The sequence below is a fragment of the Arachis ipaensis genome, chromosome B9 (genome assembly GCF_059453495.1).
Source record: "Arachis ipaensis isolate K30076 ecotype BB chromosome B9, ASM5945349v1, whole genome shotgun sequence".
Lineage (NCBI taxonomy): Eukaryota > Viridiplantae > Streptophyta > Magnoliopsida > Fabales > Fabaceae > Arachis > Arachis ipaensis.
Window position 1 is genome coordinate 10,123,784 of NC_142444.1, and position 69,035 is coordinate 10,192,818.

Sequence of the window (69,035 nt, forward strand, 5' to 3'; positions counted from 1 at the left end):
CATTACGGCCTTGAATTTCCATAATGGAAGGATCTGCCACCTCTAAATTCTCGACCACGAGCTCGTCCTGGAAACTCCTGACCTCTTCCTTGATAGTTATGTTGTTGATTTTGTGAATATCTAGAGTAATTGTGGTGGTGTTCTTGCAGTTTTGATTCTGAACCTTGAGCCAAATTTACATGCATAGTGCCAAGTACATTATTCTTAAATCTCTCAACTAATTCTTCTTGTCTTACTAATAATGCCTCCACCTCACTCTCAGTTATTTCATCAGCCTTTGAATTTATCATAGTAATAAAAGCACTATAATCCTCATTTAAGCCTTGAGCTACTACTTCGACAAATTCCTCACTAGTAAGAGGTGCATCTAATGCAGAAAGTGAGTTTGTTACCTTTTTTATCCTGGACATATATTCAGTTACAGATCCTTGAAGTTTGATGGTCTTAATTTGGGTTTTCAGCTGCTTTACTTTTGATTTCATCCTTTTTGCAAAATAATCTTCTAGTTTGAACCAGATCTCATAAGCAAATTCACACTCAGCCAACTGATGAGTAAATTCTGGATCCATTGAGGCAAAGAACCATGAGACTAAGAATTGATCCTCTTGCTCCCAAGCTTCGAACTCCTTCATTTCAGTGTTTGTCAATCGATCTTGTTCAGATCCATATCTCCTCGGTACTTTTCTTGGATCGAGATGCTCCTTGAGTTTATTCGATTTTATGAAGGCCAGTGCTTGACGTCTCCATGGAACGAAGTTATTTTCATCGAGCTTGAACGCGATGGTGTTGATCGTTGTTCTAGGGTTCATAATTGCGGAAGCTGAAATTTCACTTGGTAGCGCCATGGATCAGAACCTAGAGCTCTGATACCATGAGAAGGTATCAGAAAACTCTGTTAGATCTGAAAAGGAGAGCTAAGAGCGAGAGAGAAAGGGAGTAGAGAGCAGAGAGAAGAGAAGAGAATGAGAAACTGAGTTCATTGATTCTAAAAACTGCTTTACATAGTAGGTTTACTCTTGTATTTGTAGTCACAGCTGAAACATATTTTTCTAACAACTAATTACCCTTCTAACAAACTTGACAACCCAACATAACCAACTCCTAATCACATGCCTCACACTTCAGCTAGTTTCATCTTTTATCTCTATTTATCCTCAACAGACTCTTTTTATAATGGGTATAAATAAAATATGGTATTTTACTTATAAAAATGCACTTCTTTTCGAGAGACTCGAGAGAAATCTAAATAATATTTGTTATCTTTATCACACTTCAAACTAATAAAGAAAAATGAAAGTTTTTTTTTAATTGAAGATAAGGAGACTCAAATTCGCAACTTTTTAAATGAGTATGAAAAGACTATGCCATTTGAGTTATAACTCATTGGCAAAAAAAAATGAAAGTTGCATTGACGGAATGAAAATAAAACATTTTGCTTGTGAATGCAAATAATATAATTGGTAATGCTACACGCGTATAAATATTTTTATAGCAGAGTTTAATTTAATTGACACAAATCTAAAAAAAGTATAAGTATGTATTATTGTTTTTACTTCGTTTCACTTTTTTAGCACATAAATTTTATTGAGAATGCAAAAATTTATTGATATAATACACAAATTTTTATATATAATATAAAAATATTTGCACATAACAAAAATTTTATTGATATAACAAAATATTCTACGTTTAGCACAAATTTTTATTTATAATATAAAATTTTTTACACATAACACATAAATTTTGATTACAGATATATTTTGTTAATTGAATAAGTCAATTGTAGTTCTTCAAATATTTTTATGCTACGTGTATTTTATTAGTTAGTTATAAATATTTTGACATGTAATTTTTCGAATATTTTTGTATTCTTTGTTGTTCACCAAAAAATTTTTATTGTGTACTAAAATTTATCTGTCATGGTATTTTGTTAGTTGATGTCTATATTTTAGATATGTGGTCTTTTAAAAATTTTGTTATATATCAAAATTTTTGCATCGAAATTTATATGTTGTGAATCAAAATTGTTGTGCTATAATTTTTTGAACATATAAAAGAAGAAGAAGATGAAAAAGACGATAATGATGATGATGATAATGAAATAGGATGAAAGAAAAAAAAAGAGAAAAAATCAAACAAAAGAAGAAGACTTTAAAAAAGAAAAAGAAAAAGAAAATGATGATGTTGTTAAAGAAGAATAAGAAGAGAAGAAAAAAACGACGATGATTATCGAAGAAACGTACAGAAAGAAAATCTCAAAGACAATGAAAAAGAAGAAGTTAAAGACAACAATGACAATGTTAAAAAAGAGGACGATGATAATCATATTTAAAAAAAAAATACGCATATCTAATCTAGTTAAGACTTAATTGATAAAATTATTTAACCGTATAACTTTATTGTAATATAATTATCCTACCATACAAAGATTTTATAAATAAAAATAATATATTTACTTGATCAAAATAAAAAAATATGTAATCGAAAAAAATTTAATTGAAACTTTTTTTTAAATTATCATGCGTATAAAATATTTGAATATAAAAATATCTGATCGAAACATAATATTGTATAACGTAATTAAAAATCTTATTGAAGTTTTTAATATAAAAATCCTTCCATTTAAATACCAAACACAATATTTTATCATAAAAGATTTTAAATAATCTCTAAAATTACTTCACCTCTTAAACTACTTCATTTAGATATTATTAAATGTGATATTTTTTTCTTTAAGGTGACAATAAATTAGATATATATATTTTTTGGAACTTTTTTAAAAATAATTTTATATAATTATAAAAGTGGCTTAATTTTGTATATATAGGAGGGTAACGTATAAAACTATATATTACATAATAATTGGTGTTTTTTTGTCTTTTAGTGTTTTACACAAATTCAGATTTGTTTTGTAAAATAGAAAGATTAGAAGGTACATTTTACTTTTTTTTCTATTTACAATTTAGAAATTAGATCATTAGATGGTTGGATTTTATTATGTTTAATTTTAAAAATGTTTGAAAATCAAACGGTACTATTTCAATTTCTATTAATTTTTTTAAAGAATGAATCCAACAGAGCAGTTTTAAATAATATTTTTAGATATCAGATGATAAAATACATCTTCTTAAAAACATATCTTTATTAAAAAAACTAATCTAAATTTATTTAATATGTATTTAAATATTTAATGTAGATATAGATAATTGATTTAGTATTTTTCTAAAAGATTCTTGAAAATTAAAATATGGAGGAAAGATAAGGGGAGAAAGTGAGAATCCTATCATCGTCTATACTCAACAAAATTAACCATTCCACGGTTTCATAAAATTATGGAGTAGCCCCTAAACTTTAACCTATTCTTCTCTTTTTCAATCACCAAACCCAGTGCCTCTTCAACCTCCGTCGTCGCTTTCTCCGACAACTTCGCCGGAAGCTTCTCCGGCGGCGGTCCATTTACCGGAGTTTTCATCTCCCTCGTTGTTCCTGAGAAACCAGAGAGCGCAAACTCTTAAACCCTTTCAAAACCCTAATCTATCTTCGAGCTCGTGGAATCGCTGCAGCCATGTATGGTGGTGGTGAGTGTGAAGTGAATTATCTTTATAAACTCTTATTTTTTTCCCTCCATCTTCTGAAATTTACTTATTTTCGGGTTGGATAAACAGATGAAGTGTCTGCAATAGTAATTGACTTGGGCTCACACACATGTAAAGCTGGTTATGCTGGTGAAGATGCTCCCAAGGCTGTGTTTCCCTCTGTAAGTGTACTAGCTACTCTTTTTTTTGTGTATTATTTTAAAAAATGTAAATTTTCAATGTTAATTTTTTAATCTCAGTGTGCTACACTATAGGAAGCTCTTAGATTGATAGTATAGTTGGGTGCATGTTCAAAAATTGTAGTTTGTTACTATAATAGCTGTGATAAATACTGTGAATAGTTTTGATAGATACTTGCTATTGTGAGCTAGTGATAAGTTTTGTTATGTGAATTTAGGTTGTGGGGGCAATTGATCAAATGGATATTGATGAAGCTGAGAATGGCGAAAAGAACTCCGAGTCTACTGCGGACGCCAAGAACAATGACAAACCCAAGGGAAAGCGAAAGTTGTATGTGGGATCTCAGTCCTTGGGGTACCGCAGAGACCATATGGAGGTGCACTTTATCTAGTGGCCTTCTAGACTAAGCTTGGATTACTAATTTACAGATTTTACTGTAATGAATGGGTTTAGGTTATTTATCTATTTCTTCCATGCTGTCAGGTCGTGTCTCCGTTAAAGGATGGGATTGTTGCAGACTGGGACATTGTTGACAACATATGGGATCATGCCTTCAGGTTGGTATTGATTATCCAATCAGTCTTTGATCTGTGTAGCATAGTTGTTAGGCTTGAATAGTAGCATGGACAAGGCTTATATGATACAGAGAACACCCCCCCCCCCCCAATTGCCTTTTTATCCCCTTCTCTAATCATACCTACCATTAATATTCATTTTGTAGTCTGCGGACATGATAATTCTTAGGTTAAGCATGCTAATATGTGTAGCCTAGTGGAAAACTTGCAGAAATAGGAGCTAGCTACTAAGAAAAAGTTGAAACAGGGGTGGGTGGGGGCTTGTATTTGGCAGACCAGCAATTGTGAACTAGCTTTTGACCTTTTGCATATGACCACAGAAGATTGAGAACTTAATTGGTAGGGACAGGGGGCTTTTAAGTTCCTCTATGTCATACCAATTACGGCTTTTAGAGTAAGAAGGATATATTTGCAATGGATATTGACAGACCAGAAATTTAGACTCTTAGATTCAATTGGTGGAAGAGGTGGTTGTGAGGATAAAACAGAGGCTTACCTAAGTGAGGCTAACATAGAGGTTCAGTGTTTTTAGGTGAGAAAATTGAAATTTTGTGAGTGATATATATAGAGGGGAGAATAATAATAAATAACAAAGAAAATTAATAAAGTAATCATGTGACTTTGATCCATAAAATAAGTGCTCTGACTTGCTTCCATTGAACTGCATTGGATTATTGTTCTCTTTTATACAGTTGTTTCATTTTATGGCATATGTTGCTGGAGTTTATAACTGTAATGATGCTTGGGCAGACATCCAAAATATCTAATATTTTTTATTCTAAAGCAATATTTCATGGAGTATGTATGTAACCTGTTATTCATAGTTAAAGCATAAAAGGATGTTAGAAATTCTGGTAGCAGTAGTCACTAAGTGAGATATGGTAGTAACGATCTTTCTTTACTCACCATTGTTGATTGAAGCCATAAAGACTCATCAAAGTTTTCCATTGTCATTGAAGTCCTAACTAAAAAGTCCTCTTTTTTAAACATCTTATTGGTTGGAATCAACTATGCAAGGATTGGCAATGAAGCATGATAGAGACACAATTAACATGATTTGAATAGCATTGTCTGGCGGGGTTCTTTCCAACCCACAAGTTGTAGAATTTAGGGAATGTGGATCTGTTTTACATTAAGGGGAAGAACGGCTATTATTAGAAGTTGAGTTCCTGAAATGGATAATACTCACGCATAATCTTTTGCTTTTAAGTAGGACCTGTTGTGCTCTTATCACTTTGCATTCTTCTTTTCTTATTAATAAAGTTCTTATTTTATCCAAAAATTCTTGAGATGGATGATTAGTGATCTTAAGTTCCCTATTGATCTCAGGAAATTCTACTGAACCATTAGAGTAGCATGTGATATGATAGTGATTATTAGACAAAAACGTGCCATCAAGAGCAAATGATATGTACAGCTGAGTTGATTTAGGTGGAGGAGTTGACATGCTAACATGTAGTGCTGAGAATATCATATAAATAATGTGACTTGGTCACATGACAAGACCGGTAGAGGCACTAGGCTGTGAGGAAACTGGATCAAATTGAAGATAATTGGATAAAGGATAGAGGAAGACCAAATAGGGCTTGTTGATTGTTATTGGATGTCATTTTTTCAGAAGTGGTTGAGTGGAAATTGCTTAACATGCCTAGGGGTTTGCTTTGTTCTTAACTGGGGTGTGCTTTCTTTTTTCTTAGGGAGTGCCTCTTGATTGATCCTAAAGAGCATCCAATGCTACTTGCAGAACCTTCTTCTAACACTCAACAGCAGAGAGAAAGGTATTGATGTATTGTGGCTGTATATAAATTTTTAATATACAATTATAGACTTCAATTTAAAACATTAGCGTGTAAAGTTTTTTGTGATTCTTCCAGGGCCGCAGAGCTTATGTTTGAGAAGTACAAAGCACCTGCATTGTTTTTGGCAAAGAATGCTGTAAGTGAATAATACGTACCGTCACTAACTAAGCAGCACAAATACAAAAATTGACATGGAAAACCAACTTTTGAAAATGTAGGACATGGACATGACACATATAATTTAAACTTTTGGGCAAAAAAATTCATTGCCCATAATATCATGTACAAGCTTCACTACAGAATATATTATTTTTTTAATTAAAAAATTGGTACACGGCCTTGCTTATATTGTGTCTGATTTGTTGGTTTCGAAAAAATAATTTAAAAAACCTCAACTATTAATGTGCGGTGTGTCATACAATTATTTGCTTTGGTGCTTGCTTGACTGACGCATGGGTGCAACACCTAAATGATTGCATATGCTTTATAGTTTACGACTTTTATGTTCTACTGAAGAGATGTATGTTCTGGAGTGATAATGAAAAAATATTGGAATGTGATTCCTTTTCATAACATACAGGTTTTGACATCTTTTGCATCAGGGCGTGCTACGTCATTGGTTGTTGATTGGTAAGAGTTTGCAAATGATCTTTTCCTCTTATTATTTTCATTTTTCTATTTCTGTATATTTGTTAAAATTTTTAGGTATTGTATATTGAAGATTTATGTTACTGTTGATTATTTGAGTTTGGTAATTGCTTTGTCATCCTTTTTCGTTGTGCTTTTTGATGTCCTGCTGGTGCTAAATACAGTTGTGGAGTGTTTTGAATTTGCTTTAGTTTCAGGATAAGTGACACTTTATGTATGTTATAAATACAATAAGAAAAAAGTCAAGAGTGAAACTGAATAAGTCTATTATCAGTTTTACTATCATAACTATGAGAAATCAAATTGCCAGAGATTTTATTCTGAAGCAAACATTATTTAATGCACTTGTAATTTCAGTTGCATAATTTTTCAACTGGTCAGGCTATCCTTTTTCTGCTTGACCACTGTAAAGTTCTCATTTTCAGTGGGTCCTGTGGAATGTGTAAATGCCAATGGTCCTCTATAAAACTTATTAATGTCTTGTGTAGTATGGTTGCATTTGGTTAGTGGGTGGAGACAGACGAGACAGAGAGACATAGACACGCACAAGACTCTGATTTTTTAGGTTTGGTACCTAAGCATGCAGCAAAGAATACAAATCTATCTGAGTGACGGCGACGGGTGGATCTGAGTGTGGAAGGAGGGAGAGAGGAAAGTGAGGTCTGTCTGAGTGATGAAGTAGGAGGGAGGGGCAGATTTGGGTGTTTTGAAAAATATTAAGGGTAAAATTGTAAACAATTTATACACAATATGTGCCCACTAAAAATCTATCTCATCATTTTGGAGACACACAAAATGTGTGTAAGCTTGTATGTAATTGTGTGTAACTGTGCTCTCCGTAAACTTGTCTCTCGCAAAACAAATGCTAGACATGTGTCATCGTGTCTCTGTCTCTGGTGGACATGAACAACAAACAAACACTGCCTATGTTCTAGGAGATGGAGGAGGCTGATCATGATGGAAGTTTAACTCACTCACGACTAATACTAAAGTCTTAGTCTAGAAAACATTAGGTGTCTAGCAGTGTGGACTGGGGAGACCAAATTGAACAACTTAAAACATGAGAGCTCAATAGAGAAAATTAAATTGGGAACTGATATGAGTCGTTTTGTGATTTACAGTATTAGTTTAACATTTATTGTATCAAATATGTCAGAATATAATGTTAGAAGCTCCGCGAATGAATTTGAGAGGTTTACGTTATTTTTTAATTGTGCTCAGTGGTGGAGGATCAACTACAGTTGCACCGGTACATGATGGCTATGTTCTTCAAAAGGTATTCACTTGTTGTCACCTAACTGAATCAATCCATGCTTTTTTTTTTCAATATATATATAGTATTTAATTTGAAGGAGAGCCTTGGGGCAATGGTTTAGTTGTCTCCATGTGACTCCAAGGTTTCAAACTATGGAATTAGCCACTGACATTTGTGTCAGGTTAGGCTACCTACATTACACTCTTTTGGTGTAGTCCTTTCCCGGACCCTGCATATCACTAGATGCTTGCCATTACTTTTAGTATTTACTTTCATGCCCAGTTTCTTATATGTAATATTTTCGTGGTTTCTTTTATCTTCAATTCTAAATACTCCATAGTTTCTGAAATTGGATTGCTTATATAGAGGTTATAAGGCTTATAGGTTGACATATCTGACATTATAAATTAATTAAATAATGGCCTAAATATACACATTAAATAGATTGAAGCAAATCATGACAATTAGTGCAATTTTAAAGTTCTCTGATCATAACTATTAATATTGCTTATAATATATAAGATATATAGATTTGAGGTTATTTAGTCCATTAAAATGTACAAATTATCTATAATTCTGTACCAATAAAGAGCTAATCTTTTTATATATGAATATGAACTGTATATGCATGTCTTATGTTCTGTTATAGGATCTTATTTCACACTTTCAATCATATTCAATAACATTGAATGTGTCATTTTGCTGATAATTTCTATAATGCTTTCTACACAAGGCTGTGGCGACCTCTCCTATTGGAGGAGAATTTCTTACAGACTGCTTGATGAAAAGCTTGGAAAGCAAGGGTATCGTGGTGGGTGACAATTATTAGTTATTGTGTTTGCCAGTGATCATCTGAAGCGAAGTTGCTGTGCATTTATCTGCCTGACATTTCCTTTTCTTTGTTGTGTTGTTGTAACAGATAAAACCACGGTATTCTTTTAGGAGAAAGGAAATACGCCCTGGAGAGTTTCAGGTATACCGTGTTCCAAGTTTTTCTGTATGTTGTAAGATAGTTTTCTCGCTAATTTTCAGGATCTATAATTTTCCTTGTTTCCTCTATCTTGATACTTGAAATTTCGCAATATGGAGTTCCTGCCCTTGGATCTTGTGATTTGTTTGTGCCTGTAAGAATCTGGATGGTTTAAGTGCTTCATTTCTCTCATCTTTTAACTGATGGTTGATCCTGGTTCTTGAGTTTTGGTTAAAAAAAAAAGACGACAGATTTCTATGAAAATCAATTGTGCTAGTAAACTGTTGCTCCATGACTTTAGCTTGTAAAAATTAAGCAAATTAATGAAGATAAAGGTGTTATAGAATAATTTATTAAGGTATACAAGGAACTGGAATTAGAAAGTGGGGTATAGTTGTGTAGAAAAAAATTATTTATTTCAATTTTCAAAGTATTTCTTGAAGTTTTGACGCTCATGATTCCAATGAAAATTGTCGCCTGTTCTCTTTATTGGTAGCATGAGGCTAATTTTATTTATTTGTTTGCTACCAACCAATATTAATTTAGTTCTTTGCTTTTATGTTCCAGTATGAGGTTGGTTATGACTACAGTTCAATAAACTGAATTATTATCATATCTCATTGTGTTTCTCTCGTTTACTTCTCTTTCCTACAGACTGTAGATATTGATTTTCCAAATACAACTGAAAGCTACAAACTCTACTCTCAGGTCCGTGAGTGATCATGGAATTTCTTGTTATATGTTATTTTCCCCTTATCTGATGTCTGCTTTCTCCTCTGACAGAGAGTGATTGCAAGTGATATCAAAGAATGTGTATGCCGTGCTCCAGATACTCCATATGATGGTTGGTCAACCTGTTTTCATCACATACAATGTTTTGAACCCCATTTATCCTGTGATTTATTCTTTTGCAGTCATATGTGCATGAAATGCCTCAATTTTGATTTATTGTTGCCCTTTGTTTTTTGTTTACGCTTTTTTCCTTCCGACCTCTCTCATAATCCATCAAAGAGCGTATTCCATAAAAAAATAAAAATAACTTGATCCGTCATGCTTATTGCAATGTTCCACTATTTGCTTTGCTTTACATTTATGCTTCCAATATAGGTGATATATTTTGATTATTTGATTTAGTAGAAAACTAAATTCAGACATGATTCATGACACAACACAATGATGTCATTTGATCTATGTAATCAATCCTACTTTGTGAGATAAGGCTTCGCTGTTGTTGTTGATTATTTAGTAGAATATACTTCTATTTTCCTGTCTCCAACAGAATTGAGTATAGGTTGTTCCCATATATGACATCGGTCATTCTTCATCTTTTACTGTAGATAGTGCATATTCAAACATTCCGATGACCCCATATGAGCTCCCTGATGGCCAGTAAGTTGAAGTCACTCTTACTTGTTAGTTTATATGGAAATGTTTTTTTAATAATGATTTTTCCTTCTTTTCTTTTTATATAATATAACACAGGACAATTGAAATTGGATCTGATAGATTCAAGATTCCAGATGTTCTTTTCAATCCATCCCTAGTTCAGGTGTGCAGTCTCTAAAGAAAATATGTTGGTTTCTGTTTTTTTGTTTTTTTTTTTGTTTACATAAAAGATTTGTAACAGATAGCCTGTTATATATGTATATACTTTTTGGCTTTTGCTTCTGGGAATTCCATATATTAGGTTTCATTAGCAGCATATTGTACGGCAGTCACATTGGGTTTATAGTTTTGTCTTTCAGTGCTTAAGTGAACTGCTTCAAAGTCAATGTTTCCAATTGTTTGTTCTTCAATGTACTAAAGTTTTGATGTTGCTTTTTCCCCCCTTTATTTTTTGTATATGTTGTGTCAATGTAAATCAAGACAATTCCTGGCATGGAGAGCTTTGCAGAAGTTGCTCCTTCCGTTCGTGGCCTACCCCAAATGGTAATCTACTTCGAAGTGATTTTTCTTTCTTTTTTTTGTTGTTCTCTTTTTTAGGTGTACAGTGTCAATGAGCCTAAGTACTTCCTTGTGCCCTAACTTGTCTTCTTCCAGTTTCTGATGATTTTGCTATCAATTTTGAATATTTACAGGTTATAGAAAGCATTAACAAATGTGATGTAGACATTCGAAGAGAGTTATTTAGTAGCATACTGGTAATTTTCTTGTGTCTATATGCTTTAGCTAGTTCCTACACTCAATTGGATACAGCATGGACTTTTTTTGGTGTTAATCTCTAATCCACCCTTGACCAAGCAATGATGAGAGCCTCACGCATATATTTGGCCATTCTTTATGATGGGAACTTGATGATTCATACTGGAGTGATCCATGGATTTTAAAAATAGATAAAATATTTTAAGTTTTAATTCATAATAAGATATTAATGAATTGCTTCAAACTAAAATATTTTAATGAAGATTTTTAATGTGTTGTAGTAAATAAAAGATTTAAATTGGATTATAATTATGTCATATGGACTTGTGAATTTTTTTGGATAAAAGAAGAATTTCATCAAGACGAGAGAAGAATAATAGAGGGTAATGGAGGATAAGAGAGCCAGGATTGGAGCTGCTACTTGGCAGAATATTAGAGTGGATTGGTCAATGATTTCTAGAATTCTGGAGGACTTGATAAAAGCATATGAGGAACAATTTTTTTTATCCAACTTTCTAGTGTTATGTTTGTAGGCTAATTGATCTGATCTAAGCATATGCATCTATTGACCTGAAACATATGATGGAAGTATCTTAGGTAGCGTTTGTTTTCGGAGACATGACACAGAGACATGGACAGTACATATTTAGAATGTGTTTGGAAGCAGAGACATGGACACGGAACACATTGTCTCCGGGACAGTTTTTTATATTTTTGTGTCCACTCTTCTACGAAGGACAATGATGGACACGGGATTTGGAAGAGTGGACACGGACTCTTTTATAAATTTTGTTTTCCTTTTTGTCCATAGATATTTTTTATTATTCCACTATTATCCCTTCTTATTTTTCCTATAATTAGTCTTGAAACTTTTGAAAGATAAATATTATTAAAGGTAAAATTGATCTTTTTAAAATGTTAAAAAATAATTTATAAATTGTAATTGATTTTATATAATTTAAAAAAAATCAGTTTTTAGATAAAAAAATTGGTTTTCTAAATAAAAATAAATTTTTATGTGCAAAAACTTTTTTTTTTCATGTAAAAATAGATTTTTTTTTAAAACTGATTTTCTGATTTTTTATTTAAAATTAATTTGGCTTATTAACCTAAACAAAATTTTTTATTAATCAAACTCAGATCTATTTTTTTATTAATCTTAACCATATGTATTCCTACATATTAATAATAAATTTAAAAATAAAATAAATATATTTATAATTTTTATTTTAATATAAATACTATTATATATTTTTTTATTAAAATTTTTTGTCTCTTCAAATATTTTTTTAAGTTTCGTCTGTACTCCTACGTACTCTCATTCTCTATTAAATTACTTTGTACTTGACCGTAGAAAATTTAGAATCATATGGTTATTTTAGTCATTTCATATAATATTTTAGTCTTGTCCATATGTATCCAAACATAATACTGGACATTACATTAGTGTCTTGTACATCGTATCCAAACACAATACACAAACAATAATTTTTAGTGTCTCCGTCCTATTGTCTCTGTCTCAGTGTCGTGTTCTGTCCTGTCTTTGAAAACAAACGCAGCCTTATAGTGCATCACCTGACAACACTGAAATTGATTTCATTCATCACATGTAGCTTGCTGGTGGCACAGCTTCAATGCAACAACTGAAGGAACGCCTTGAGAAGGATTTACTAGAGGTAAAATTCAATAAATAAGCTCTTGTCTAAAATCTATTAAATGCACTGAACGAAAGTGCGCTTTTGTGCTGAGTCTGAATACTGAGTGTGGATGTGTAAGATTGGGTTTCAGCTGCATTTAGCTTTTGCATTCTGACATTTCTAAGACAAGAAAAATAACTTGATTGACCTTGTGAAACACTCTCTCAGGAGTCAGATTTCAGTTTATATATCATGATTCATAAACTTTCTTTCTTTGTTTTAATCATGAAAAATTGATTGCGATACACGTCTGATGCAGGAATCCCCTCAAGCTGCTAGAGTAAAAGTATTAGCGAGTGGAAACGCTACTGAAAGAAGGTTTAGGTAATACCCGAGTCAAAATACTACTCAACAGTTGCGTATGATGCTTGATTAACTACTGTACATATTTCCATGCTCCTTGATCATTGGTTTGATATCTGTAAATACACTTCTAAAGATTGAGAAAATGGTTCACACGATGTCTAGTATAACTATAATAGGAAAATTGGTGGTATGATTTGATCTTGAGGTTACTACTATAGTTATTTTGAATTATATATTAATTATTGGGTGCATCAGCGAATCACTATATTAGCTGAAGATTGATCTACAATGCCAGCCTGTTAAAGACCTAATGTGAGCCTGTTCAGGGATGGCGTTTTTGAGTTGTGTGAACTCTTTTGGCGTTTCTTTCTGCATGTGTGATGATCACATTTCGCCATGAACACTGGATGAAATTGCTTTTAAACTCCAATCATCGTATGCCGAGCTGCCCTTCAGGATACATTATGTGGTCTAGTTACTAGGTTTGGAAATCAGTTAGGGGCTGACTTGGATTATGATTTTATATGAGAATGCGATGATTGTTCATGCATCATTGATACTGTATCCTCTAAGTCATGTTTCTTGATGATTTTGTGCAGTGTTTGGATAGGGGGTAGCATATTGGCTTCTCTTGGCTCCTTCCAGCAAATGTGGTTCTCCAAGTCCGAGTAAGTGTCCATTGCTTGCCCAACTTCTTGTGACTCTGCATAAATTTTACATTACCTTAAGGGGAACCATGAACAACGGTTTAGTCGTCATATGTGATCTCATTGTCATGGATTCAAACCTTAGAATTAGCCACTAACAATGCATCAGGTTAGGATGCCTTGCTTATACACCGGGCTGCCCTTATATTTCACATTCCTTATCTTGTTGCCTTCTTTCTCTTATGTCGACATGATATATCATAGGGATCAATAGTATCATTTGATCTATGTAGCTGACTTCACCTAGTGGAATAAGGCTTTGTTGTTTTTTGTCGTTTTCATTCTCTTCATCACTTTTGTCATTACGAAAACATAGTTGTCAAATTACACATCCAAATTTTCCATTAAAGACCATGATTGTCAACAATAAACTGTTTTAATGCACTTGTCACAGGTATGAAGAGCATGGAGCTTCATATATCCAAAGGAAGTGTCCTTAAATTGTTATTTGTGTGTGCATACGTTATCACCTTGGGAAGTATTGCCATGAACGCAGACTTAGTTTTCTGTGATTGTCTTTTAATGTATTTATCTTTCATATTTATATCCATTCCTGTTAATTCTCAACCTAACTGCATTATTTACCTAGTCTAATTGTAGCTGTAATTTATACTGATGTAAAGTATACCTATAGTCCCACACCCCCCCCCCTTTTTTTTTCCTTTTGTGTAAGTTACAACATGAAATTTGAGTGTCTATTTAAATGGTAAAGATAATTAGGACAATTTTTTTGCTGCAATCTTTGTTTTGATTGTTATTTGCTGCAGTTATTGATGTTTTAACCTTTATATCAACGGGTTCTGTTATACATCTTTGCTGCCCCTGTAAATGTACATGTATACTCTCTATTTTCATTTTGGGGTCTTATGCATTAACATCAAGGACAATTTTACTATGAAGAGATTTTTGTGTGAAGAGAATCAAGAGGAGTGTATAATCTATTTTTAAAAATTAATAAAAATAAAATAAAACATTCTCCTAGATAGATATATCTATCTATCAAAGAAAATCTCCATATCTTTATTTTTCCTCTTCACTATAGCATGATGTTAACCTTTTTAACGACTTTTACCTGTTTATATTATTTCTTTAATTAGATACAAATGCCAAAAGACAAATGTGTAAATGGTGTTTAATTATTGATACAAATGATATATTTTGACCATCGTTTGTATGTAAATTCTAACATTTGTGCAAACTTGTTTGAAAATTTTGGTGTTTGAACGAAACGTAAAATAAAAAATATTTACACAGAAGTTATTGTTTTCTTCATTTTTTTAATTTTAATTTAATTTATATAAAATTAAATTCTATGAAAATAATATAGAAAATTTTTAAATCAGCATAGAAATTCTATAAAAACAATGCAGGAACATTTAAAGTTAAACACCAATACTATAATGAAACAATATAGAAATTTGGTATAAATAACAAGGGATATATCTATAAACATAAACAATAGGGTACGAAAATTATTCTTGTAAGCCAATGAGATACACTTCAAATGACATAGTTTTTCCATACTCATTTAAGAAGTTGCAGGTTCGAGTATCTCTATCTTTGGTTAAAAAAAAAATTCTTGTAAAATTTATTTATTTTTTAATTAATTTTTAGGTTCATAATACTTATCATCATCATCACTAATTCAATAATTTACATGAAATAAAATTTAAAGTTATTTTACTTAATGCATCATTTATGAGTGGCTTTTTTTTCTCAAAAATTTTATTAGTTATATACATAAAGGAGGAGGGTTGTTAGACCTTCGACAGTGAACATAAAAATTTAGTCGAATCTTCATTACATGGACCAAAGACGTTATTGTGCTAAAGCTAGGTCGTTACCCGAAAACAACGCACTATATGGCTTGCGTACAGTGTCAAAGGAGCAAGAGCCGCTGCATCGGTGCCCGGGTGTAGTGTTAAATGAGCAAGGATTCTCGCATTTTCGTGAACGAACGAGGATAAATAAGCTAATTCACAAAGAAAAAGATAAAGATAAATGTTGGAGCGACAGAAGAAGGTTGAGATTTAGGACATGGGACATGGAACATAGGCACTTTAATAGGAAAATCTATGGAGGTGGTGGACATCATGACAAGGAGAAAGATTAACATCATGTGCCTACAAGAAATAAGATGAGTCGGTGCGAAGGTTAGGGAGTTGGATATTTCCGAGTTCAAACTTTAGTATACAGGAAAGGTGAAGAATAGGAATGAGGTATGTATTATTGTGGATAAGTAGTGGAAGAAGGACGTAGTGGATGTCAAGAGGGTGGGAGATCGGATCATCTCTATCAAACTTGTGGTGGAAGGAGGTACTTTTCATGTAATTAGCGCTTATGCACCGCAAGTGGGTTCAGACGAGCAATACAAGATAAGATTTTGGGAGGATCTAGAGAGTTTGGTCCAAGACATGCCTTCAGGAGATAAGATTTTTTTAAAAGGAGATTTAAATGGCTATGTTGAAAGAAAAGTGACTGCGTATGGAAGTATTCATGGAGGCCATGGTTTTGGGGTGGTCAATATCGAAGGTAAAACTATTTTGGACTTTTCCTCAATCTTTTACCTTCTCATCGCAAATACATGTTTTAAAAAGAGAGACAAACATCTTATAACCTATAAGAGTGGCATGACAAGCTCTCAAATCGACTTCTTTTTGTTGAGGAGAGTTAACCGAAAATTTTGCATTAATTGTAAAATTATTCTGGAAGAGAATTTAACAATACAACATAGGATGTTGTTCATGAATTTTCACAAAGATGAGGAATCCAAAGACGAGGTGGTGGCGGATGAAAGGTGATGAACAAAGAAGATTCTTAAGACGGGTAGGAGAAGAGGCAAAGTGGGATGGAGATGGAAGTGCGGAGGAGATGTGGAAGGAGATGGCAGAAGTTATTAGAAGAACCGCAAAAGAAAGTTTTGGTGAATCTAGAGGGATAGGACCAAGAGATAAGGAGTCCTGGTGGTGGAATGCGAGTATATAAGAAAAGATAAAGGCAAAAAGGAAGTGCTTTAAGGAGTGGTCTTTGTGCCGCAATGCAGATAATTGAGAAAAATATAAGGAGGTTAAGAAAGAGACAAAAGTAGCTGTAAGTGAAATAAGAATAAGAGCATATGAGGGTCTCTACTAGTCTTTAGGCACAAAGAAAGGAGAAAAATATATATATAGAATTGCAAAGAGCCATGAAAAAAGAACGAGAGACTTGGATCAGGTTAAGTGCATAAAGGACAAAGACTGAGAGGTTTTGGTTCAAGAAAAGAATATCAATGAAAGGTGGAAGAGCTACTTCTACGAGTTGTTTAATGAAGGACATAAGACTCTTCTAACCCTTGGTCGGTTATGCATGAGGGAAGAAGGATTCGAGATTTCGAAGTACAAGAAGCTCTAAAGCGGATGAAAAATGAAATGGCAGTAGGACCCGATAATATTCCGATTGAAATTTGGAAGAGCCTTGAAGAGAAACGCATCAATTGGTTAACCAAATTTTTTAATGAGATTTTAAGATCAAAGAAGATGCCAGATGAGTGGAGAAAGAGTACCTTGGTACCTATCTACAAGAATAAGGGGGATATACAAAGTTGCGAAAACTATAAATGGATCAAACTCATAAGTCATACCATGAAGTTATGAAAAAGGGTAATAGAACGGAGGCTGAGACAAGAGACACAAGTAATAGAGATCCAATTTGATTTTATGTCAGACAGATCCACTACTGAAGGGATATACCTGTTAAGAAGGATGATTGAGAGGTATCATAGTAATAAAAGAGATCTATATATGGTGTTTATTGATTTGGAAAAAACGTACGATAGGATGCCAAAGGATGTCTTATGAAAGTTTTTGGAAAGGAAGAGAGTAAGGATCGCATATATTCGTGCAGTTAGAGATATGTATGATGGGGCTACAACTAGTGTGAAGACTCAAGGTAGTGTGACGAAAGAATTTTCTATTGTTATAGGATTACACCAGGGATCATCCTGAAGTCCATACTTTTTCACATTAGTCTTGGAAGTACTCATAGAGCATATCCAAGAGTCTGTATCATGGTGCATGCTTTTTTTCGATATCGTCCTTATAGGAGAGTCAAGGGAAAATCTAAATGAGAAGTTGGATTTATGAAGAGAAATTCAGGAGGTGTTTGGTAAGTTCGGCCGCCGAAGGAAAAACTCTAATACAAAGGTAAAGATTGGAGAAAACATCCTACGAAAAATTAAAAGTTTTAAGTATCTTGGATGCATCATACAGGATAATGAAGAGATTCAACAGGATGTAAATCATAGGATCCAAGCAGGTTGGTCAAAATGGCGGAGTGCGTCTGGTTTTATATGTGATATAAAAGTGTCTTTAAAACTTAAAGATAAATCCTATCTACTGCTATCAGACCGGCTATACTTTATGGTACAAAGTGTTAGGCGGCCAAAGGGGTGAACATAAGTTAAGTTTGGCAGAGATGAAAATGTTGAGATGGATGAGTGGTCATACGTGATTGAATAGAATAAGAAACGAAGATATAAGAGAGAGAGTTGGAGTAGCACCTATTGTGAAAAAATGGTAGAATTGCGTCTCAGATGGTTTGGACATGTGAGAAGAAGACCGATAGAGTATCCAGTCAGAAGGGTGGATGAGATGGAAGATGGATAAGGGGTGAAAGATAGAAGAAGACTTAGGAAAACCATCTTTAAAGTGGTCAAAAAAATCTAAATGTAAACAGTCTCTATGTAGACATAATACATGATAGAGTTCAATGACATCATTTATCCATATGGTCAACTCCACTTATTAGGACAAGACTTTCTTATTGTTATTGTTGTAAAGGAATTTATTTTGTTCCCTTTCTTATAATTGCTATCAAGAAAACATACTAACAAAAATAATAAGTAGAATTTCTTTTTCTGCAACAAGCACATTAATTTAATTATTCGCTAAAAATAATTATACAAAGTCAAATTTAAGTTCAAATTTAATCTTTATTCACTTGAATCTTTAAATAAATTATATATCTTTATTTCTAAAGACCAAATCACTAAAATTGTTTACAAATTATTTATTCGCTATCAAAATTATCCTCAAAATATTTAAAATATGTTAAAAATAGGATAAAACACATTAATAAATTATTTCAACTTTAAAATTATGCCAATATTTTATTTTGATTTTTGTTATAAATATGTTTTAAATGATTCTATGCAAATCGAATTAATTAGATTCGATTTACACTTTTTCAATATAAATCGAATTAATTGGATTCAATTTAGTTTATATATATTGTATCAGTAGCAAATCGAATCAAATAGATTCAATTTACTATTAATAACAAATTGTTGACATTTATTACTGTTAAACATAAATGTCTATAAAAAAAATACTTAGTTAAATTTTAATAAAATATAAAAAAAAATCAAAACGAACAAAAATAAAAATCTAATTTTTGTCCGTCTAATAGTGAAAGGTGTGTCTAGAAATCAATCCTAATATAATAGGAAAGCTGGCCTTTCTTCCTTCCTTCAGATGGTGAAATGTCTTTCATAATTGCTGAAGCAGGAGCAATGTCAAAGTGAATCTTGTGGTGAGATTCTTTCGGGTTTGTCGTTCGAAGCCTTCTAATCGGCTAGTGTGTGCTTTTCAATTGAGTGAAATCTTTCTTTCTCCTTAAAATCTATTCTTGGTTTCATAAAATTTATATTTTTATAAATTTATGAATTTAAAATGAATAATAAATAATTTTTAAAAATTTATTAAAAATTATTTTTGATTCATTAACATTTAAAAAATTATTATTAAAATTTTTTATAATAAAAAAATTAATATAAAATATAACTCTTTAAAATGGCATAAGGATTAAGACTTCAATTTTTTTTCATAGAAGGGAAATAAACATAACATTTTGTCAGTTACTTTTAACCAAGTGTGAGAGAGGATGAAGAAGAAGGAGAGAGATGATGATAAAAGAGAAAATAAATAAATAAATAGAAACGGACATTAGAAGGGAAAAAATATGACCGTTACAACTTACACGCTGCAAATTTTCAAATTAAATCATTAAATAAATAAATAAATAAATGATAAAAGCCAGTTTCAGAAAAGGAAAGCTGCAAACTTTCCACTTCCACAACACTCCTTTCTGTCTCGGCATTGAATCATGGAAACAACGAACCAAGTAAGCAAAGAAGAAGAAGCTGAAGAACAAAGGAAAGACTTGGTTGTGTCTAAGGAAGAAGAAGAAGAAGAAGAAGTAGAAGAAGAAGCGCACCCGTATTCCTTTCATGTCTCTGGACCAAGGAATTTGTCTACCCTTAATTGGAGAGATCTCATCTATTCAACTTGGTCAGTACCCATCTCTCAATCTCACTCAAACTCTGCTTTTTTTTTTTTTTTGTTCAAAATTCTATTTAAATTTAGATCTAAATTGGTAGGATTAGATTATGGCTTCAAGCACAGGCTTTTAGAAAATAAATAAAAAATATGAATTTGAACTTTATATAAAGCGCGCTGCAACTAGGGTTCCAATAACTAATGTTGGTGTCTTTAGATTTTGGTGATCTAAAATTGGTAATTCCTGAATTGCTAAATAAATTTATATATATCCACTCCTATTATCATAGTATTTATTATATTTGTTTCAATTATTAATTATTTGGAGTGGAATTTTCTTCGCCCTGGATTTGTGGCATTTCCATTATTGTGTTAGCCTCTTAACGTTAAATTTGCTTTTGTGCAGTGAATTTTTTCTGAATATGAAATTTCCCTGTTGATTGGACTATTATGGGGGATCTTTTTTATTTCCATTTTAAAGTTAATTTCAATCTTGATTTTGAATAATAACAATGGTGTCTCTTTGATTAATAACCATGATTTGAGCTTGAGCAATGTCTTGTCACCAATAACTCTGAAGTTCCTCATCCCAATTTGAATCTGATCTTATGATATAAACATTGATCTTTTGTGGAATTCAGGAAGGATTCAAATTACAAAAGAACAGTGATTGCATGCTTTATACAAGCAGTTTACTTGCTTGAACTTGATAGGCAAGAAAAAAGAACACAAGAGACTGCACTAGCACCTAATTGGTGGATCCCCTTCAAGTACAAGCTCACACAAACTCTCATCGACGAAAGGGACGGATCCATTTTCGGGGCAGTACTCGAATGGGACCGGGCGGCAGCTATGGCCGACTTGGTCTTAATGAGGCCTAGTGGTGCGCCGCGAGCTGTTCTAGCACTCAGAGGAACACTACTCAAATCACCCACAATGCGAAGAGACATCGAAGATGACCTTAGATTCTTTGCCTGGGAAAGTTTGAAAGGCTCTTGCAGGTTTAAATTGGCATTGGAGGTACTAAAATCGGCTTCGAATTCCTTCGGAGGAAGCAATGTTTGTGTGGCAGGGCATTCATTGGGTGCTGGTTTCGCTCTTCAAGTTGGAAAAGCATTAGCCAAAGAAGGAATCTATGTTGAGACACATTTGTTCAATCCACCTTCGGTTTCTCTAGCAATGAGTTTAAGAAACATTGGAGAAAAAGCAGAGTCTGCTTGGAAGAAACTGAAATCCATGCTTCCTTATAGTGGCCAGGAATCTCGAGCCGGCGAGGAAGGAGATACCAACAAGAATCTAGGATTAAAGAGTTGGATACCGAGGCTATCAAGCTTCAAGAACTCCGGTTTTGGAGTGGGCAAATGGGTTCCTCATTTGTATGTAAACAATAGTGACTACATTTGTTGTTCTTATAATGATCCGGGTGGTGATGGTGGAGTTAATAAGGAGAATGTTGCACCGCCGGGGAATGGCCCGGTCGCGGCGAAGCTGTTTGTTGTTACTAAGGAGAGGCAGAAGTTCCATGAAGCTCATGGATTGGAGCAATGGTGGTCAAGTGATGCAGAACTTCAGCAGGCTATTCATAGTAGCAAACTGATAAGTAGACAGTTAAGATCTTTGTATAGTGGGAGTGGTACTTCTTCTCAAGTAACAACACAAGGAAAGTCTTAGTAACTGAAAATTGGAGTTTGTGAAATTGAATTCTTTGCTTTTATTTGTTCATATGATTCTTTTGTATTTGTTTTGTTTTCTGTTTTGGGTTTTTCTTTAAACAAATTAGTGTATTGTTTTGCCTTATAATAAGTGAAATCACTCTTACTGAAAAGTAAAGAGAACTTGCTGCTTTGATATTTGTCATTACATGTGGAATAATCTCAAGTCTTTCTGGTTTGAACACATATTTTCTTATTTTAGCAAGGTTGTGAGAACCGGACCGGTCAATAAACCGGTGAAGTCACTGGTTCAATGGTTCACTGGTTCAACTGGGGTTCAACCGATTTAATTAAATATTAAATAAAATTATTAAAAAACTTAAAATAATCTTAAGTATATAAATTCAATGATCTCTAACTTAATAAAATTTAATATTTCACATAATAAATTATCCATTACTTAATATTATAGGTTCACAAACAACTTCAAACATCAAAGTTTATAAGTAAACAAAAAATAAAAGTACATAATGACAAACCCATAATGTTCTACATTCAAAAGATACAATTACTAGCAAGTTTTCAACTAATCAAAGGTGCAACTCATCAAAAATCATAATTATCATTAAGTGTTCCAACATCTCCATCATAAACAGGTAATCCAAAGCTACCATCATCAGAAGTACCACCAAAAGAAGCTGTATTTGAAGAATCAGCAACATTAGGGAAATCCACATCAAGTTCCACATCTCCTCCATCTAATAAAATAAAATAGAAAACCAAGAAAAATTAAAGTTACAACTTTACATCAGATATTGAGAGGAAATGAAACAAGTTTTGCTATTTCAATCACCTATAGGATATGAAGGCATAGCATTATCCGTATAAATTAAATTTTCAATGCCTTCGATGTCTCCATTAGTAAATTCAGGATCACCTTCATCCGGCATTACACAAAAATCTACTGTGTCAATGCTTTGAATGTCAATTGGATCATAATTCTTCTTCTTGCGATGCATTCTAGATTGAAGGCGTAGATTATAAGTGACATAAACAATGTCACTTAGCCTTTGATGCTCTAATCGGTTCCTCCTCTTTGAATGGATTTGTTCAAAGAGGCTCCAGTTCCTCTCGCAGCCGGATGATGAAGATGTTTGATGAAGAAGACGAATTGCTATTTTTTGCAAGTTAGAAGCACTCCCACCATGTAGCCTCCACCATTCACCTACTAGAATATGTAATTCAACCATCAATTCTCATTCAATATTTAAAAAACATTCAAAGTAAATTAAACATAGAAATATAAATACTTACCAGGTTCAAGTCTCTTAATTGCTTTCAATGCACTTTCCCTTCCAAAACTTCCTTTTTGATCTCGATACAACTGTATCTCTTGCATTGCGGCAATCGAGCCATCGCAAAGAGTTTCAATATCAAATAAATCAAGCAAAGACCTCAAGATATTTGCCTTCTCAACAAACCCCTCACTATAGAAGTAATCTGGATTCAAAAAGTATGCTGCTTCATGGAGGTCACGCTTCAAATGCTTATCCCACCGCATTTTCAAGATACTTGTATAAGGTGTGTATGCAGATTTCCTATTTCTAAACATTGTCTTGATATTAATTTTGGCTCTTTGCATGCCCGCATACACGATACCCAGAGAAGGTTTCTCATCAGCATCAACAAGCCTCAATAACTTAATTAGAGGACCAACAAGCATAACAGTAGTAAAACAATCCTCCCAAAACTTACTATCCAAGATAATTGAACTAACCATCTTCCCATTGACACTCTTGGATAATTTATGAGAAGTGAAATATTTGTCAATCACCAATGCTTGCAAGTCTTGTTTATGATCATATATACTTTTCAAAGTAATGAAAACAGTAACAAAATGTGTTACTCCTGGTCGAACAATTTCTTTCCACTCTTTTCTTTTTCTAAGCCATGACAAGAAAATCATATGATTGTAAACAAAGACAGTCACTTTTGAAGCACGAGAGGCAAGGTCAGCTATGTGAGGAAGACTTGCTATGTCTTTCAAGATAAGATTGATGCAATGAGCAGCACAAGGAGACCAAAAAATATTTGGATACTTTTCATGAATGAGTTTTCCAGCAGATACATAATTCACAGCATTATCAGTAACCACATGCACAATGTTACTAGACCCAACCCACTCAATAACCTTAGCAAACAATTTAAACAAGGTATCGGCAGTTTTTATCATATCAGAAGCATCAACATGCTTAACAAATGACATACCAGCAGGACAATAAACTAGAAAATTAATTAACGTACGCTGCCTTTGATCAGTCCAGCCATCTGCCATCAGTGTACAACCAGTCCTTTTCCACGAGCTTCTATAACCTTCAACAAGCAACTGACACTCCTTCTTAAGATCGGCCAGCAAATGAACTCTCATTTCATCATACGACGGTCCCTTGAAACCAGGTCCAATTGCAGCAACGCCGTCCAAGGCAGGTTGAAAGTAAGGCGATTGAATTGCATTGAATGAAATCCGTGCATCAATGATCCATCTTGCAAGCCCCAACTTAACCTTGTGTTTAACTTGTTTACTGGCCAAGACACTTTTCAAAGCTGGTTGAGAGCCTGGCGTAGTCCTTTCCTTAAAATAACTTCCAATTGGAGTAGCAGCAATCGCTCTTCTCTTTCCTTTGTCTCCCATTGTTGCAGGAGCCGGAGGTTGTACAGGATTAGGCGCTTCACCCTCTTCTTCCGCTTGTGTTTCACTTTCCACATCATAACAATCAGCTGTATATTTTCTTTTTTCGGCCTTATTTTTTTTGTTTTCCTCCAAAAGCCTTTTGAATTGAAGTTCCACATCTTCAGTTACTTTGTTACAAACTTTAATTTGTCCAGGGATCTTTGCAAGATGATATTTCATTCTATATATCCCCCTTCCATTGTAAGTATTCAAGCAGAAAATACATGTATATTGAGCCTTGTTATTTTTGTCATACTTCACTGTAAAATACTGCCAAGCTGGATCAGATTTACCTCTGGATGAACCAGTTTGAGAATCTTGTGGCTGTGGGTTACTTTGTGATTGTTCCATCTATAACAATCAGAAAACCAAAGACCAGAAAACTTCAGAAAACCATGAAAATAATCAAAATATTCATCATGAAGCAACAAACAGAAGCAGCAAAACATATTCAAAATCAATAACAGCAATGATGAAAATAATGAAACAGCAAACAGAAGCAGCAATGCAAAACAGGCAGGTAACAGAAGCAGCAATGCAAAACAGAAGCAGCTAACAGAAGCAGAAAAAAATATTCATCATGATCAAAATATATTCAAAATAAAGAAGGCAGAACCAGCAATGCAAAACATATTCAAAATATATTCAAAATCAGGCAGGTAACAGAACCAGCAATGCAAAACAGAAGCAGCAAAAAATATTCATCATGATCAAAATATATTCAAAATAAAGAAGGCAGAACCAGCAATGCAAAACATATTCAAAATATATTCAAAATCAGGCAGGTAACAGAACCAGCAATGCAAAACAGAAGCAGCTAACAGAAGCAGCAAAAAATATTCATCATGATCAAAATATATTCAAAATAAAGAAGGCAGAACCAGCAATGCAAAACATATTCAAAATAAAAAACATCAATCATGAAAATTAAGAAGGCAGCATAGAATAGCCGAGCTCACAGAACTTCAGAAAATCAAAATCCAAAATCATAAAGGCAGCATAGAACAGGCGAGCTCACAGAACCTCAGAAAATCAAAATCCAAAATCAAGTACAGAACAGGCGAGCTCACAGAACAAGATCAGAACCTCAGAAAATCAAAATCAAGAAGCATAGGTGAAAGAACAGAGTCTTACCAAATTCAGAAGGAGGCGGGCTCGGCCGGTGGTCGTCGCGGCTGCTGTCGATGGTTGTGGGTGGCGACGAGGAGGCGGGCTCGGCCGGTGGTGGTCGCGGGCTCGGCTATGGTGGCCTTGGTGGCCTTGATGGCTGTGGGTGGCTATGGACGCTGGCGCCGAATCTCAATTAGGTTAGGGGAAAGGGGAAGAAAGGGGGGGAGTATCAGATTAGGGTTAGTCATTAGTGGCTTAGGAGACATTTTGCAAACGGCATTCTCCTTTTTTTTTTTTTAAAAAAATGCCAAAACGACGTCGTTTGGCATCTGAATTTGCAAACTATTGAACCGCAAAAAAACCGAACGATTCTTCCGGTTCGCCGGTTAACTGCCGGTTCGACCGGTTTTTTGGCCGGTTTTTTGCTAAGCGGTTATTAGCGTTACCCGGATCGGTTAGGTGACTGGTTCCCAGTTTTTTCGATTGAAGTCCAATTTTCAGAACCATGTATTTTAGTTTTAATATTTTCTGATTTCATTTCTTAATGAAAATCATTAATCAAACAAACCCTTAGTATCCTAATGAATTTATTCTGTGTCTAAATTTTACAAGATGTTGGATCAATTTTTAAGGAATTAATAGGCAGTAGTTCTATAAATCCACTAATATTATCAGCAGTGACAATAAAGAGAAGTACTTTTTCAAGTTGAAGTGGGAAAATATTTTATGTTTGATATATTTATATTTTATAGAAATACTTTTTATTAGAATTAGAAGCAGTCAAATTGTTTTGATACGATAAATATATAAGTACATCTCAAAAATTGCATCAAAGTTGTTTGTTTTTAGGGTAAAAAACCTAAACAAGCCAAAGGGAGATCAATTTTACACAGATAAGCCAAACCAAAATCTGATTCATCAATCAACCAAAGGACATTTCTATATAGTTCGAACCAAATAGGTTCGAACTCACTTTTCAAGTAATTCGAACCAAATAGGTTCGAATTACACGTATAGAACAAAGCAACATAGTTCGAACCAAATTGGTTTGAACCCTAACTTGATAATTCGAACCAGCTTGGTTCGAATTACTCAGAATTCGTTCCAGCAAGCAATTTAAGTTACGAACATAGTTTTCGCATCATGTCTTAATAAAACTCGTAAAGTTATTTTTGCCGGTGTGCATTAGACATACATTTCGTTTAAAACTGCGGTGACAGAACATATTCATTAACTAAAATCCCATTCAAAGTACATCGCACTAACGTTAACAAATTCTATCAGTCACCAACTACAAGCAAGAAAACCAATAATAGTGGAATCTAAACGCGAAATTGAAATAACAAAAGTACCAAAGCCACCAATACACCTAATCATGTCCCCGTGTGTGCTCTGCTCCTCCGAGCTGTGGGCAACTCCGACGTGTGTGGCCGGGCTGCCGACAAAGCCCACATCTCTTTGGCCGGTTCGGATCTGCCTCGTCCATATTGGTCCGTATCCGAGTGGACCTGGGACGACCCTCTCTCGCACGCCTCTTATTGGGGTCAGGGATGACAGTCGGCCCGTCATATGGTGGCCAGAAACCCTCCGGAATGGGAGGTGTGAAACCCATCTGATATACACTGAAGACCGAACTAAGACGATACACCTGGTGAACGTAAGGCTCCCATGTAAGCCGTGAGTAGGCACAACATGCCAGTGCGTGGGGACACAGAAAATGAAGTGCCTGGAAGTATCCGCAGTCACATGTGTGAGATGCAAGCGAGACTCTGTAGGTACCCAGTGAGAAAGAACCAGTCGGAGTTGTCTCTGCGACGATGAACTCGGAGTTATCCCTGTCGTACACAGTTACCGTGAAGCACCTAGCCGTCTTCAAGTTGGCCTCTATACACTTCACCAAGTGCTGACTAAATTGTTGTCTGGTACCCATATGCGCCTCAGCCTCCCTCCTTTTGCGAACAAATAATTCGGCCAACCTTCCGTATGTGCCCTTGATTAGCGAGCACACAGGAAGGTTTCTGACACCCTTGAGGATCGAGTTCACACACTCAGATATATTCGTCGTCATGTGTCCGAATCTACGCCCCTCATCACAATGCTGTGTCCACAAGGAATACTCAATCCGGTTAGCCCAGTCACACATCGCCGGGTCTTTGGTCCTAAGAATATCAAACCAGTACTGGAACTCGACCTCGGTCTTAGCGTACGCCGCATTCACAAGTAGCCTCCTTGCGTCTTTGCCCTTGAAGGTGAGGGCAAAATTTGCCGCAACATGTCGAATGCAGAATGCCCGGTATGCAGACAGAGGTAACCAGCCTCCGTCAAGAGCCTCAAGGGCGGCCTTGATGCCGTTATGCCTGTCCGAGATAACCAGCAGACCCGGCTACGGTGTCACATGCTCACGTAGGTGGGAGAGAAAGAAGGACCACGACTCAGCATTCTCACCCTCGACTAATGCGAATGCAACAAGGAGTATGTTGGAGTTCCTGTCCTGTGCAATCGCGACAAGCAACGTTCCCCCATACTTGCCATACAGATGGGTGCCGTCAATACTAACTAGGGGCTTGCAATGACGGAATGCCTCGATACATGGTGGAAAGGTCCAGAATAGTCTGTGAAAATAAGCTCGAGACTCGTTCAACTGTCCACCGACACGAACAGGGCTCGTCCTTAGCACTGCAACAGTACCAGGCATCGTCAACTGCACTCCTAACACCCACCTTGGGAGCTCGTTGTACGACTCATCCCAGTCACCATAGATGAGGGCAACAGCCTTCTGCTTCGCCAACCAGACCCTCCTGTAAGTCGGCCTAAACCCAAAGTGTGCAGCGGTGGCATTTATGAGCACTTTGATGCTGACGGATGCATCAGCCCTCACCATTGGCATAATGAATGCCGATATGACATGGTAATCCAAACTCCTGTGGTCGCTGGAAATGGAGGTGGCGAGACAAGTATGCGGTCCGTTGTAACGTTTGACCTCCCAAATCCCCTTGCGCTGTCGGAGACTGAGTCGAATCAACCATGTGCACCCATTGCCGAACTCAGAACACTTGCCCACATACCGGCGATAGTCAGACTCCACGATCTTGTACTGTACCCCTCACCGAATGCTGTAAGTCTTGACACTTAACAGGGCCTCTTCTTTATCCGGAAATTGCTGACCAACCTGAAACTCTGTCAGACCTGCAGACCCTTCAGCATCTCTAGCGCCAAATCCAGCCGGCTGCCCAGCAACCCCCTCCTGCCTCATGGCATCCAAGTCCAAAGAGGAAAAATGTGGAGGGTACTGCTGCGTGCCAGAGCTAGAACCACCGCCCGGCCCAGCAGGCTCACTTGCTCCAACATCATCGCCACTGTCATCAGCAATCATATCCGGCTCGACATCATCGTCCTCTGGATCATCCAAGAATCCATCTCCAACCCCAGCCGGTGCAGCACACTGTAAAGATGTCGGCAGATACCCACCTTCACCGACCTCGTCGCCTACACTGCCGATGAGATCAACAGTGAACGAAGGGGAGGCGACAGATTGGACGGGTGGCTCGTACGCAAGGACGGAGGAAGATGCAACGGCAGGTCTGGAGCTAGAACCGGCTACCGTGGCTAAAGTGGTGGTATTCCGGTTCGAACCCCCCGAGCTAGACACCGCGTCAACCAACTTTGCCAACAGTTCTGGTGTCCTAACCTCTGGAAACTGCCAGCGACAATGAAACATGATCTGCAAGTTCTCATCACTCCCGATTGTGAAACAATCGTACTTTACGGTGTTCTGGAGCACCGTGATTGGAAATCGATAAAAAAAACTTCTTAACCCGTTTCACACCTTCCAGACCGAGTTTCAGCAGTACAGAGCTAACAAGGTCCTCATACCTCGTCGTAGGCGTGACGATAATACAGAGAGGATCCTTATCAGTGAACTTCACACCGGAACGAGTTTTCTTCTTAATGGATCCTCTGTGGTGAACTAACACGGCGAAACTCTCCTCACTAGCCATGTAACCCCACTCTTATGATAGCAACTCACCTTCACACCATATATATACAGCTCTCCTCCTCACTAATTCGAACCATGCTAGTACGAAATATGGTCTGTGTAATTCGAACCAAGCTGGTTCGAATTAATTTACGTGTAAATCGAACCTATTTGGTTCGAATTATGGAGGTTGAGTTCGAACCAAGGTGGTTCGAATTATGTGGCTATGGGAACATGTGTAATTCGAATCTATTTGGTTCGAATTACTTGGAAAATGAGTTCGAACCTATTTGGTTCGAACTATATAGAAATGTCCTTTGGTTGATTGATGAATCAGATTTTGCTTTGGCTTATTTGTGTAAATTTGATATCCCTTTGGCTTGTTTATGTTTTTTACCCTTGTTTTTACCTAACTTTTTTCTAGAAACACAAATAAACAATTCAAAAAATAAAATAAATATTTAGGCCAAATATTTATTGTTGCAACAAAAAAAAGTACCTTTTTTATCCTAAAAGTACAAAGAAACAAGAGGGGCTAATAGACTCGTCAACACCAAATCTGTCTTATAATTAGAACTTGAAACCATTGATACGATTAGGAAAAGAGAAATTCTAAGGTGTTTACAAAATTTGTGTTTAACTTGTCTAAAAGATAAGAGGTAAAAAAGTAGATTGCACTATTTATATTTGTGTCAAAGTAGTTGAAAATTTAGGCATATAAGAAAATATCTTAAAAAAAAGTGTATGTATATTATTCAATTATATTATTAGGTGTATATACTAAAATTAATTATTAAAATAAATTATTAATATAAAATATATATTAAAAATAAGTACAAATGTAAAATATAGTTTTAATTTATGTAATAACAAGGAATCTTTTTATTTATATCTCATGCTTATAATTAAGGATTTAATTATTTTATGTTATAATGATATATTTTAAAAATATAATAATAAAAAAAATAATTTTGATAGAATAAATCATTAAAGATATAAAAACTTTATCTTTTTTATGACTTTTTTTAGTAAAATATTTATTTATTTATTAAAATATGTCTTTAGAACATATATTAAACTAAAAAAACAGTTTAAGTAATCATAGATATTGTGATTTATTATAGGATAAAATTATGTATTTTTTAATTTATTTTAATATTTTTTTATAATTTAATCTACATTTTTTATGAATAACTTAAGATGCACAGACAATGACAAAGAACGGTGACACTTATAATTAATTGAGTCCTGAAGAGAAGGGGGAACTGGGGAAGGGACTTTGGCAGCCCTAAAATTTTAATTTTGCTTTTATATAGGACATAGCATCTCCCGGTCTAACCGATAAAAAATTAATCGGTCATATAAGAATTTGTTTTTTGAATGAATTGTTGTATGCACAATTTAAAATTTGAATTTTGATACTTATTTAAACAAATTAATAAATTAATTATTAAATCAACTCAAATTAATTTGCTTATATATCTATCTATTTGTTCAAATATGTTTGGCCCTTTGTCAATTTAACTTATATATATATATATTAATGTATCAATAAATACTAATATGTCTATTAATATAAGGTTTTTTATAATTTAATTAAAAAAAATTTGAATTCAAGTCATACAAATAACAAAAATCTTATTTCTAAATATGTATAATGAAAACTTGAAAAGTATTTTAGAAATAAAAATTTGTGTACTAAACCTATACTATTAATATATTCTATATATATAAACTAACTTATACATAAATTCAATCAGGCCTTCTTTAAAAAAATATATATTGAATTTTATAGTGAAAAAAGCTAACTTATACTAAAATTAATTTTGGAATTTCAGCGTCAATAGCATTTCTTAGGTGGTTACAATTTTGTGTGTGTAACGTAACTCAACAACGCTGAAAGAATTCAAGGTGAAGAACGGTCAAAGAATTTAATGGTTTCACCGTAAATTTATTAACCCATTCTGGAATTGATTATATTGAAGACTTTTGAAGTACATAGCAAAGTATTTCAACAGAATGTTGGCATATGCAGTTGCTAGTTCTACCAAAAGCCTAGCACTAGCAGTAGTAGGGTGTCATGTAAGAGCATTTTTATCTTATCTTATTTTATTATATTTTTGCGTAATCTTGTAGGAGAGGATAATAGGAAATGAGTATATCTATTGCTAAAGTATTTAATAATTAATTTTGAGGAGTGCTAGGCCAACAAATTTTGTGATTTGTAATTATTAATTAATTAGTGACTATTAGTAATTTTAATGGTGTGAGATTTTATCTAAAAATGTGAGATTATTTACTTTATTTTTGTTGGTTAAGTGTTGGCCAGATTTCAATAAAATTGCTGTCTCTAAACTTTTTCATTAATTTTTTCCCTCAATAAAAAAAGGTAAAAAAAAAAATAAGGTATTTCTTGCGCCGCAAAATTCAGAGCTGGCAGTCACGAGAAATGGAAGAGTTTGTTGGAACCACCGCCGTGAATACAAGGATCAGAGCCAAAATGCCAAATCTCTTTAAAGAGTTTCAAAACAAAAAAACGATAAAAATGTATAATTACATTAAAAATTCATATCCACTTATCTTCTTATGAAAATAAAATGTAAATATTTACCTAATTATATATAGTTTAAAGATGTATTTAAACACAAATATACACAATTTCAAAGAAAAAATAGGTTAAATATAATCCTTTAATAAAATATTTCAAAGTCAAATTAAAACAAATTTATTTCCAAATAGTAATAATTATTCCAAAATTGTATTTTTTAAATAAGTGAGCACTTATTTTAAGGTTAACAAATATAAAAATTGTTATATGTACACACTAAAAAAATAAGTGTTGTTTATATATTTTTAATGTATATTTTATATTTTAATATATATTTTATATGAGTGATTAATTTAATGATTATTTTTTATGTATATGTAAAATAGTTGATAAATATACATGCAATTATATTCTAAGGAATATTATGCTAGGAAATAATAAATTTAAATATTATAAAAATTTGTTTGTTTAAAATTTTCAAATGGTTAGAAATTACTTTTAGTATTTCCACGAATAAATTAGCTTAGGGTTGTTCTATTATATATATTCCTAGAAATAAATTTTTAATTTCTGAAATAATTCTAATGCCAATAAATTAAAAGGATGCATGAGCTATTTGACAATAAACATAATAATGGAATATAATAATAATTCTATATCTTGCTTTTTATTTTCTTGACATCATAATATCAGATGCCTACATTTTTTATGGAAAATAACATTTTATATTTCAATCAAAAAATTATTTAAGAGAATAAATTATTCTCGAAAAATTAAAATTTTGAATATTAAAAAAAAAGTAAAATTCGACCATTTTATTGGTATCTTGTGGCCATCGATAAAAATTGTCATCAAAATATAAAATAAATAAAATTATAATAAAAAAAACATGTTCAATGGATCGTACATTTTATATGAATCACTTTTGTATTATGAGTGTCGAAGTTCTGATCTTAATGAGTTTGCTTCTACACAAAATTATTTTACCCTTCAATCTTACAACTCTATTAAACAGGTTTAAGTCGCTATGCTAAACCTCGAATAATTTGTAAAAACAAAATGTTTTAAACTATAAATTAGTTGCACTTATATTAAATTATTAGTTTTAGTTTTAAATAAAGTTCAATAACACTAATATTAATTAATTTCAATTGGTACATACCAAAACACAAATAAATATGACTTGTTTTTTTTTAAATTATTTTATTATTTTCATTAAAAAAATATTTTGACTTCAAAATAAAAGAGATCATTGTTTATTGTACTACTTTTTTTTTTTGTTCTGTGAAAAATATTTTTTATTTTTGTTGAAAATATTTTACCACTATTTTCACACAATGTTTTATCTACTAGAAGTATTGGCCCTCCACTACTATTTTCACAAAACATACATGACACACATTTTACCACATACAAAATTATTATTTTCTATTTTTACCTAACATATCATACACCATAAAACACTGAACACTAACTACACAATAATTTTTTTGATATTGCTATCAAGATTACTGAATTATAATTATATTACTATTTACCACGTACAAGAACACTATTATTTACTTGTAATAATTATAGGATCATTCCTTTATATTTTGTAATATTTCTCTACTTTTTTTATGTATATTTTTGTATACCAAATGTTTCTTTGATTTCTTCGAATAAAAAAACAGAAAAGTAAAAAATTTTATATACTTATCATTATGTACTCCTATTATAATTAATTACCATTAACATTAAACTAATAAAAATATAATCTAAGTAACATTCTTGCTCAACAAATTCATGAAAGTGACAAATTTCAAAGAAAATTTGAGTCAATTTATTCAAAAATTACAACTTTAAAATAAATATTTTTGTAACTAAAATTTAAACCAAAATACCTTATTAATAAGCTGACATCAATAAAAGTTCTTATATTTTAATTTTTTTTAAAATACTTATTTAAATTGTTTATATAAATTAAACGAATTTGGATCCTCTAAATTTTGAATTTTACTTTAGAGGATAAAGTATGATCTATTACCATTTATTTTATAGGTGAGACAAAAAAGACATGAGAGAAAAAATATTCAATAGTGAGAGATCTCACTTTATCCTCTAAAATAAAAATTTAAAATTTAAAAGATCCAAATTCAAACTGAACTTATATAGTTATTAAATTCGCTGACTTGCCAATAAAAATAATAAGTATTAAATTCAAATTTTTATTTATGAGACATAAAAAAAATTATTTACCAAAGCACTTTCACTATATTTATTAAAAAATAAAAAATAATTAAACTATAATTTATAATATTTATCAAAACACTTTTGCTATATTCAAATCTTTATTTATTATGCTAATTTGACAAAAATAGTTTGAATACGCTCAAATCATCTATATCATACATATATGGTTCAAGCTATTTTTGTTGCAGAAGAACTTCAATAAAAATATGAGTCCGAAGAATTCATAATTAATAGCTTAATCCGTTGTTCTGATTGCACTTTTCATGCCTCCTCTTGATCGCACACATGGAGCATCTCATTTGGAATTGGAGCATAAATATTATTAGAAACAATTATAAAGAACATAATACTATAATTCTTCCATCTAAGTGTTTAATTTTAATATTTCAATTGGAAATAATATTAAGAATGATCTTTTGAAAAAAATTCTCATTTATAAATGAATGATTGTTGTTACCTACAAGAATTAAGAGAAGTAATTTTTTTTTTTTGAAAGAAATCTTATTCATAGTTCTTGTTAAAACGTGAGAGATATATTTAGAATAAGAAGAAGGTGAAAAGTGTTATATTTTCAAATCTTATCATTTTAAATAAATAAAAATAAATAAGGAAAATTTAAATAAAAAGACTTACTAATGCACTATTAGAGATTTAGAAATTTACAACAATAAATTATTGTTATATAATGAGTGTGTAAATAAAAACTTGAATATAATAGAGAATAAAAAAATATATTTACAAAAAAGAAATAAATAAAAAAATTGTCTAAAGATATTTATCTATCTAAAAGAATATTGGTCCTTCTCTCTAAATGATAAAAATTAATTCTTTTTAATAATTTTTCTATTAAGAATTTTTTTTAATAATTAAATCTTTTTAATATTCTTTATAATATGTTATCTAAAAATAAAAATTATATTCCTTATAATGACATCAGCATCAATAACATATTTTTGAAATTAAAAAATAATAAAATTGATAATTTGAAAACTTGTAATTGAATATTTATATTAAAAAATTAATTTTGATACACTATAAGTGTAAAATAATTTTATCCAATTAACGTATATTTAAAAGGACGGATATAATTGGACGACTATATAAAGGTGAAAACTCAGGTACAGTCGACTTCACGTGAAGTTGATAGTTGAGAGCTGTTAGATGATTTGACTAATTTAACTAAATTTTCATCTAACAACTCTCAGCTATTAACTTCACGTGAAGTCGATTGTATGTGAGTTTTTACCCTATATAAAACATTTTATATTGACAGTGATCAAAATTAAACTCTAATTTATAATATTTTTATTTAAAATATTTTAAAATTTATCCTATATTGTATTTAATAAAATTTTAAAGATTAATAAAATAATGAAAACTTTTTTGTTTGTTAAATACAATTAGGCACCCACTACAAGTGGTAAAAATCAATTGTAGAAACAAATATCAAACATAAATTGCTTCACTTAAAAATTTTGAATAAAAATCAACTTTATAAAGAAAACCAAAGACACACTAAAGTAATGAGAAAGTTCTAAAAAAAAAAAAAAAAAGGCTTACGTAAGTTTGCTTGTTTAAATAGCCTTCTTGAGTAACGCACATAACATGATATTGCTCCCCAGTTTGTGCACTCCAATTCAGTTATCCTCTCACTCCTCACAACAAAAGATGGATAAGAATTCTAAGAAGCAAACCATTATTGGCAACATCGCTGTCGCAACGCTACTCTTCTCAGCCCTTTTTCTCCTCTACTGTTGGTCTTCTTCCTCTTTCACTTTTCCTAATCAATTCTTTTTACCTTCCAATCAATCCCTCTGCACTAAGGTATGCGCACTTCTCTATTTCTTCAGCCATTTTCCATCAAATTAATAGATTTTTTTTAATATAGATGCAAAAGAAAAAATCTATTCTTTTTATAGGTTTAATGTCTTTGACAAACAAAAAAAAGCTGCAGATTAAGAACAATTCTAATGAATGGAGTACTTTTGGAGTATTATATGTGATTTGTTTGACAGATGAAATAAATTAGACTAATTTCATTTTAGAAAAAAAGATATTTAGTCTCAAATGATATAGTTCATGACGTTTTGAAACAAAGTGTTTTTTAAAAAATGTAATTAATTTCGTTTTTGAATAAATAGTCTTTTTTATTTTCGAAAGATTTTAATTTTAACAAAAGAAATTTTGACTGTTATTTTAGAATTAGTCTATTTTGACGGTTCTAATTTAGATAAAATCAACTTTCAAAAATTATAGGTTTAGGATTAGTCTATTTTATCAAATAATTGAAGAGTTTATTTTGTCAAAAACAGAAATTTTCAATTCTGTTGACAAAATAGTTTAAATTTCCAAAAAAACTCTTTTGATTATATCAAAATCAGAATTTATCGTCCTAGTTATTATTTTCAATAATTTTCTATATTTATAGAGCACCGCCATTGATGGCCATAAAGCACAACACGATAATATCGAGCTGGATTCAGCTCTGGCAAAAGCTTCGACGGAAAACAAAACGGTTATAATTGCAATAGTGAACAAAGCATATGTGGAGCAAGAAGAAGATAACGTTGACGGCGAAAGCACAATGCTTAACATATTCTTAAGAAGTTTCTGGTTGGGAGAAGGAACAAGGTCTCTGGTGGATAACCTTCTGATTGTGGCGGTTGACAAAACCGCCTATGATAGGTGCAGGTTCATGCGGTTGAACTGCTTCAGGCTGGAAACAGACGGGGTTGATTTTGGTGGAGAGAAGCTTTACATGTCTAATGATTTTATCAAGATGATGTGGACAAGAACTCGTTTCTTATTGGATGTTCTTAAACGGGGTTACAACTTCATCTTCACGGTATGTACCAATTCCCACTGCTTTTAAGTTTTAACTAATTATTACTTACCTTTCTTTTCTTTCTCGTTTATTTTTCTTGTGTTGTTGGGTATGGAATGCATGATATATCTAATAATTTCACCCACCGCCACCTGTTAGTCTGTATTTATTTTACTAATGTCATTCTTTATCAATGAGTTGTTTAACAAATATTCATACAATCATACAAATTATAATAAAAAAACCAAAATAAATGACTTTTTTTGGTTCATATATATCAAGGTTTACACTCCATTTCTGTATATAGTTAAAAATGAAAAAAATTTGACAAATCCATATATCTAGTATTAGTATGAAATCCGGAAAAATTATTATTATTATTATTATTATTATTATTATTATTATTATTATTATTATTATTGTTAAAACTTGAACATGCATGTAAATGTCATGTACAAGATAAATTATTAGAATTTGGTGAGAATATTATTATCCAAAAAAAGATATATATATATATATATATATATATTATTTTTGTTATGTAGTTGATGTAATTTAATATGTAAAATATTTTAAACAACTTTTATTATTAATAATTAATAATGTATTATTTCTAAATTCGTTTCAAAGATAGGATAAGTTGATCATTTTTCATTTTTTCTGTTGATACTGACAGAATATAAAAGAATATAAAAACTGAATAGTTAATTTTTTACATTAATTATAGACTCAAAATTAAGAATTAATGGTAGAAGCGTTTTTACTTTTTACAATGTTGCTATTCAATAAATAATTTATAATTCATTATGATTATATTTATGTCAACTATAGAGAATAAAATTCTAAATTATAGGAAAGGAAATAAATAATTACTTTGCACACTTCATTCCCCTATTAGAGTATGAAAGAATAAAGTGACCTTTCAAAACAGGAAAAAAAAAACTTCGTTAAATTGCAAAAGCTACTGGTCTTTAAATTAAGAAGGAAATGATGTAAATATAATTTAAATTATTTTAGAATTAGCCAATAAAATGAGAAATATCATACCTAAGAAATTATTATATTTTGCTTTAACTATTCAAATGATAATTTATAGCACTTCAAAAAAAAAATTGTATGCACTAGCTAGGTAGTATTAAAAATATAGAATCTTTAAACCACTAGAAATAGCGTTATCACCAGATGTTGACTATAAGAAATTTCAGTAATAGTCATTCATTTGAATAATTGTTGCTACCTAATCTTTATACGGATAAAAAACAAAAACCATGGTGTTAATTAACTTGCCAAGAATGGAATTTAACTGTGAACAACAAAATTTGGTAGTCTCCAATGAAAACGTACCAGCTGGTTCTAGTTGATAGCATGCTTGTTGTGTTGCATTAGGTTTTGATTTGTTTATTTTTTTTAAAATTTTATATTTATATGCTTTCCTACCAAAAAGTAAAAACAAAAATAAAAACCTAGTTTTCTTGGCTTTTTTTCAAAAAAAAAAAAAAATCAACTTAGCTTATTGATTAGCGTGACCCAGCTAGATCAATATGGTTATATACAGTTAGCATAAGTTTAAAGGAAAATCAAATTTAAATTCATTATTTATATATGGCTATGTTGATTTAGAAATGTTTTAAAAAAATACATGTAATTCGAACTAATCTGATTATCTAATGTAATTAATATTCAAGTATCCATGGTAGGAGTAAAGTAGATATTAAGAGTATAATACGTTATTGAGTATTTTTTTTTTAAAGTCTTTATTTCATAGGATTTGTTTTATTTTTCTAGTTTGTTATAAACTCTATTTTATTGGATTGAATTCTTTCTTTCAAAATAAGATAAATTAGCAGCATTGAATCTTATTTTTGAATAACTTAATGAGTAATAAACTCACCTAAATTGTTATTAATTTTTATTTGAATCTTATATCTTTGAGTAACTGAAGAAGATAATACGTTTAACTTTGAAGTTTTCTTTATCAAGAACGTAGTAGTTTACACTTTACACCTATCTTTGGAATAACTGAATAGGATTATTGAGTGTTATTTAAGAGATAAGCACCAATTAAGTGAGGGAATCATGTTTAACCAATGTCCAAAAAAGTCGTTTATGTTTCAATGAAAAAGTCCAAGCATCAATTTCAACTATTTTAAATACTCGGATTCTACCCAAAAAAAAGAAAAAACTAAACGTATTTTCTAATACGTATATATGTAATATCAATTAAATAGGTTTGTTAATATATTTACTCCATTTGAAATTTTGAATCATAATATTTAAAATATTTATACTAGTTTTTATTAAACAACAATAAAAAATAATATTTTAATTAATTCTAAATTAAACTTGTAGTATTGTAATTATTTGTGTGCAAATAATTAAAGGTAATAAATATTATAAATTAGAAAAAAAAATATACAGCATGTGTATATTGGTTTAAGAAAGGCAGAATAGAAATATAGAGGAAAGTTATTTAAGTGAGAGAAAATGTTTAATATTTTTTAAAATAAAATCACCCGTTTTTCATTCTCCTTCGGTTAGGCCATCAAGAAACAAAGAGCGAACCCATTACAAATATTAAAAAATAAGGATAAAAATTTATTTATTTCTCAATAATCTTCTTAACTAATAATTTTAGTTATATTTTTAATATCTTAATATTAAAAATATCAATAATTTACCTATTTAAAATAATATTTAGGGTCAAGTGTGGAATGCGAGAACTTTGGGTTAGGGAAACATTTTTATTTTTATGATTTGCTGAACACGATCTTTGGATAATTGGATGTGTCTAACACCACCATCACTTCACATATTATTTCATGCATGTTGTGTTTTTCCATGTTGTTTAATGTTTACGTGCACCTAACTGCGTTTACCACGGTTTCCTTCCATAGGATCAAGAGAATTGGCACCCAATTATAATGTGTGCATGTGGTTTGAAACACATTTCAATATTTCATCAATCTCATGAATCTTTTCAAAATTCTACCTTTAATTGTTTATTAGTACCAACACATTATAATTCGGTAAGGTGAAGATTCATATACAATTGTCTTTATTTAAAATTAATAATTAAAAATTAAATTTATTAAATTATTTAATAATTTTTAAATATCAATTTTATATAAAAATATTTACATATGAATTTTACTGTTCATTAATTAAATTGTTTATGTTTGATAGAGAAATTTAAAATAGAGATAGAGAGATCAAGTGGGATATTTTTCTGTTATAGTTTGGTGAAGTATACAAAATATATACATGAACTTGTTTATTTTTTTTATATTTTTATTTATTTATTTTAATATAAAAAAATTACATAAATATTTTATAATATATTATAATGTTAACAAAAATAATTATATTTTATTTTTTAATACTAACTTAAATAGTTATTCAAATAAATGATGATTTTAAGGATTGTACAAAATATATTTACATTAGAAATACGAATTTAATTTTGATATACTGACCGTATAAAATATTTTATATATTTGTATAATTATATCGATTTTAAATGATCATTCACGCAGTAAATATAAAATAATTATTTTATTAGATACATGTGTAAAATGGAAATATTGGCCCAATATATAGTTTCCGGGAAAAATGGTTTATTCTTTTGTGAGTTCCAAGGATTATTGAATCTTGATGTAATTCAAATAGTAACATACTTGGCATTTTATTGATTTTCACAGGATACAGATGTAGTGTGGCTTAGAAATCCATTTACCAAGTTAAGTAATAATGAAACAGAGGATCTCCAAATAAGCACAGATCATTTCAATGGCAATAGTTGGTCACCAGAAATTCAACTAATCAACACTGGATTCTACTTTGCTAGATCAAACAACAAAACCATCTCTTTATTTGAGACATGGTATGCCAAAAAGGACAACTCCACAGGAATGAAAGAGCAAGATGTGCTCCTTAACATGATTCGCAATGAGGGCATAATTGGAAAATTGGGACTTAGGGTTAGGTTCTTGGACACACTTTATTTTAGTGGGTTTTGCCAAGATAGCAAGGATTTTAGGCAGGTTACTACAGTGCATGCTAATTGTTGTAGGAGCATCTTTGCTAAGGTGAAAGATCTTAAGGCTGTTTTGAGAGATTGGATGCAATTTAAGAGATTAGAAGAGTCTAATAATTCTATGGTGAATAATATGAAGTGGAGTGTGCATGGGCATTGTTGGCATTCATGGAAAATATCTAACAACACAAAAGGGTAATAAGCATCACATAAGTATAGTTCAATGATGCTATTACTTTTGAGTTCAAATATATAGGCCTTTGTTAATAGTGAACATTTGAGTTTATGTGTTGATTATAGTTAAGAGGTGATCAGAAGAAATTTCACAGTAAATTATTTAAATTGTTTAAGCTTTCTCAATAAAAAAAACTACTTTAATCTGTTTTGTGATAGTAAGAGATTAAATTAGTACTACATGACAAAGTTATTAGTAGTAGAATTAAAAGTGATTTAATATGTTTTTAGGATCGAGTATTATTTTGATTTTCAATGTTTGGATCAAATCCTAATTTGGTCCTTAACATTTTAAAGGTTATATTTCTGTCTCTAAAAATTTTAAATAGGTTTAACATTGTGTTTAACATTGTCCTACCATCAAATTTGACATTAATTAGTGGACGTTATTAGTTACGTTATATATTTTTCCATGTGTTAGAAAAATATAATGATTCTAAATACTTCTCCTCAAATTTTTCTTTATAAAACTTTAAATTCTAACAATCAATGATCAACACTTTAAAATTAAAGAAAAACTTTTATATTAATGATCCTTTAGTGAATTGATTTCACTTATATACTAAAATCGAATGCTATTGCCTCCTCAATATGCGAATTATTTGTGAAATATTCAATGGTGGGACGGCATTGAACCAACTTAAAGCTTTTTTGGAATTGAAATAGAAAGTTTGAAAGTTTTTTAAATTGAAATAGAACGATTGAAATATTATAGATCAAATTAGAATTTTATCCAAACATCACAGATTAAAATAATACTTTACATTTTAAAAAAGGTTTTATTATGTTATGAGTTGTACAATTATTAACGTATGTATGTAGTTGTACTTAGCACATATCAATTCATTCTTTCCATCAGGCCGGAAACCTAATGACTAATCCTCTGTAGAGGCAAAGTGGACGACCCTCCCAAGCAAGCAAGCTCTATTCCCATCCTCCAGTGAGTATCGAACTCGGGAGAGATGGTTAAGAGACACAGACTCTCAGACTCTCATCCATCTGTGTCAACTTGCGTTATGATATTTCTTGGATTTCAAATGAAGTCAAATATGAAGAAACAAATAATTCTTTTTTAATCGATGGGCTCAAAGGCCCAAGGAAACAAAGCTAACTAGCCACAAGAAACAAAATTCCTCTGTAATTAGCAAAAAAATGTATAGCAATACAAGTCATACAATTTTCTAAGAAAAAAAAAAATCAGAGCCTGAAGATAAATTGATTGCCGTCTCCATTAACCAAATAGTAACAGAGGGAGACTCCAAACGAAGCTTGAAAAAGATTAAAAAGAAAAGAAAGAAAGACAAAAGAAGAAAAAATTCCAAAGACTGAGAAACAAAATTGCACCAAGAGCGAAAACAAAATTCGAAGGAGGCTTGGTTGATCATCCATGATGCGTAACTGGTGGTAGCTAGTGGCTCGAACTCTATAGCACTGGAGGTAGAAGTTAGAGTGATAGTAGTGAAATTCTAAAATTTTCTTGCATTATGTTGAGATTATGTTATGTTCAGTGTATTTATAAAGCTAAAAAGTAAAGATTATTTAATAATTTAATATTTTTGTTTTAAAATTAAAACTAAATAGAATTCGATAAGATAGAAAAGATAAGATTAAGATAAATAATTAATTTGAATTATCAAAATAATCTATAGATAGATAGAAGTAAATTTATGAAACAAATTTGATCTAGCTTGAATTGATTTCATTAATAGACAATTTATTAGTAATAGTAGTTTAGGAATTTTCTTTTGGAGCAAATTAGTGGACAAGACAAAATACAAATTAAATTCGAATAACGACGTACCTAAATTTAGCACAGATTAAATAAGATTTTTTTTTTCTGATTTCTTTTCACACAGACACTATGAATAAAGTGTATAAAATCCGCCTAAGATAACTCTAATGTCGCCTTCCTGTGAACCACAATTTAAACATTTTTGTTGTGACGCAGCAGAGGCCCAACACAGATGGCACACCTATTTATCTTATACAATGCTGCATCCAGGTTCTAATCTCAGCTGAAATATTGGTGTAATGTCTATAATTGAGAACTGTCCAATCCACTTGACAAAAAAAAAAAAAACATTTTTTGTGACATTTTAAACTTTATACAACAACAACCAATTTTGAAGAGTTTAAATTTAATTATTTAAATTGAATAAAATTTATTTCCACTTTTTATAGGTTATTTTAGTTCTAAATTTATTTCCACTTTATATTCCATTTTTTTAATTATTTAAGACTGAAATTTAAAATTTAAAATTTATCTCTCAATTTTTATATTTATCTTAAACAAAACATAATATTTAAACATAACTTAATACGTTTTACATTTCTAAGACTGATATTTAAAATTTTGAATTTATCCCTTAAATGTAGTATCTTCCAATTCAACTAATTCCTTTAAGGTTTATACCTTCAAATCAACCAAACTCTCTTCTTGATAAATCTTGCTTCATCTTCCTTCCCTTTTAGTAGAGTCAACAGGTAATTCAGAAAGAAAAAATTAGCAACAATTGCACCATGACAGGTGCTACTGCTAATCCAAGTATCTATCTACATGTTCCTGATGGCTGAATGAGGTTGGATCACATAAACTTTGATTCAAAATTTATATTAAATCCAAATTGTAATAATATATTGTTTGAATTGTATTTGTTTTTGTGTTAATATTCAAAGTACTCGATTATCTGATTTTCAAATTAGTTTTGGAAAAATAAAAACAATTAAATTAGTTCACATATCATCCATAAATATTTCTTTCTTTCATTAACAGTGAGTTAATGTGCATATCTGGGCCTATACTTTACTTGTCCAGCCCACTTCAAGATTAACATAGGGACTGCATTTAAAATTGGGTTTGCCCAGAACGGCCCAATCACCCCAGAGACCATTACAGAAGAGTTAGTGCACATGGGGCAAACCACCTCCGGTACGGGTCCCAAAATATGATTTTTAAGAGTCTTTTTCAAGAAAGGACTAATTCCACTATTCCTATTCTATAAATACTTCAGGTGTTTTTTTCAATTTATTCTCACTAATATCGAAGTTCTTTGTAGGTAAGGGTGGTAATAGGTAGAATAGGATAGAATTTGAAATCAATCTTAATTCTATTTGTAGGTTGAAATTTTTATATAAATTCAATTATACCTTAATTGAAAATATTCTAACTCTAATCTTACTATTCTTAATTTGCAGGTATCCAATTTAACTCGTAGGTTACAAAAAAAGATATAATATTATTATATAACTTGATGATAATTTAAAATAGAACCGACTTTTATGATAAAAAAATAAATAAGTATTAAATTATCAATTAATATTTTTTTTTAGTGGCTAAAGATTTTTTGCATTTAGTGAGAAGTCTTTAGTTTAACATCTAAAAATGTATTTTTATATAAATATATAACATATACATATATAGGATACGAGTTGGTCAAGTAGGATTGAGACTCAACCCACCACTCTATCCAACCCACATAAAAATCTTACCCACCATATTCTATTCGCTGGAGATCGAGTTGGCAATTCTATGTGACATGATGGAGTCAGTTGGATACCCGCAAATATGAGGTATGTTGCCACCGGTATTTATGGATACTTCCAACACAACATCAACACTCATTAATAGCTTGAAGAAGAAGAACAAATAACAAGAACGTTATTTTTTTTGTCTGATTCTATATTTCTAGATTAGTTCTTTTCTAGGATCTCTTTGTTTTTTATTTTTCATTGGAGCCTCCAACTCTCAATGTTATTGATGTGCACTTTTAGTGAACTCACGTTTGTCAAATTCATACGAAATCTTGAGCTCTTAGGAGATTTAAGCTAAATTTAAAACACTTTTCTAATTTTTACTAATTTTTGTGAATTTGTTTCTTTTTATTATTTCCACTATAATTTAACCCGTTCTAGCCTTTTAGTAAAAAATGGTTAAGATTAATTGTATTCGATATATTTATAGATGGTCTGCCAATAATTCAAATTGAATCTTCGATATATTTAATTGTTATTGCTAAAATTTGATTAAAATATTAATAAGCTGCTGATGATTGTTAGCATAGAGTTTTATTTTATTTTACTTTTTTTTAAAAAAGTGTAAGAAAAATATAAAAAAAAAGATGGTAATAGTAATGATAATAGTGGTGATTATTGGCAAATTTTAGGAGAGGACGATGATAATTGTGGTGTTAAAAATAGTGATAGAAAAGAGTTAAGAGAAAATAATTTTCTGAATTTTTCAAAAGTTGATAATAATTATAGGGGTGATTTAGGCATTTATTATGTATTTTTAATAGATTCGATAAAAAATTAACTATTAGATATTTTTGTCGGACAAATTAATTTTTATGATATAATTTTAATTTAATTTTTTTGTTGTGATAGTTTTGTCGACATCCAAATTTTTAATAATTAAAAATAATTATTTATTCATTTTAAATATTAACTCATTTGCTTTTTCTTATTTTTGGTAGAGTGACATTTTAAAAGAAAGATTTAATTATTCTTTATCCTTATTATTTATATTAATTCTTTATACTTTAAAAACTTATAATTAAATACCTTCTTTTTGTCAAGGTAGGTAGTAATTTTATTGCAATCAAAAGGGTTGGACTCTAATTCCCACAAAAGGGATGCACTAGCAACAAATATAAATAAGGCTCATTTTTTTGATATGGATTTTTTGGATGCATTATTCATAGTTATGAAAAATTTGTGTATTTTTAATTAATATAGAGCTGACTTTTTTTTATTTCAAAATATAAATTGGAGACACTGAATTAGAGGAGGAGAAAAACTGATAGTGCAATTTGAGAGAAGTTGAATTTAAATTTCAAAGGTTCACAAATCAAAGAATCGATTTTGTGTTTTAAAAATTTAAAAAAATTAAAGTTCACAAATTAGAGAATCGATTTTGTAAAAGTTCACAAATTAAAAGGTCACTTTTGTGTTTTAAAAATATTAAAAAAAGTTAAACTTTACAAATTAGAAGATCAAGTTTAGAATTTCTATATTTAAAAAAAACATATCAAATTTTATATATTATTAAAAAATACTACCATCAATTCAATATCAAAATTAATAAGACATAAATTTTTGAGACTTCCAAATAAATAACAATAACAAACTTAAGAGATAAAATCTTTAAAAAAAAAAAGGAAAAAGTGCTTCTTTCATTTTCATCATCTATGACATAGACACCAAAAAAACATCATCCATGACATAGTAACGCAATCTTCTAAATTCTTCATACCGTTTCAGAGTTTGGAATAGAACTTTTTCAAAATCTATTCGATGACTCTTGAATATTAAAGAGTTGTTTGCTAATCAGATTTGCTAGAATAGATAATCCACTTGCCTTAATCGAGTTTTCGAATCACTTTTTTTAAATTTCTATTCCATGGTTAGAACATTTGGTAGAGTTAAATCTTATTTTAATTTTTAAAATGAGTGAATTACATCGATTTAGTTCTGAACTTTAAATAAATATACTAATATAGTCCCTGGTAGTTTTTATCACTAGAATTTAGTGACATGACTCAAGTTTTGCCACGCTAAATATATTAAAACGATGTCATATGCGTTTTGTCGTTAAAGAAAGCACTAAATGATGCCGGTTTAAACAATACTAAAACTTTACATCTCTCTTTTGAACAATACTAATTGTTTAAATCTTTAAATGACATTGTCTTAATATATCTAATATGACAAAATTTGAACCACGTCACTAATGATATTGAGTTCGGACCACGGCGCAAGAAACTATATTAGTGCATTTTTTAAATCTGAAAGACTAAATTATATCAAATGAAAAATAAAAAACTAAATCAGTGTAACTCACTAATTTCAGAGACTAAAGCAAAATTTAACTCGAATTTGTTCTATGAAACTAGAAGACCAAAGCTTTTTTAACTTTCAATTAAGTACTTTATAATTATTTTTCTAAAGTACAATTTTGTTTAAATATTTATTTTTGTGTTAAATGTAAGATATATTATGAAATATTCTAAAGATAACATATTTTAAAATTAGTATAATTTTTTCTGAAAAAATAACAACTAGTAAAAATTTAATTACATAATTTTATTTAACATAAAGATCTAATTATTTACTTTTATACCGTAAAGAATTAATTAAAAAAAATAAAATAAAACTTAATAGAATAATTAAATTAAAAAAACGTAAGTGCCCATTGAAATCCAATAACAATCCCAATTGTTTTTTTCTTTCTTTGGTAAATGAATAGGATACAGATGCTTGATGCCCAAAAAACAAGCAGAAAAATATGGATAGCAAGTTGATGAGAGTGACCCAAAGCAGCTTAATCCATACGCAACCATGAGCATACGTGTTGGAACACAAAGGCAAGTTTTGGCTTGGCAACTCCACTCCACCCTCTGAATATATTCTGATGTCAAAATGCAACATTAATTTGAAAAACCTTAGTTAGCACTTGAAAACATAATTTATTACATATCTCATTCAAGTTTGATATTATGTGTTCGAGACTCTCGTTACAGAAGGAGGGAATTTAAAGTTTGAAATGTAAAAAAAAAAAAAAAATTAGCATGACTTTTTTATATTTTTTATTTTTGTGTTTATTAGGTTGAGAAATATCATGCACCTTAGATCTTGATTTATGCTAAGATTCTTTAAAAAAAAAATAATGATACTCGACATCTAATGATCCAAAAGGAATGGAGTGTAAAAAAACAAAAATATTATTCGAACACAAAAATCAATCACTAATATATTTGTATATAAATATATATGTGATTTAATTTATTTTTAATATATATTTATATTTTAATATATATTTTATACTAATATTAATTTTAGTGTCTAAATTTAATGTACACGTAACATAATAAAAAAATGCAAAGTAAAATCATAATAAAACAATCCGTTAAAATTAGGGCAAATGACTTGGTTAAACTAAGTACATTCGAAAATGTCCTGGATGTCCCAAACCAAAAATTGCAACGTCAAAGTCCCAATGTTAATTTCTATATAAATCGAATCGAGTGAATTTGATTTAGCCAAACACGTAAATCAAAATTAAATGATTCGAATTAAGTGAGATAAGAATTTTTATGCAAATCGAATCAATCCAATTTGAATTACGTTCGTGGTAAGAAAATGTATAAATCGAACTAAGTGAATTCGATTTTAGTAAACACGTAAATCGAATTAACACAATTTGATTTAGCTCACAAAATTCAAAACCCACGTAAATCGAATCCACTTGATTCGATTTGATGTTTCTTTAAATCGAACTGACTTGCTTCGATTTACAAGCAATTGGAACGCGCATAATTCGAATCAAGTTGATTCGATTTGCTTGCTTCCTCGCTATATAAACAAATCGAAGTCACTTGATTCGAACCACCCCACCACCCAATTTCGAGATTCTTTGAAAGCCACCCGGGTTGGACCGAATCTGCATGCATAGAGGATGACCCAAATCGTCTGTATCGACTTGATGGAGTCGCATATATTGCTGGAGTCGTCCACTTCGAGGTTAGTATTTTTTTAATATTTAATATGTTTTTAAATAAATTAGTAGTTAGTTAGAACTGTTAGTGTGGGATTTATAAAATAAATCCAGAAACAGATATTTGAATTTAGTTCATGTCAGGTTTAGTGAGTCATTAACTGTAGAATAGGGCTAGCTGTAGATTAATGAACATGGTTAACTACTGTTTTTTTTATCTTTGTTAATAAAAAGAATATGTTTTTATCTCGTATTAGTAATTTTTTTGTTAATACGAAAATTGGAGATGATAATGTAGTGGTTAGTGTTTCTATGTATAAAAGATTTGTAGGGATAGAAAGATAAAAATGTTTGCAAAGTGATGGCATGCAATCTTGTGATAACTAGAAATTTTGATGCATTGAGAGGTGTTTTTGTGACGAATGTGAGAAGTCATCTTCTATTCTTATGCAACCCCATCGATGCATCAGTAGCATGAGACGACAACATGGTATGATGTTGGATGATAGGATCGTTCCTTACTTGCAGATGGCTGGTCTGTACCCTCTTGCAAGATTATACGAGAGTTGGTTTCGGTTGGACGGGTCGTTGGTCAGCGCCTTCGTAGAGAGATGGCGTCCTGAGACGCATACATTCCACATGCCGTTTGGGGAGTGTACGATAACCCTACAGGATATAGCGTACCACCTTGGTCTCCCGATTGACGATCAGTATGTTAGCGGATGCCTGACAAACTTTCCACGGTTTATAGAGGGTGGCCGACCACCATAGGTGTGGTTTGAGGAGCTGCTCGGGGTGTTGCCTCCTGCGAACTGCATCGACAAGTTCACAGTGAAGTGCACGTGGTTTGAGGAGACGTTTAGTGAGCTTCCACAGGGGGCAGATGACGAGACAGTTAGGAGGTACGCCCGTGCGTATATCATGATGCTCCTATCGACACAGCTATTTGGGGACAAGTCAGGTACCCGCCTCCACATCTGATGGCTGCCATATGTCGCCAGGTTAGAGGACATGGGCCAGTACAGTTGGGGTTCCGCTGCATTGTCATGGCTATACAGGTGCATGTGCCGTGTGGCAAACAGAAATGTCGTCAAGTTGGCTGGTCCACTGCTGCTGCTACAGTCGTGGATCTTTTGGAGGTTCCCTAGATTCCGGCCAGACAGATATGATGTTTTCCATTGAAAGTCAGGGCAAAATTAGCCGCCACGTGACGGATGCAGAACGCCCTATATGCAGTAGGGGGAAGCCATCCCCCATCAGCCTTAGGAGCCTCCAACGTAGCCTTTATCCCATTGTGCCTATATGATATGAGAAGTATGCCCGATTGAGGCGTCACATGAGCCCGAAGGTGGGATAGAAAGAATGACCACGACTCTGCATTTTCACCTTCCACAAGTGCAAAGGCAATAGGGATGATGTTCGAGTTGCCGTCCTATGCAATCGCGATAAGCAGTGTACTACCGTATTTGCCGTACAGGTGGGTCCCGTCCACACTAACCAATAGCTTGCAATGTTGAAATGCCTCAACACATGGTGGGAATGTCCAAAACAAGCGATGAAAATAAGTTGTAGAATCATCCAACTGCCCACCTAGTCGAACAGGACTCGTCCTCAACACAGCAACACTGCCCGGCATAGTGATCTGCAGGCCCAATACCCATCGTGGCAACTCATTATACGAATCATCCCTGTCTCCGTAAATTTGTGCCACAGCCTTCTGTTTGGCCATCCAAATCCTCCTATACGTTAGTCTGAACCCAAAGTGTGCCTCCGTAGCATTCTGCAGTACCTTAATCGACGTGGCAGCATAAGCTCTGATCAGGGGCATAATGAAAGCCGATATGACATGATAATCAAGCTTCCCGTGGTCACTAGAGATCGATGTGGCTAGACAAGTGTGAGGACCATTGTACCGTTTTACCTCCCAAATCCCCTTGCGCTGGCGGAGGCTGACCCAGATTAGCCATACGCACCCGCTCCCGAACTCCTTGCACTTGCCATAGTACTTGCGGTTATCCGACTCCAATACCTTGTACTCAACTCCACGGTGAATGCTATAGGTCTTCACGCTAAGCACGACTTCCTCCTTATCCTGAAACTACTGGCCGACCTGAAACTCAGATACACCTCCTGCATTTTGCGAGTCTCTTGCCCCGAAGCCAACATGTACAGAGGGATCTTCCTGAGGTGCCATGGCATCCAAGTCCAGAGCAGAGAAGTAAGGGGGATACTGATTAGTACTTGAACTAGATGCTCCCCCACCGACAGGTGGAGTCGTCCGTGGTGTCTCCTCCTCGCTATCATCCGCAGCAATCGTTGCAGGCTCCACATCATCATCATCATCGTCATCGTCATCATCATCATCATCATCATCATCATCCTGCAATGCATCATCAACCCATTCGGGTGCTCCAACCTCTCCGAATACCGGAACACACGGAGGAGAACTGGGCGCCGCAAAATCACCGTCTCCCAACGGTCCAGCCTCGCCAACTAATGCATCACAACTTCGATTCAGATTGACGGCAAACGATGGTGAAGCCACTAAGTCTGGCTCGGGTGCAATCACCGGCACTGCTGACGATGATCCAACAGGCAATGCACTAGAGCTAGCTACATATCCTGTGGAGTTGTTATTCCTGTTCGAGCCTCCAGAACTAGATGCCACATCCACAAGTTTCGCCAACAACTCCGGAGTCCTCACCTCAGGAAACTGACGGCGACAATGATACAGCACATGCATATCTTCGTCACTGCTAATAATGAATGAATCATACTTCACATCATCGCATAACACGGAAATCGAAATTCGATAGAACAACTTCTCCACCCGTTTCACGCCATGCAGTCCTAGTCTCTGGAGTATAGTGTTCTTAAACTCAGCAAAACTTGTTGAAGGTTTGAGAAAAATACTCAGCGGGACCTTGTCAGTGAACTTAATTCCTAATCGCGTTTTCTTCTTAATGGACCCTCTGTAGTGCACAAGATCTAAAAAATCTCATCACTAGCCATTGTGAATCTCACTCTTCTACAAAATTTCGTATAGCAGCTTGTTTTTATATACCTCCCCGCATTGTAAGTCGAAACAATTAAATTCGATTTACTCTAATGCTAGTTCCATGTGTAAATCGAATTTAATTCATTTGATTTACGTTCAACCATAAATCGAATCTAATTGATTCGAATTACGTTCATACCTAAATCGAATTGATTTGATTCGATTTACGTTCACTAAAATTACGTTCATCTAATTCGAATCATTTAGATTTGATTTACTACCTTTTTTGTTAAATCGAATTTATTTAATTCGATTTATATAGAAACGTGGTTTAGAACTTTCACGTTGCAATTTTCGATTTGAAATATTCAAGACATTTTCATATGCATTTGGTTTAACTAAATCATTTGCCCTTAAAATTAACTACTCAACAAAGAATCACAAAAAAAAAAAAAAAAAACCTACTCAACAAAGTAAAGTTTATGATTGTCGAATATATAAAAAACAATACATAACCCTAAAATAAATACATCTCTTGAGTAATTGAAGTTATAAATATGAAAAAGATTACCATATTTTTTTAGATTAAATCATATATTTGTCTTATATTTTTAAAATGTCTATTAAATATTACAAGTATTTGCTACTTTAGAATGATTTATATAAGACAAATTCGTACCCTAATTTAAAATATTTTTAAATTATATAAAAAATTTAAATATTTTTATTTTAATAATATATATTATTTCTAAACTTATTTTAAAAATATATATTAAAAATAAAGTTAAATACACTGCTATATAATGATATTTAAAGATTTTTTTCAGAAATAAAAAAATTCATATTTTTCTAAAATTATTTTTAAACTTTAATTCCTCAAATATTCTTTGTGTATTTTTGTGTATTTCTATATATTGTTTATAGATCTATATTAAAAACGCGAGATTAGAAAAATTAAAGGGAGTTCGCCGACAAACTCTATAACTCTATAATTTATATAGAGTTTGCCGGAGGTGCGACAAATTTGCTCTAAAAAAAATCGTATTTAAAGAATTAAAGTTCAAAAATGATTTTTAGAAAAATATGATTTTTTTTTTATTTCTGAAAAAAAAACCCTGATATTTAAATGTGTTTAAATATATTAAAAATAAAAATTTTTAAGACAAAATTTAACATAAAAAATATACATATCAAACGAGAATATTCGAAAGATGTACTATACACGTAAACACAATAATAGGAGAAGTGTCTGACAAAAAAAAAAAAAAAAAATTGGAATCACATTCTATCATTTCTCGCAAATTAAATTAGCTATCCTAGCCTCCTTACGCCTCACTTCACAATTCACACTATTCTAGTATTCTCTCATTTTCAACCCAATTTAGAGAGAGGCCAAGCCGTAAACCCTTGGCCGCCACACTATCTTCTTCTTCCTCCTTTTCCTTTTGCTCTTTCAGGTTCGTTATTCCCTTCAAAATTTCTCCATTATTTCTGTTACTTGTTTCATCCAAACAGATCGGTATACGTTGTTTCTCTCTGTTGCTTTTTTTATTCTCTCTTCGGTTTTCTACAGATCTGTGCTTTTAGCTCAATACACGATTTATTCCGAGTTTCTTATTATTGTTCTTTTTCTCTTCCGAGTTGTTTTGATTATAGTTTTGCGTGTTAAATTGATCTGTCTCTCTTGATTCAGTTGTTATCTGTGTTTTTCCGATGTGACGTTCTTAAAAGCTCTCTGTAGTTTTCAAGATCTGGTTTTGTTGTTGTAATTTCACTCTTTTGATTAGTAATACTTTTTCTTATTTATTTATTTTTTCTATTTTGAGTGATGGATTGTGGTTCGGTATACTATATGAGCTTCGATGTTGCCTTTGACAAAGTATTTTTACTCGCGCTTTTTGAACCGATGACTTTTTTTTCTTATGTGTTTGAAACTAGGGATAGTTCCGTTATCTGTGTTAAGCGTATAATATGTTTTGTTAGATTGCAGCAGTGAACGATCAACTTTTTCCGTTTTCCTGTAATTTCTTTTTGATGTTTCTTTCTCTATAAATTAATGTATTCTTTTGTATTTTGCCTCTGATGTCTTACTGTTTAGCTAATGATTTGGTGATTTTGCTATTTCAGCTTTGAAGGATTTTCTGTGTGTGGAAATAAAGACTAGACAAGATGGTAACTTGATTACTAACGTGTTTTTACGTTCAGTTTATTCATTTTCTCAGATGAGTTTGCCTAATATCTTATGTGTGATTTCTTTTATGTATTTACAGGTGAAGTTCACAGCTGAAGAGCTCCGTCGAATTATGGACTACAAGCATAATATCCGTAACATGTCTGTGATTGCTCATGTCGATCACGGTATGTATTGTTTAGACTTTAGTTAACCTTGTTTTGTTTACATTCTCTGTAGTGCACTTTCGAGATTCCATGATGTTCTCTCTATTTGTATGTAACATGTATTGGTATTTCGTGTTTGATGAAGTTGAAAAGTTGTTTTCATGATATATGAAATTTGTCCTTTTTTTTTACGAAGTTATTCTATTACTCATGCGGAAATCACTAAGAGTTTCTATTTTAGGCTTGTTTTACCTAAAATATTATTTTCTATAAAAAGTAAGGAATGTAGTTTTTAACTAAAACATATTGTTGCAAACACAAACATATGTAGTGACACTTTTTAACGTTTTATTGTTGGATATTTGATAGAGAAAAATGTTTTGATCATTTATTTCAGTCTATTAATGCTCCTGGCATTTATTTATTTATTTTTTTAACATCAACAAATGCTTTTGTTACAACTGTTACTACTGTTTTTCCCGTTTATCAGAGTTGCATTGTAATGTTTTGTGTTACTATATTAGCTTCTATGGTTTATCTAATTGAACAACACTTTTATATGGCTTTTGAAACAAAATGCAGGAAAATCAACTCTCACCGATTCTCTGGTGGCTGCTGCTGGAATTATTGCACAAGAAGTGGCAGGTGATGTCCGAATGACTGATACCCGGGCAGATGAAGCTGAGCGTGGTATTACAATCAAGTCTACTGGTATCTCTCTCTACTATGAAATGAGTGATGAATCCCTCAAGAATTACAAGGGAGAACGCCAAGGAAATGAGTATCTCATCAATCTCATTGATTCACCCGGGCATGTCGATTTCTCATCAGAGGTTACTGCTGCTCTCCGTATTACTGACGGAGCTCTAGTGGTGGTGGATTGTATCGAAGGTGTCTGTGTGCAAACCGAAACTGTGCTGCGACAGGCCCTTGGAGAAAGGATTAGGCCTGTTCTGACTGTCAACAAGATGGACAGATGCTTCCTGGAGCTCCAGGTGGATGGAGAGGAGGCTTACCAGACCTTCTCAAGGGTTATTGAGAATGCCAATGTGATCATGGCTACATATGAAGATCCATTGCTTGGTGATTGCCAGGTATACCCAGAGAAAGGAACAGTTGCTTTCTCTGCTGGTTTGCACGGCTGGGCTTTTACCTTGACGAACTTCGCAAAAATGTATGCCTCAAAATTCGGTGTTGATGAATCAAAGATGATGGAAAGGCTCTGGGGTGAAAACTTCTTTGATCCTGCTACAAAGAAATGGACCAGCAAGAACACTGGTAGTGCTACATGTAAACGTGGGTTTGTCCAGTTCTGTTATGAGCCCATCAAGCAAATAATCAACACTTGTATGAATGACCAGAAGGATAAACTCTGGCCTATGTTGCAGAAGTTGGGAGTTACCATGAAGTCTGATGAGAAGGAATTGATGGGTAAAGCATTGATGAAACGTGTCATGCAAACCTGGCTCCCAGCAAGTACTGCACTCTTGGAAATGATGATATTTCACCTTCCCTCTCCAGCTAAGGCCCAAAAGTATCGTGTTGAGAATTTGTACGAGGGTCCGCTGGATGATCAATATGCTGCTGCAATTAGAGCCTGTGATCCTGAAGGCCCTCTAATGCTTTATGTCTCTAAGATGATTCCTGCATCTGACAAGGGTCGGTTCTTTGCATTCGGCCGTGTTTTCTCTGGGAGGGTGTCAACTGGTCTGAAGGTCAGAATTATGGGACCAAATTACGTTCCTGGTGAGAAGAAAGACTTGTACGTGAAAAGTGTGCAAAGGACTGTCATTTGGATGGGAAAGAGGCAGGAAACAGTGGAGGATGTTCCTTGTGGTAACACAGTTGCCATGGTTGGTTTGGATCAATTTATCACAAAGAATGCCACATTGACAAATGAGAAGGAAGTGGATGCCCATCCGATCCGAGCCATGAAGTTTTCTGTCTCACCTGTTGTGCGTGTTGCTGTTCAGTGTAAGGTTGCATCTGATCTTCCTAAGCTTGTTGAAGGTCTCAAGAGGTTGGCCAAATCAGATCCTATGGTTCTCTGTACTATTGAGGAGTCAGGAGAGCACATTGTTGCTGGTGCCGGTGAACTTCATTTAGAAATTTGCTTGAAGGACTTGCAAGAAGATTTCATGGGAGGAGCTGAGATCATCAAGTCTGACCCTGTTGTGTCTTTCCGTGAGACTGTTCTGGAGAGGTCATGCCGCACTGTCATGAGCAAGTCACCCAACAAGCACAACCGTCTCTATATGGAAGCTAGGCCAATGGAGGATGGTCTTGCAGAGGCCATTGATGATGGCAAGATTGGACCAAGAGATGATCCCAAAGTCCGTTCCAAGATCTTGTCTGAAGAGTATGGTTGGGACAAGGATCTTGCCAAGAAAATCTGGTGTTTTGGCCCTGAAACCACTGGACCCAACATGGTGGTTGATATGTGTAAGGGAGTCCAGTACTTGAATGAAATCAAGGACTCCGTGGTTGCAGGCTTCCAGTGGGCTTCAAAGGAAGGTGCTCTCGCCGAAGAAAACATGAGAGCTATCTGCTTTGAAGTCTGTGATGTTGTCCTTCATGCTGATGCTATCCACAGAGGTGGTGGTCAGATTATTCCTACTGCCAGGAGAGTCTTCTATGCTTCCCAGTTGACCGCCAAGCCCAGGCTTCTTGAGCCTGTCTACTTGGTTGAAATCCAAGCTCCTGAACAAGCTCTTGGTGGTATTTACAGTGTTCTGAACCAGAAGCGTGGACATGTGTTTGAGGAAATGCAGAGGCCTGGTACCCCGCTCTACAATATCAAGGCCTACCTCCCTGTCATTGAGTCCTTTGGATTCTCCAGCACCTTGAGAGCTGCAACTTCTGGTCAAGCTTTCCCACAGTGTGTCTTTGATCATTGGGACACGATGTCTTCTGATCCATTGGAGTCCGGATCCCAAGCTTCACAACTGGTCATGGATATCCGCAAGAGGAAAGGTTTGAAGGAGCAAATGACCCCCCTCTCCGAGTACGAGGACAAGCTTTAAATTGTTTTCTGCCATTCTATTTTATGGCCTTAGTTGAATTTCTAACTATGAAAAAACTGTTATCTTAAGTTTTGTTATTCTGGTTTTGGTCCGGAGATTGTTGTACTTGAATTATTTGTCTCTGCATCGATGAATATCTGGTCTATGATTATATTGATGCTTGTCATATTACTTCTTTATGAATTTTGCTTGTGATGGTGACTGATAGCCGAACATGGAATATTTGGATTTTCCCTTTTTAGGATTAAGAAATAGTCAGAATTTATTGATGGAAGTAATTTTATATAGGGATGTGTTTATGGTTTCACGAAAAGATATTATGTTGTTTTTAGGGAAGTAAAACTCCAAATTTGTCTTCAAACCGTTGAGGCTTATGTTATTTTCATAGAAAGTACCATTCTTTGGTATAATTTTTAAGAGATTATGTTATGTTTCATAAACAAGTTTTGTTAACTTATTACCACAAATATGCAGCTTATTTCTTGTAATCTTTCTAAAAAGAATCCAAAACACGTATATATTTACATTGCTATTATTCTCGAGTTCTTCGGACGATTCTTTGAAGATCAATCTATTGAAACAAGTCAAATCTGGAGACACATCAAATAACGAAACCATTTTCATTTTTCATCATACTCAAGATTTTGATCATTTGATGGAACAAAATGCAGTTAATATTATCCGATTAGTGATAGAATCAGCTTAATAACATGAATTGTATTTGAGAGGTGGGAAGTGTACGCATTCTAGATAGTGTTAATTATGATTTACTGCATATAAAAAAAATTGATTGGGATCATTAGTAAGTTAGACATCAGACATGTTTCAATCCACGTCGCCCACTCTATCATACATTCAAATATTGAATATGTCACCTCCTTCCTTAATCAGCTAGTCTTTGGTCAACAAATTGTTCGTTTAATTTACAACAATTATATTTCTATTATTATATATTATGGAGATTAGAAAAAAATATATAATGGAGATTAAAAGATTTGGTATACAACTTTTTTTAAATACCCTTTATCATAAACGATCTATGTCTTAAATTTAGAAATTATATATATATATATATATATATATATATATATATATATATATATATATATATATATATATATATATATATATACACTAAAACTGGGTTTTTCCCCGACTAATGAAGGTAAGGTGTCGATCTCTCGTGATTCTATTTTCCCTCCAAAATGAACTTTTCTATTCTCTATTCTATATTATTTTATAAAAAATATCTTTATTATAATTATATTATAATTAATATTTAATAATACATAATTATACTAATTTAGAAATATATCTTTATTATAATTATATCAAATCAATATTTAATGCATTATTAAACTACTTATCAATTATCAATTAAAAATACTTTTAATCATTTTAATAATAATAATAGTAATAATAATAATAATATATGATAATGATAATTATCTGTGATATCATTTATTGAAAAAAATATAACGTAAAAAATATCATTTATTTAAAATATTATTTATTGTATATAATTCATAAAAAAATATATTTCACTTTTATTATTGATTAGAAGATAACCTGTTTATATTTTGATTAATTTTATTTATTATTATTATTATTATTATATTTAATTTACAGAAAGATAAATTAATAACCATATTATTATTTATCAATATATTAATATTGATAATAATTACATAAAAATTATTTAATATTTAATATTTTTATATTAATTATTTTTTATATATTTTGATATATTTATAAATATTTTTTATTATTTTTATATGCTATATGTTTACCTCCACTATTTAAAATTTCTAGATCCGTCACTACTTTTGAGCGTGTTTCTTAATTTATTTTTTATAATTCATTGAATACAATTTATTACAGTAAATTAATTATATCAACTAATTGATTTGATTGGATATTTAAATATCACACGATTTATTATAATTCATATCAATCAAATAATTGTAATTTATTATATCAATTATTTTAATTCATTAATTTATAAGGTACATAATAGCATAGATGATTTGTTACTTATAATGATTAAATACAATAAATACAGATTAATTTAGTTAAAAAAAATCATTGTCTCATATGTTTTTCTATTTATTTTTTAATTTATTAAATTCAATCAATTATAATAAATTAATTATATCAACTAATTAATTTAATCAATTATTTTTTAATTAATTTTTTTGAATTCAATAAATAAAATAAAATCAATTATACTAATTATTTGTATCAACTAACTGATTTGATTAATTCTTAAAAATATTTTTATTTAATTTATTTTATTTATTTAAATTCATGAATTATAACTGATTAGTTATTTAATTTTATTACGATAAATATCAAATTCTATTCCAAATATAAAAATATAAAATTATATTCCTTCCATTTTTATTTTACCACTATAAAAGACCATATATGCTAGAAGAAAATATCATTCATTTACTAATTACTCTTTCATTAGGTAGCTTTTACAACAATTCTTTTTCTTCCTATGAGGCGTCGTCGCAAGAAATCAACTATCGTGGATACAAACCACCACACACTCTTCAACTGCCGTGCTCATCATTCAGAGTAATATATGATATGTTATCCATGAAGCATTTATAGACCATGGTGTTATCATGTATGCATAAATAAAAAAAATTTCGTAATTAAGCTTAAGTCATTTACCTGTGTGGTATATTATAGTGTCAAATTACTTTCAATTTGTGTTGTGCAATGATATTATGGTTTAATTTAAACTTTTATTTTAGAATTGTGTTATGATTTTATCTCATCATTTTCTCTTAGATATCAAGTTGATGTATTTTTATTTATTATTATTGAAACGGATGTGATATAAAATTTGTAAAAAAAAAAAAGTAAAACTCTCACACGTAATTTATTTTATTGTAGTCTTTTATCTCTTCTATTTCTTTTTAATTTCTTCTTATTCATTTTATTTTTTTTAAATATCATATAATTTATTATAATTTATACCAATTAATTATAATTCATTATATCAGTTAGTTTAATTCATTAATTTATAATATGCATGATAAAATGGATTATTTATTACTTATATGTTTATTCTTCTAAAATCTAAATCTGAATAATTATATTTTTAGTTTTAGTTATGAACAAAATATTATTAATAATAAATAATAATTAACCACTCATACTTTTAATCAAAGTATTTGGATGATTTTTATATTTATTAATATTAATTGTTGATTATTTTTCGTCAATAAATTATATTATAATTTTATGTTAGTTCATAATTGATTAATGATTAATATTCATGAAGCTATGTTATTCTAAATTTTATATTTTATAAATATTTTATTTAAATGTATTTTAAACATAAAAATGTATTATTTTTAATAATATCATACTTTTACTTTTCTAATTATTCTAAATAAATATTTTATCAAATACTAATTAAAGTCATCCTTCCATTTGCTTTTACTAATTTATTATCTAACTATTATATAAAATTAAAATCGTATTAATGAATTTAATATTAAAGTTAATTTGGCTTTTTATTTAGAGTGTTTTTCGATTTTTTTGTCTAATCAACCAAAACTATTCAATTATAAATAGTCACTTCTATCTTATTTTATATTATTAACTAATTAAAATTACTAAAATTTAATAATACAATTCTGTTTTATATTTTTATATTTAGTTCAATCCATCTAAGTTATATAATAATCATTTTAATTTTTATATTTTATAATGTAATACTACATACATTAATAGTAAAATAACATAGTAAATTTTCATGTTTTAATATTAAATATAAAATTAATACGTACAAAAATTTTTAAGCTTTTAAATCAATACAAATCATTATAAATAATACTTATTTATGGCATAAACAAAGAAATACAGAATCTTAAGTTTAGCATATAAAAATTTAGGAACATGTTTGTAATTACATAGTATTATTTTTTTAATGGTGTAGACCAACAACTCTAATTTTATTTCACGGTCAAATTTAAAAAAAAAGTCATAATTTTAAAGGTAGTCAGAAAAAAATAACAAAATTAATAAAAAAATAGTTAACTTATATTATTCTATTAATTTATTTAATATATTAAATTATTTTTATTTATATTAAGATTAATTTTAAATATTTTAAAATAAAAAATATAATTAATTATAATTTGCATCTTAAATTATGTTAAGTACATGATATTCTATTGTGCTGTTAAAAGTAAAAATGAGATAACAAATATAATTTTATCTCTTAATTCAGTGTATTTATTTATATTTTATACTTTTTTTATGATTAATTTTGTACGGTGTTGATATATTAAATAAAAATACCTGTTATAATAACAAAAAATAAAATAAAAATTTCAATCAATAATTTTATATTCTTTACTTTTTTTAATTTTATTTTAAATTTTAATTTATTACTAAAAGGTAGTGAAATTCTATTGATACTGAAATAAAGTTGCAAAAAGGTCCATAGGGTAGAATAAGTAAAATAATGTGATACCCACATTACAACATCGAAATGAACAACCTAAGATCTAAAATATTTGTCTTTCTCTTTCTCGCCGTCTATTATATTATCGATTCTATTATATAAAAATCAATTTTTTACATTTAATGATAGAGACAACGTAGTATGCTTCTGAGAGTGTTTCTTAATTTATTTTGTTTAACTCATTAAATACAATTTATTATGATGCATTAATTATATTAACTAATTAATTTGATTAGATATTTAAGTATCACATAATTTAAAATTATGTATAATGATTTGATTTTTATGATATGACATATAAATTTAAGGAATAAATTAAAATAATATAACTTATTACTTATTTAATTTGAATACAACAAATACAAAATTAATTTAGTCAAAAATTTATTATTTTCTAATCTTCTATACATAAAAATAACAAAACAAAATTGTAAAAATAATCTTTTTATCGTTTTTGCTATTTTAATTTTATTTTCTTTGCTTTTTTATGATGTGTAATTTTATTTTACATCAACTTTGTGTATTTAATAACAAAATATACTCATATTAATTCTATTATATAATAATATATTTTTCTCCTATGTTAATCAAAGAATTTCAATAGTTATCAACTACATCCAATAGAATGACTGAGAAGTAAGAACTACGACAAGTTAAACCCAGATTCAAAATGCTGAAACGAAGGAAAGAAAACAGTGGATATATGATTAGAGAAAAATATATAATAACAAGAAATATACTAAAACTGGATTTTTCCTCCAACTAATAAAAGTGAAGTGTCAATTTCTCATGAATTCATGCTTCCTCTAAAATGAAATCACTATTTTCTCTTCTAAATTTATTTTAGAAAAATATCTTTATTATAATTATATTACAATTAACATTTAACGAATAATGCATGATTATACTAATTTAGAAAAATATCTTTATTATAATTATATAAAATCAATATTTAATACATTATCAACTAATAAAAGTGAAGTGTCAATTCCTCATGAATTCATTTTTCCTCCAAAATGAAAGCACTATTCTCTCTTTTAAATTTATTTTAGAAAAATATCTTTATTATAATTATATTACAATATTACAATTATATTACAAGTAGCATTTAATGAATAATGCATAATTATAGTAATTTAGAAAAATAAAATTTCGACTGCACACATATTTAGAATAACTTTTAAGAAGGAGTCATGTATAGTAAATATAGTCGATGATTGTAAAACTGTATACTAACATTGATATAATATTATTTCAGATATATGTTTTGCAGGTATCAAAGAAAAGTGTTGAGTTATTTTTTAGTGGGTTTAAATTATTTATTGTTTATTAGAGAATTTTGTGCATTAGAATTCTCTAATAATTTATTATTTATTTTGAGCTGATTTTGATACGTTCTTACTTGACAGTAAAATAACATATAAAAATTTGTTGGTAGGTTTAAGTATTACTAGGTTATTTGTGGTCACATTGAGTATATATATTTGATTTATTAAAAAAAATAAATTACTACAACTAATTAATAACTATTTTAGAGTTAATACATTTAATATTAGATTAAGAAAAAATAAATAATACATAATATGTTATATTTTTATTAATCAAATTATTATAATTCAAATTAATTTTAACAAAAAAATTTAAAATTATAATTTCAATCTTATCACGTGCATAGCACAACTATTACACTTATATATATATATATATACAAACTTTAACATGTATATAATGGTCAAGACAAGGCCCCCTTCTTGAAATGCATGTCTTTGACATTTCCCCGACATTACGATAGCTTTGGAGTTTGGACTTTGATTATAATGGTATTCCTCTTGTGAGGGATCCCTCTTAATCTTATGCTTTCTTTCTTTCTTTCTTTCTATTTTTTTTTTTTTTGTTGGGGTCTTTGATCTCTCCTTTATTTAATATTGACTATTAACATAATTGAATTAGTATGGTTTAGTTTGATAAAATTATCTTTTTAAGAGTAGTTTTTTTCCCTATTTTTTTTTGTGTTAAATAAGGATACAATACAGAAAAAAAAAAAAAAGAAAAGTATTGTTTTTTTCTCAATATTTGAGGTAAGTTTTAAAGTTGTCCCTAACGTTTAAATTGTCATATTTAAGTCTCTAATATTTTATAATTGGCTTAATGTTATCATGCCTTTAGGGATCTGTGAATTGACGGCGGGATAAAATTGAGACAATTTTAAAACGTTAGGATTTAAATAGGACGAAAACGTTTGGAACAAAAATGATACATAGAAATAAATTTTAATTTTATCATTCAATAATATCAATTTTTTATGGTACATAGTTATTCAATTATTTTTTAATCATATCTAAGTAAATTACACTTAATCACATTACTTTCATTCTAAATAAATTTATTTTTTTTATAATTTTACTCATCATAAAATGTTTGTAGAATGACTAGTACATAATTTTGAGAAAAAGAAAAAAATAATACAGATACAGTGAAGTTTAAATTGTACCTTTTGTCTCTAATGTATCGAAATTCTTTAATGTTTAATTTAGTTAAACTTTACTTTTAATTTTAATTTTCAATAATATCAAATTTTTACGGTAGATAATTATTCAATTATTTTTTTAATTTTATTCTTAATCACATTATTTTTTTAAGTGAATTTATTTTTGATTAAGAACAAAATTAAAAAATAAATTAAGTAATTATTTATCATAAAAAATTAAAATTATTGAAAAAAATATTAAAAATTATTAAAAATTAAAATTATTGAAATTATTGAAAAAAAATTTTTTTAGACATTAAATATTACAGCCAACTATTATATAATTTGTTGTTGAATTGATTGTTCAAACTTATAAATTTGTCATTCATCTTAATAAGATATATTTTTGTCTTTTTAAAAGTAACTAATACAATATTTAAATATTTTAAATTAAAATTAAAATTTTATTTTCTATAGCTAGTTTATTTAGGCAAATTCTATGGTATGGGCATTAGAAGACATCCATATGTCTAGATGCTACGTGTAGGGGTGTGCACGGTCCGGCCCGGTTCGAAGATCCGGCCCGGCCCCGAGCACTTTAGGGGCTAATTTAATGTGATTTCATCGGGTCTAGGGTCGGGTATGGGTCTCAAAAGTAGACCCGGTCATTATTTCGGATCGGGTCTGGGCCATAGCTCGGGTCACCCGAAATCGGCCCGATGGCCCGGTCATCATACACAATTAATATTTTGTGTTATTAGTGATGGATGATGGCTATTATTATGTGAAATTTAAGTATTGTAAACCTTAATATTTTGTGTTATTAGTCATTATATATAAGACTATAAGTTAATATTTTATGTTTAAAATGCATAAGACTTTAGACTAATGCATAATTTTGTGTTATTTGTATTGATTTAAATATTTGGTGTTATTAGGCAATATTAGTATTGATTATGGTTATACTTTAATTTTAGAGAAGAGTTACTTCTTATTATATTTTTCTAAGTGAATTTTACCATGTCAAATAATGGTTGGAGTCTTGGAAATTTGGATATTTTTACATGCTAACTTACAAGAAGGTATCAAGGTAATATAATGTTAACGGCCCGATTTTCACCCGGTTTTTACCCGGTATAATCGTGGCCCGAAAGCGTATAGGTTTCATCGGGTCTAGGGTCGAGTTCGGGTCTAACAAATAGGCCCGGTATATATTTCGGGTCGGATCTGGGTCACATCAAACCCGGTTTCACCCGGCCCATGCACACCCCTAGCTACGAGGAATGAGTATGCTTTCAACGCGTGCAAGAGGGGCCAGCAGCGTTGTGAATGTTCAGCAGTTAAAGCGACTGACAGTGGCAGTCGGATGCAGTGTGTTGGAATTCGTTTCAGGTGACATTACCGAAATAAAGAGTAGTGATTAATTTAATGATGTAGTTTATCTTTTTTGAGAGATGGACCAAAGAAATGCACATAGATTTTTTTTTATTATTGGTCAGAGTTTGGATGTCCAATAAAATGTAAGAAAGCCTGAAAACATGTGATCTACGAAAGGGGAAAAAAACATACTGAGTTAACAGAGAATAAAACCCACGAGTGTCCAAACAAAAAGCTAACGCTACTGAAGGTATTTAAAAAAAAAAAAAATTCAAGTTATAGGAGCTCCATAATAAAATATGCATTCCGATTTCTACCTTAGCTTTTTTATTGTTTTAGCTGTATTGAATTATGGATCATGCTTTTTAAGATGTAAATGAATTAAAAGGCTAACCTTAATTAATTTTAAGAAGCCAATAATTTATTCTATTTTATTATATAAACAAGTGTATTAACCCGTGTATGATAAGATTGAAATTATAATTTTAAATTATTTTGTTAAGATTAAATTAAATTATAATAATTTAATTAATAAAAATATAACATGTTATGTATTATTTATTTTTTCTTAATCTAGTGTTAAATATATTAATTCTAAAGTAGTTATTAATTGGTTTTAGTAATCTACTTTTTTGAATAAATCAAATATATATATTCAATGTGACCATAAACAACTTAATAATATTTAGACTCACCAATAAATTTTTATATATTTGACTATCAAATAAGAACATATCAAAATTAGCTCAAAATAAATAATAAATTATTAGAGAATTCTAATGCACAAAATTTATTAGAGAATTCCAGTACATGAAAGAATGAAGGGTTGGGGGGAAGAGGGTGAGTGGGGGGGGGGGAATTTGGGTCGGGGGTTGGGTTGGGAATGACTTGGATCTGTTACCCTTTTTTCTTAACAAATTAAAAACCGGCGTTTTTCATTCACTCAATATTAAGGCCCAACTTGCATAGCCTAACACTGCCGAAAAATTCTACTGGCCCACCATCTATGTTCTTCCAAAAAATTGTTTAACATTATTATTCCATTACCAACATACTTAATAACTAATTATCTGAACCCCTTCATGCCCCACATCTGCAAAAGCCTCTCTCTTTCCATCTTGTGTCAGGAGTATTGATATCTAACACTAGGGGTGTGCATGGGCCGGGTGAAACCGGGTTTGATGTGACCCAGACCCGGCCCGAAATATGTACCGGGCCTATTTGTTAGACCCGAACCCGACCCTAGACCCGATGAAACCTATACACTTTCGGGCCACGATTATACCGGGTAAAAACCGGGTGAAAACCGGGCCGTTAACATTATATTACCTTGATACCTTCTTATAAGTTAGCAAGTAAAAATATCCAAATTTTTAAGATTCCAACCATTATTTGACATGGTAAAATTCACTTAGAAAAATATAATAAGAACTAACTCTTCTCTAAAATTAAAGTATAACCATAATCAATACTAATATTACCTAATAACACCAAATATTTAAATCAATACAAGTAACACAAGTTTATGCATTAGTCTAAAGTCTTATGCATTTTAAACATAAAATATTAACTTATAGTCTTATATATAATGACTAATAACACAAAATATTAAGGTTTACAATACTTAAATTTCACATAATAATAGACATCATCCATCACTAATAACACAAAATATTAATTGTGTATGATGACCGGGCCACCGGGCCGATTTCGGGTGACCCGAACTATGGCCCGGACCCGACCCGAAATAATGACCGGGTCTACTTTTGAGACCCATACCCGGCCCTAGACCCGATGAAATCACATCAAATTAGCCCCAAAGTGTTCGGGACCGGGCCGGGTCTTCGGGCCGGGCCGGGTCATGCACACCCCTATCTAACACCACAGATGTCGTCCAATAGGTGCATACACATGATATTCATACCTCTAGATATTCTCAGTGCTCCATACCATAGCCTTTGCCGTTTATTTAAACAATCTACTTCTAAAAGAGTTCTTACTATTCGAAATTAATACTAAATATTGTACGTAAATCTATTAAAACTAAATTTAAATTTCTTCTTTCAAATTCAACAAAACAATCTTAATTGTATAAGGAATATTTTTATCATTTTAAAATTATCTAAAAATATATGTAACCTTTTTAAAGTCAAATTTAAATTTCAACATTATAATTCTATTAAACAACATTAATTCTAACAAGATATTTTGATCTTTTTATAATTAGTATAAAATTATATATTTTAATATTAAATTTTAAAAACAGTAATACTAATCGAATATTTTTATCTTTTTAATTAATTTTTAAATAGATATTTTAGAATTTTAAAATTAATCTCAGAAGGGGGTAATTGTATCTTTTTAACTTCAAATATAGATTTTGAATTTTTAAAATAATCTAACATTTCTAATTCTCGAAGGGCAATTTTATCTTTTTTAAAATTAACAAAAGTGTAATTTACTTCTTTAAAAATTACCTCATATTTTTAATTTAAAATAAACCGCTTTATTTTAAAGGATATTTTAAATTTTAAAATTAACTTTACAAAAGTATAATTGTCTTTTCAAATTTTCTAAATTTATATATTTGTTTTTACAGTTTATTATTTTTTAAAATTATATCATATTTCTAATTCAATATAAATTACTTTAATCTTAAAAGATATTTTAATTTTTAAAATTAACTCTAAAAGAATATAATTATAATTTCAGGTCTTCTAATTTTTTATTTTAAAAAAATAAAATACTTTTATTCAATTTAAAATTTATTTGAACACGTCTTTTAAAAAAAATACTTTTATTAAAAAAATAAATTATTTACTTTTTTCTAAAAGCTAACAATACCTTGCTTTTAAAAAAAATAGAAGCGAAAGACGTTTTTAATATTTAAAAATTCTTTTTAAAAATCTATTCAATTGTAAAATAATTTTTGTTTGTAAAAAAAAAGACCGTTTTTAAAAAGATGAAAAAATTAAATACTTTTTTCAAAAGTCAATCCAAACTGATCTTAATATTTGAACCAATTAAGGTCAAGTTTAAGGTGGTTTAATTTGACCCGATTATTCTTTAGGTCCAAAACCAATATAATCGGATTGATTTTGGACGGATAATTGAGTTACCCATACTTGTGAACACCCTTAATTAACGAATTAGAGTTAAATTTCTAAAAAAAAGGGGAAAAGAAAAGGAAAAAATTCTACAACGAAAAAAAAAAGAATAAAAAAAATAGGTGAATGATGGTTGAAGTGAGATTAGAATTAGAAAAAATTATATAAATTTTATATTTTTATTTTTTAATATGTAAGGTAATCAAGTCAATTCGG

At 31.0% G+C, this 69,035-nt stretch overlaps 6 protein-coding genes across 7 annotated transcripts; 4 read left to right on the top strand and 2 right to left on the bottom strand.

Annotated features, from left to right (window-relative positions):
* Positions 1 to 3,208: 3,208 nt before the first annotated feature.
* Positions 3,209 to 14,614, top strand: LOC107618289 (actin-related protein 4). Its single transcript, XM_016320306.3, has 20 exons — positions 3,209 to 3,578; positions 3,666 to 3,757; positions 3,994 to 4,152; positions 4,260 to 4,333; positions 6,049 to 6,129; positions 6,226 to 6,286; positions 6,731 to 6,780; positions 8,020 to 8,074; positions 8,787 to 8,864; positions 8,973 to 9,026; positions 9,678 to 9,731; positions 9,807 to 9,867; positions 10,361 to 10,412; positions 10,506 to 10,572; positions 10,890 to 10,952; positions 11,102 to 11,164; positions 12,779 to 12,841; positions 13,122 to 13,186; positions 13,768 to 13,836; positions 14,270 to 14,614. Exons 1-20 carry the CDS (start codon positions 3,566 to 3,568, stop codon positions 14,313 to 14,315), a joined length of 1,320 nt encoding a protein of 439 aa, XP_016175792.1. The 5' UTR covers positions 3,209 to 3,565; the 3' UTR covers positions 14,316 to 14,614.
* A 5,170-nt stretch (positions 14,615 to 19,784) lies between these two features.
* Positions 19,785 to 22,014, top strand: LOC107619717 (GDSL esterase/lipase At4g10955). Its single transcript, XM_016322013.3, has 2 exons — positions 19,785 to 20,201; positions 20,831 to 22,014. Exons 1-2 carry the CDS (start codon positions 20,017 to 20,019, stop codon positions 21,858 to 21,860), a joined length of 1,215 nt encoding a protein of 404 aa, XP_016177499.1. The 5' UTR covers positions 19,785 to 20,016; the 3' UTR covers positions 21,861 to 22,014.
* Positions 22,015 to 22,447: 433 nt separating this feature from the next.
* Positions 22,448 to 24,923, bottom strand: LOC148543701 (uncharacterized). Its single transcript, XM_088500636.1, has 3 exons — positions 23,156 to 24,923; positions 22,695 to 23,066; positions 22,448 to 22,599 (listed from the first exon to the last, which is right to left on the bottom strand). The coding sequence occupies exons 1-3, from the start codon at positions 24,921 to 24,923 to the stop codon at positions 22,448 to 22,450; spliced, it is 2,292 nt and encodes a 763-aa protein (XP_088356762.1).
* Positions 24,924 to 36,043: 11,120 nt separating this feature from the next.
* Positions 36,044 to 41,637, top strand: LOC107616893 (uncharacterized protein At1g28695-like). Its single transcript, XM_016318782.3, has 3 exons — positions 36,044 to 36,262; positions 36,867 to 37,283; positions 40,961 to 41,637. Exons 1-3 carry the CDS (start codon positions 36,044 to 36,046, stop codon positions 41,492 to 41,494), a joined length of 1,170 nt encoding a protein of 389 aa, XP_016174268.2. The 3' UTR covers positions 41,495 to 41,637.
* An 8,528-nt stretch (positions 41,638 to 50,165) lies between these two features.
* Positions 50,166 to 52,142, bottom strand: LOC107614960 (uncharacterized). The gene is made up of 5 exons (XM_016317084.1): positions 52,126 to 52,142; positions 51,450 to 51,993; positions 51,132 to 51,344; positions 50,520 to 51,050; positions 50,166 to 50,453 (listed from the first exon to the last, which is right to left on the bottom strand). The coding sequence occupies exons 1-5, from the start codon at positions 52,140 to 52,142 to the stop codon at positions 50,166 to 50,168; spliced, it is 1,593 nt and encodes a 530-aa protein (XP_016172570.1).
* Positions 52,143 to 53,234: 1,092 nt separating this feature from the next.
* LOC107617474 (elongation factor 2) lies at positions 53,235 to 57,537 on the top strand. Of its 2 annotated transcripts, XM_016319237.3 has the most exons (4): positions 53,235 to 53,476; positions 54,147 to 54,191; positions 54,290 to 54,377; positions 54,939 to 57,537. In XM_016319237.3, exons 2-4 carry the CDS (start codon positions 54,189 to 54,191, stop codon positions 57,377 to 57,379), a joined length of 2,532 nt encoding a protein of 843 aa, XP_016174723.1. In that variant the 5' UTR covers positions 53,235 to 53,476; positions 54,147 to 54,188; the 3' UTR covers positions 57,380 to 57,537. The 2 variants fall into 2 exon arrangements, with proteins under 2 accessions (XP_016174723.1, XP_016174722.1); XM_016319236.3 differs by lacking the exons at positions 53,235 to 53,476; positions 54,147 to 54,191 and having other exon boundaries at positions 54,278 to 54,377.
* The last annotated feature ends 11,498 nt before the right edge of the window (positions 57,538 to 69,035 follow it).

What these genes read in the sequence shown, in the direction of transcription:
- LOC107618289 (XM_016320306.3), top strand. An exon ending in GCTACAAACTCTACTCTCAG is followed by an intron (nt 9,732 to 9,806) that starts GTCCGTGAGTGA and finishes CTCCTCTGACAG; the next exon opens with AGAGTGATTGCAAGTGATAT. An exon ending in TTGAGAAGGATTTACTAGAG is followed by an intron (nt 12,842 to 13,121) that starts GTAAAATTCAAT and finishes CGTCTGATGCAG; the next exon opens with GAATCCCCTCAAGCTGCTAG.
- LOC107619717 (XM_016322013.3), top strand. Translation starts at nt 20,017, where the DNA reads ATGGAAACAACGAACCAAGTAAGCAAAGAAGAAGAAGCTGAAGAACAA. An exon ending in GATCTCATCTATTCAACTTG is followed by an intron (nt 20,202 to 20,830) that starts GTCAGTACCCAT and finishes TGTGGAATTCAG; the next exon opens with GAAGGATTCAAATTACAAAA.
- LOC148543701 (XM_088500636.1), bottom strand. Translation starts at nt 24,923, where the DNA reads ATGGAACAATCACAAAGTAACCCACAGCCACAAGATTCTCAAACTGGT. An exon ending in AATTAAGAGACTTGAACCTG is followed by an intron (nt 23,067 to 23,155) that starts GTAAGTATTTAT and finishes ATATTCTAGTAG; the next exon opens with GTGAATGGTGGAGGCTACAT. An exon ending in TATGCCTTCATATCCTATAG is followed by an intron (nt 22,600 to 22,694) that starts GTGATTGAAATA and finishes TTATTTTATTAG; the next exon opens with ATGGAGGAGATGTGGAACTT.
- LOC107616893 (XM_016318782.3), top strand. Translation starts at nt 36,044, where the DNA reads ATGATATTGCTCCCCAGTTTGTGCACTCCAATTCAGTTATCCTCTCAC. An exon ending in ATCAATCCCTCTGCACTAAG is followed by an intron (nt 36,263 to 36,866) that starts GTATGCGCACTT and finishes CTATATTTATAG; the next exon opens with AGCACCGCCATTGATGGCCA. An exon ending in GTTACAACTTCATCTTCACG is followed by an intron (nt 37,284 to 40,960) that starts GTATGTACCAAT and finishes TGATTTTCACAG; the next exon opens with GATACAGATGTAGTGTGGCT.
- LOC107614960 (XM_016317084.1), bottom strand. An exon ending in GAGGTGTATCTGAGTTTCAG is followed by an intron (nt 51,051 to 51,131) that starts GTCGGCCAGTAG and finishes GTTGAGTACAAG; the next exon opens with GTATTGGAGTCGGATAACCG. An exon ending in TTCAACATTGCAAGCTATTG is followed by an intron (nt 50,454 to 50,519) that starts GTTAGTGTGGAC and finishes GCGATTGCATAG; the next exon opens with GACGGCAACTCGAACATCAT.
- LOC107617474 (XM_016319236.3), top strand. Translation starts at nt 54,278, where the DNA reads ATGTATTTACAGGTGAAGTTCACAGCTGAAGAGCTCCGTCGAATTATG. An exon ending in GATTGCTCATGTCGATCACG is followed by an intron (nt 54,378 to 54,938) that starts GTATGTATTGTT and finishes AACAAAATGCAG; the next exon opens with GAAAATCAACTCTCACCGAT.